We start from the raw sequence: 72,089 nt of genomic DNA, 5'->3' as shown, positions 1-72,089 counted from the left end.
GGTATGTTCTTCTAATGATCCAAGACGTTGTGCTGAAAAACTTGTTGGTACAACTCTCTCATGTGAGCCATCACCCTCCTCCCCTCATCATTCATGATGATGGCTTCTGACCTACTATAGACTAGATATCCATAACCCCCTGGAGTCTGTCTAAGATGGGTCCTCTCTCATCTGTGTCCACACTCCTGGGCATATCTAGGAGACCCCTGTGCATCCGGTGTACCGACCGGGATAATATCTCTCAGAGTGGCACCCACAGGGGTGCCACCTATTGACGGCTAAGTAAAAGCCAGAGTAACTGGAGTAGACGTCCCCACAGGTGTGACAAATCCCTGAGGTGACGCAGCTCCAGCTGAACGATGAGACGGAGATACCGCGTCTGTGCCTCCACAACATCCACTTGAGCCTGAGCCACACTCCCTGGAAGGGCCACGAGAGCGAGGAGTCGAACCTGTATCCCGTGTCGACCACGGGTTCACTACCTCTATATCTGTGCAGTATCCCCCTGACCCCGAAGCACTCCCTCCCTCTGGCCCAAGTCGTGAGCGTCGAGCTTGTCTACTCAAAGTCGAAGCATCCGATCACGCCGAAGTAGATCTAGCAGAGCGCCCTGAGACGAAGACCGAGACAGCTCCTGGTCTGTCATATCTCTGAATCTCACAATCTGGTCTGGAGACATGTGTGTGAAGATATCCTATAACTCCTCATCGCTCATTCCTCGACTCATCTTGAAAATGTCTCCTGCACAGACAAAAGATGATATTAGAATAATCAATTTAAATCATACAAAGCACAGTAATATAAATCATTTAAAAAAAATCTCACTTAAAATGCATATCTTATGTACCCTTATAAGCGATTGGTCAACGAATTGAGTAAGTGGATGCTCCAAGTATGAAGTATCCTATGGTCCCATGTTAATCTCCTGACATAACTCCGCATACACTGGAAGGTCGATAGACATGTCACCACAAAAGAATGAGTCCACCTCGTTCTCAAAGAATACTTGGAGTCCTATATTTCCATCATTGTTAGCCGATGCTTTCGATGGCCTCCATCCCTTGCAATATCGACCCCTTTATTTGCATATTATCTTCATCTATGCTCGGAACATTGCTTTGATCGTATACTCTCGCACTTCGGGGAGTTGAAGGTATAACATACCACCATCGAAATTGTCGGGGGTTTGGATAGAAGATTACCTGTTCACAAACACGTACAAGAGAGTTCAAACCATTGTGACATAAACCATGTTGTAATACAATTAGCAAGCAAATGAGTCCATACATCTGTTCAAAATGGGCCGGCAACACAAAGGTGTCGCACAAATCCGTCCATTTTTTTTCGGAATCTATTTTGAGAAATCCAAATGGACCTTGTCGAACTGTTGCTCCAGCTCCTCCAAGTACCACTTTGAACCACTGCACATCGAATAGTATCATGGAGAAGCTACGGTAATCCACCGTAACAATACTTTGCAAGTTTCCAAAATACTCCATCTCATCCACAACCATGTTTGGATCCATTACTCGTCGTCGGCTCTTTTGCTCGAACCTTGCCATGATACCACACTCCATTGTGGAGCACATTTTGTCAATACGCTCCATGCAAAAATGTCGTCCGCGCGACCACGTTGCACTAAATATTTTGTATTGTACATTGAAATACTCAAATTAGATGTCGCATATAAAATTTAGATACGACAGATTCTAAACCCCTCATCACCTTTGGACTACATCCCCTCGAGAATTCCCACTCCTCCATTGAGACCTCTATCCCTTCACGAGACGTTGCGGTCAAAGCTCCATGAAACCATCATGTTGACATGAACTGCGGCATCTCCTCCATGCCTTTAGGATATCGAATCAGTCGATGACGCGTACTACATCGGAATTCAGCTCGCACTTCCTCTCGATCTTGCCTAGTGATTTGGTACTTGGCAAGCCACGTCTCCATAGAGGCATGGTGCAACATAGAAAAGTGATTCACCTTCTCCTCCATTGAGGCATCCATTATTTTTTCTACCCCATTTCCAACCACCACATCTCCAATCAGTCTATCATCGTCCTTCAGCCGACTATAGCATTTCATTGTCTAGTTCCACCATTGGTAGCCATTGTGAAATATGCACTAGCGCCTCAAACACCAACCAACCTTCAGCCATGCTACCTTCTGGCCAAGCTCGTTGTCACACAAAGCCTTTCAGGGTTTTTATGAAGCGCTCCAAGAGGAACATCCATCACATATGGACAGGTCGTCCAGCAATCTCCACTTTATCTACAAGATGCACAAGAAGTTCGATTTGTATCGTGAGCATGCTGGTGGGTAGGTATTTCTCAAAGAGACAGACCGTCTCCACTACTCCCCGCCTCGCGGATTCAATAGAGGACGTCTTAATCTCCTTCTCTAAGATCCATTGCACCAAAGTCGACAACCTGTAAATGGCCCCGTGTATTTCTGGAGTAAGACATCCTGCGATCGCGATTGGTAGTACAAACTGCCACAAATGAGAAAGCATTATGAATAATGGCTACATTCCAAATAGCAAAATGCGCACGCCAATTACAATCCATTCGTAGTACAAACCTAACATATCTTATGCTAGTCATGGGATTTTAGCCCTGATAATTGGTCATCTTTAGAAAATGCGAACCTGAGAGAACGCATCATACCCGTCAGAGTGCGGATAGACTTGATTACTTGCTTCACAATGTGCTCTTCTTTAGTGGACAAAACCCAAGGAGCGTGAGAAAGCTACACGCGACCATCAGCACTCGACTACGGCCAAAGCGCCTCCATCTTACCTACCTCCGTCAAATCTATTCGTGCCCCTATAGTGTCTCTCTTTCCTGTAATGTGGTCCCATAACAAGCTATCCATATTCTTGAAAATATGCATGGGATCCAACAAGTGGTTGACCTGTAAGTGGGTCCAATATGGCAACTCGTAGAAAACTGAGAACCGTCGCATTCCATTTGGATGTGATTCCACATGGACCATTTTCAGCTCGTACCAGCTTGCGGCGTTCATACGTGTTGGAGGTCATCCAAGGAAACCTTCCCTGAGTTCATGATTCTCTGGCAAGAAAGTAGCGTGTCCTTGATATACCATCTTCTTCATGGTTCATGACATTCAGGAGTCTAACTGTGGCCCGCACAATGGACATGCATGATAACCTGAGGTAACCAGACCTGTTCCAATACCACGACCTAGTGAATACTTGCTTGAATGAGATAAATTATAGATATTACCAGTGAGAACGGAGGCCTGCTCACCTGAGCACTCTCCAAATCCCGGAAAGTCATGCATCGTCCACATGAGAATGGCTCGAATATTGGCTGACCACCAACCATTGCGCCTACTCATATCTTGCATGGTGATCCCCTCCTCCCACAAAATCTTAAGCTCATTAACTAATGGACGAAGATACACATCCATATTTTTGACTTTGTAGTGGCCGGGGACGAGTAAGCTAAGGATGAGATCTCCTTTCTTCGTAGAAAGCCATGGAGGGATATTGTAGTTGACAAGGACTATAGGCCAACACTGTAAAAAGTTGAGCGCAGACCGAATGGGTTCACGCCATTCATTGCAAGACTGAGCCAAAGATTCCTTGGCTCTCGGGCAAAGCCTGGGAGGGTAGAGTCAATGTGGCTCCATGCGCGTGAATCCGCTGATATTCGTTGAACTCCATCCGTGGACCTATTCTGCGCATGCCACGTTGTCAAGCTCGCCATGCCGGATGTACGAAACATGTGGTTTATGCGAGGGATAAGCGGAAAGTATCTGAGAACTTTTTGAGGGATGGTTTGCCCTTACAAGTTCTGTTGATACCTATGAGCACCACACTTTGGACTCCATAGTCTCGTATTCTCCTCGAAACAGTATGCAATCGTTGATATATGCATGGATGTTATTGTAGTCCATGCCAAGCTTCCGTAAAACATGTCGTGCATCATCACGAGACTTAGGTATGGTATTTGCAGGTGGTAATATATGGTATTTCAATAACCTGAAAAAAAATCATAAAACACCTTGAAAAAGCACAAATGTTTGTAATAATAGTACCGAAAAAAAAAAATCAATGAAGCGTATGTACAAGGTACCTGAACAACTCGGTCACACTCGTATTGCTCCACTCGTATTTTGCTTGCACACTTAAGAGTGCAAGCAGTGTCTTCAGCTACGCTGAGATACTTGACACCCATCATATAATGGTATGGATGCTTCCTCTCTAGGCGGATCAGAAGTCTCGACATCCATGGGAATCAATGCATCGATCATTGCCTCCATCTCAGGCTCCAAGATTGTAGGTAGGTTTGGAAGGTTGCCTGTCTCCTCTGGCATTGACGGTATAGATTGGCCTTGCGAGTGGTGGATTGGCTCCTGCACTATCCATCGCATGCCCACGTACTCTTTTAATTGGCCGCAAAGGGTGCACTCCTCCTTGGGACGAGACATCATCTCCCTGGATAGAAAATTTGCCAGCGAGACCCAATCTTATTGTATATGGTTTCCCTTAGCTTGCGAGTACAATGCATGATTGATATTAACTTCAAATTACCATTTGCTGAAAATCCGCAATCGCCTGATCAATGATCTCAGATTGAAACTCGCCAAATCGTCGTACATGTTCTATAGACAATCGGCGTTTTTGTCTAATTGCCAGCTTGCATTGAAAGCAAGGACATGGGACACGCTGATTAAGATACGCCTCGCGATCTTGAACAACAGGACCTTCTTCGTTTTCCATTTTGTCTACGTTACAACAAACAATTTGTTTTTGTTATCATTCTTTTATTTTCTTAGATTGTTATCCTCTCCTTCCATCTCTCTCTTTTTCTATGACCTAGCATATAGTATCATAGAACACTAGTATTTAGTACCTAGTACTCAATACCTAGCACATAATATCATAGCATCTTAGTATCTAGCACCTAGTACTCTAGTATCATAGTGCCAAGTACCCAGTACTATGATACTATGTAGCAGGTGCCAGTCTACCCTCTCTTCCTCTATTTCCCTATTAGGTTTAATGATTTTTTCTCTTTTTCTCTCTTCTCTCCCTATCTCATTTTTTTCTCTCTCCTCTCCCTTTCTCATTTCCCTTTCTCTCTTTCTCCCCCTCTCTCATTTCCTCTCCCTCCCTCATCCTAACCCTCTCTTTCTCTCTTTCCCTATTAGGTTTAATGATTTTTCTCTTTTCTTCTCTCCTCTCTCTCTCATTTCCTTTTCTCTCTCCTCTCCCTCTCTCATTTCCCTTTCTCTCTTTCTCTCCCTCTCTCATTTCCTGTCCCTCCCTCACCATGACCCTCTCTTTCTCTCTTTCTCTATTAGATTTAATGATTTTTTCTCTTTTTCTCTCTCCTCTCCCTCTCTCATTTTTTTTGTCTCCTCTCCCTCCCTCACCCTAACCCTCTCTTTCTCTCTTTTCCTATTAGGTCTAATGATTTTTTTTCTTTTTCTCTCTCCTCCCTCTCTCATTTCCCTTTTTCTCTTTCTCTCCCTCTCTCATTTCCTCTCCCTCCCTCACCTTGACCCTCTGTTTCTCTCTTTTCCCATTAGGTTTAATGATCTTTCTCTCTTTTTCTCTCTCCTCTCCCTCTCTCATTTCCTTTTCTCTCTTCCTCTCCCTCTCTCATTTCCTCTCCCTCCCTCGCCCTCACCCTCACTTTCTCTCTTTCCCTATTAGGTTTAATGATTTTTCTCTCTTTTTCTCTCTCTTCTCTCTCTCTCTCATTTCTTTTTCTCTCTCCTCTCCCTCTCTCATTTCCTTCTCTCTCTTCCTCTCCCTCTCTCATTTCCTCTCTCTCCCTCGCCCTCACCCTCTCTTTCTCTCTTTCCCTATTAGGTCTAATGATTTTTCTCTCTTTCTCTCTCCTCTCTCTCTCTCTCTCATTTTTCTCTCTCCTCTCACCCTCTCTTTCTCTCTTTCCCTATTAGGTTTAATGATTTTTCTCTCTTTTGCTCTCTCCTCTCTCTCTCTCTCATTTTTTTCTCTCTCCTCTCCCTCTCTCATTTACCTTTCTCTCTTTCTCTCCCTCTCTCATTTCCTGTCCCTCCCTCACCCTGACCCTCTCTTTTTCTCTTTCTCTATTAGATTTAATAAATTTTTTCTCTTTTTCTCTCTCCTCTCCCTCTCTCATTTTTTCTCTATCCTCTCCCTCTCTCATTTCCCTTTCTTTCTTTCTCTCCCTCTCTCATTTCCTCTCCCTCCCTCACCCCGACTCTCTCTTTCTCTATTTTTTCATTAGGTTCAATGATATTTCTCTCTCCTCTCTCTCTCATTTATTTTTCTCTCTCCTCTCCCTCTCTCATTTCCTTTTCTCTCTTCCTCTCTCTCTCTCTCTCTCTCTCATTTCCTCTCCCTCCCTCGCCCTCACCCTCACCCACACCCTCTCTTTCTCTCTTTGCCTATTATATTTAACATCTTATCTCTTTTTCTCTCTCCTCTCATTCTCTCTTTTTTTAATCTCTCCTCTCCCTCTCTCATTTCCTTTTGCTCTCCTTCTCTCATTTCTTCTCCCTCCCTCTCCCTCTCTCATTTCCCTATTATGTTTTCGTCTCCCTCTCCCTCTCTCATTCTCTCTCCCTCTCCCTCTCTCATTTTCTCTCTCTCTTCCTCCCCCTCCCTCTCTCATTTCCTCCCCCTCCCTCTCTTTAATTTCCCTCTCTTTCTCCCTCTCCCTCTCCCTCATTTCTTCTCCCTCTCTCATTATATACAAATTATACAAAAGATAAATAAAAAAGAGAGAGAATACACTCTCTCTTCCTCTCGTTCTCTCATTTCATCCCCCTCCCTCTTCCATTTCCTCCCTCTCCCTCTCCCTCCCTCTCCATTTCCCTCTCTTTCTCTCTCTCTCCCTCCCTCCCCTTTCCTCTCCCATTTCCTCCCTCTCCCTCTCCCTCTCTTTCCCTTTCTCTTTCTCTTTCTCTTTCTCTCCCTCTCTCATTTCCTCCCCCCTCCCTCTCCCTCTCCCTCTCTTTCTCTTTCTCTTTCTCTCCCCCTCTCTTTCTCTTTCTCTCCCTCCCTCCCCCTCTCCCTCTCCCTCTCTTTCTCTCTCATTTCCTGTCCTAAACAAGCAAAAGAAGGAGAGAATTAAACCCTAAACAAGAAAAAGAAGGAGAGAATGGACTCACTGATGAGATATGGTGAGGGTTTGGCGGCTCCTCTTCACGATTAAGGCTCCTCCACTACTTCGCGAATGGCGACGGCAGCGGCGGCAAGCCTTCTTGCTCTCCCTCTCTCACCCTATGCAAGATGGTCGCTCTCTCTCTCTCTCTCTCTCTCTCTCTCTCTCTCTCTCTCTCTCTCTCTCTCTCTCTCTCTCTCGCTCTCACTCTCGAAATGTCTCATGAAAATGAGTGAAATGAAATGCACTCGGGTTTTGGCCCTCTTTTTTTTCCTTGTGGGGCATCGCTATTTGCGTCACAAATAGCGACACAAATAGCGACGCCGCTATTCCTGCGTTGCTACCCGCCGTCGCTATACCTCTCTTTCCTTGTAGTGGTAATCACATCCAGAAGCTCTTTCTTGATACTTGCAACTGAGTTGGATAAGTAGTCCTTCAAATTTTCACCTCCTAAAGTGCTTGCAGTAGGGTTTTGGGAAGCTTCTGTAATTACTGCATACACTGGTTGGGTCGATCCAGAAGGTCCTCTGTTCTGGATCTGATTCAGAGCTCTTGCTGAGACTTGGGGTTGTTGATTCCAGTTGGTAGGATTCCACTATTGTTGAGTCGGCATTGGAGGAACTAGTTGAGGCCACTGTTGCTGTGGTTGAACCATCATTTGAGGCACTGTCGTCTATGGTGACCACAGTGGATTAGGTGCATTATATTGCGGCACTGTTTGCATCTGGAGATAGGGGTAGGGAACTGTCCTCGGGACTGCATTTGGTGGGCATACCATTCCAGGCATGGGAGGAGATAAGACTCCTCTTCATGGAGTCATTGACAGCCTTGCTTCAACTTCGTCATACAATCTTGCACCTTCCACCACAGCTTGCAGATTGATTGGTCTTCTCAATTCCACGAACTTGCAAACTTCTGGTTGTAGGCCTCTGAGATACACTCCTTTCTGGATTCCTTTGTCCAAATGATGGTTAGTTCATCTCTTTAGGATGGATTCCATTCGCGAGACATTAGCTTCTACTCTTTCTCTAGAGGAATGACTTAGGTTCATGAACTCCTCTCGCATCCGCTCTTCGAAACCTTCACGCCTGAATTTAGTGAGGAAGGCCAACTTCAGGTCGGTCCCATGTGCTGCTTGTCTCTCATACCATTGAAACGCCGTGCCTTTGAAAGTGGCGAGGAATATCGCTAACCAATGCTCAGGGGTTCTGGCATTGTTAGCCACACATGCTACCATGAACTCTGCTACATGAAGATCAGGGTCTTCATTGTACTCTCCCTTAAAAATTGGCAATGGGACTACATTTGCTGGCGTGTTATCAATATTTCCAGGACGAATCTAACTAGGAAGGGGACCTTGAGTTGCCATGGGGACTTCTGTAAAGAGTGCTTTTAGGGCGTCAAGGGAGGCTTTTGCTTGAGCTCGTTCTCAACCTTGATTTTTTCCTTCTCTCTTCTCATGTACCTTTGGACTCGTTCTAATGCTTGCCTCTTGATTGCGTCATTCATCACGGGGTTGACCAACTGGTCTATACTCAACAGGATAGAATCAGAGGGGGCTTCAATCTCGGAGGGATTCTCTGGCCAACATCTCTTCTACTTACCTCTTTTCAACATCTCTGAATTTGGCTTTCAAACCACTACAGAGGGGAAGATATTCCATTCTAAAAATATCAAAACTCATTCTTCTTAGGATCGTTATTGTGTCATTATAATAATGCCAGCTTCTGAGGGTTTCAACAGTGTATGTTGTGAAAAATACTTTGTCTACCAACTTCCAGTGGGTTGCTAATTGGACAAACAGAAGGTTGTCGGTGCACCAAGCATCCCACATATCTTACTATTGAGCATCCAAAACAAATTCCAACTCTTTTCCTTCTTGTTTTCGTGAACCTCCACTACATACCACGACTCCTAAAGCTTCTTCACAATCTCCCACTTGATGATGTCTGGAAACTTCTCAATGAATGCCAAATCTTCCATGGATGGTCATTCTCTCTGTTTCTGCTCTTCAGTTTGTTCCCAAACAATTTGCTACCAAGATGCAAGTTTCTGCTGCTTCAACAGGAAGAGGAGACATTTCACCACATAGAGCATGCATCATGACGGTGATATATTTCTGCCATTTTGGGATGAACTTCTTGTGGAAAGTGGCTTTGATATTGAGAATCTCCAACTCTTCAGTGGAATAAGGAACTTTGCAAACTTCCATTGAATTCTCCTCTTCTTGACAATGCTATTTCCTTCATTTTCAGCCTCTTATGATGCTTGTTGATGGCAAGGTTCCCCGCCTGCGCACCAAAAACATGGAGCCCCAAGAGGAATACCAAGAAAAAGGGGATTCTACTGCAAGAAAATCTATCTTGTAACATCAACAAGCTTTTATTTCATTCTTTTGATCACCAAAACAAAGAAAACAACAATTTTTCACGCAGCATCATAGTAGATATCTCCCACGGATTTGATAGAATCAACCATAATATTCAACATCTTCATAGAATCCATCAATAAAACAAGGAACATAAAATAATACACTATCTTTGAATGGAAATCAATCACATAATATTCATCTTCAATGTCTTCATAGTTCTCTCTCTCAATCTCTCATAGACAGTTACACTGTTTTGATAAAATTGACTATCTCTGGCTCTCTCTCTCTCTCTATCAATAGTACATCATCTCCTCACTATAATACTCTCATAATAACTCTCAATAATCCTTATTTGGGCGTGGATGCACCTCCCAAGAGATATGTCTGATATGAAGAGTCACCAGAGCCACTACAGTGTCTCTTCACAGCTCACTACTATCACTGTCACTTAGTCTTCTCTTCAGTCTTCAGCAGCTTCCACTTGTTTTAGCTCTTTTGAACTTAGATTCATCCTTTCCAAAACTTTTCAAAAGTCACACATACATTCTACATAACACTTATAGAAGGTCTACAGAACAATACAGTACAGTACCAGAGCAGCTACAGTACAGTTACGGTACAGAGACAGATCAGAGACAGAGGCTCTACAGAAGGTCTACAGAGGGTTATAGACGGTCATCAGAACCTCATAACTCATACTTAAACCATTACAAACAATCAAAAACTATTCAATAAACTTCCAAAAGATCTCAATCTTCATCAATCATCAATCCATGCTTCATACAGAAGAAAATCAGAATAAAACAGAAGCTATACAAAAGGTATACAGAACCAATCAGAACCTCAACAGAACATCATAGAGCTTCATATCTCCACTGAGAATCATCATGAACTTCCAAAACATAATCAATATCATCCAAAAAACTCTCAAACACTTCCATTAACAACCATACATCACTCTAAATCCATAAAAAATCAATCATTCAGACCTCAAAAACAACAAAAATCAGTCAAAAATTCAGTCTTTTTCCACTCTCAATAGGAATATCAGCCAAATTGATTCCATCCACCATGTGCACGTCCTGTTTTTTGACTACCATCATGGCATACACATCTCTTTTTGGGCACCTCTCCTTCTTGGATACAAGCCCTAGGGCTTTCTCGACAATAGCTGCATTAAGGGGCACTTGCACCCTTCTTTCCTGGTCACCAATCCTTACTGTGACCATGCCACAACTCTTACCTTCATCAAAGCTCCTTAAGAAGTCAGCGTACATGTTGTAATCTATAGCCTGTCCGACCTTTTCAACGTACTTTCGGAGGTTGCATTTGTCCACCAACTCTTTCACTGCCGGCTCTTCTAGGATGGCTTCGTCTAAATTCATGGTATGTTTGAACGTGAACTAGCTAAATCCACGTGTCTTAACACTGATTCCATACTTTGTCAGCTCCTCTTTAGTGAATGGAAGTTTACCCTTTTTTCTCCCATTGGAGTCGCAAGGCATACCACAGTTGTAAGAACAAAGAAGCAGAGCTGGCAAGCTGCGTGAGCTCCTCCATTTCTTGTTCAGGTGTAGAGCGAGTAGGCTTGCAGTACGAGGTAATAAGTCTTTTGAGAACGGCTTGCTCCTTTGAGATTTCTCCATTAGCGATTAATTCGACGGCAATTTTGGGGAATTTGACGGTCATAAACTCGTAGTCTTCCCAAGTGCATGGCAACGCATGAATATCAGAAGTAAGGGGTTTATCAAGAAGTGCTAGGTCAAGCCTCTCATAGCTCCTAGAGAATGTGGTGAAGGTGTTATCTAACTCCTTGATGCATGTCACTACCTCATCTCCCGAGGTCTCAGCAAGATCCTTGGCCATTGAAAGGAAAGATCGTCTTTCATACGAAGGCCTAAGACCTGCTAGTGGTGATGGCGCAATCGGGCTGGACAGTGGTGACTCCATTGCTGGCGTCACAAATGGGACTTTGCACTCAGAAGCACTTTGAGATGCTGCAGGGGGTTCCAGTGGCATAGGAGGTGTGCTGCATTCTATCTGAGTTGGCGTGGGGGTGCACAACTCCTCTGACTTGGATAATGCTGGGGCATCTAGCTTTGGACGATAAATGTGTTGGGATTCATTAATCACAACCGGTGCTGGTCCAGCTTGCTTTGCAGCCTGGGCTCCATATGTGCAAGCCTCTCTAGCTGGAGTGAGGTTGCTTAGAGTTGAGCTTCTTGAATGTCCACTCTTAGGCACCCATATCCAGGGGTTGCCCTCATAGTATCCTTGTGCTTGCAAGAGATCTTTGGGGATCCAGTGTGGCGTGGTAGTGCGCCTATGTCAATAGCATCTGAGCTACCTCTTAGGCTGTGACTGATAGTTTTTGCATTTAGAAGCATGTTTCTGCGGTTTACAAGGAGGTGGCCCTTGTCGTTTTGGCACCCATATGAGTGTGGACTCTGTGGCCTTGTGAATGGCCTTGGTGGGCTTGGTTCTAGCAGTTTGAGCATGGGGTGAGATATCACAATCCTTCTCCCTAGGCTTGATCATGGGCGTGGTCGTAGGTGTCTCTATCAGTGGCTTTGCAATTGTAGAAGGATCAAGATAACCTTTGCTGAAAGTAGTCATTATGCGCACATTGCCTATAGTAAGATGGATGTGATCTAGGTTATAGTCCACGTTGCAGTTCGTCTGCCTTTTAAAAGTGCGACCTAGTAGTGACTTATTACTGGTCCCTTTAGTGTTTGGCAACACATAAAAGAAGATTGGTATACTTTTAGGCTCAATAGAGATGGCCACTTTGCATTTTCCTAAGAGTGAGTAAGTGTTGCCCCCAAATGGGCCGAGTTTAGTGTTTGTAGGCTGTAATTTAGGTTGACCAATGCGTGTCCAATGGTCATGCGTCAAGATATTATAGTCGGCACCTTCGTCGATCAAGGCATCAAAAGAATACGTCCGTTCTATAGTGACCATGATTCGTAGGTAGGTGGGTGCCACTGCTTCCTCGTCTTGATCTGTCAGTTCGGTAATAGTGGCCATGCAGACGCTGACAGGGGCTTCAAGCATAGGTGGCTCGTGCAACGGATGGGGGGGAGGATAGTACTTTTTCATGCGACTGCCATTGAAGAAGCCTATTCCTTCACCTTTGAGAGTCTCCAATTCAACATTGCCTGTTCTACTAATTGTACATACTCAGAAAGGTCCTAGTCCTCAAAATTTCATTTTCTGTTTGTGACCCTTCACAGAGTATACTAGAACGAGGTCCCCCTGATCAAAGTTGCGTTGTTTGACATGCTTGTCAAACCACATCTTTCTTCGTGCCTTCTTGTAAATCAGAGCGTGGGTGGCTAAGAGTCGAGTCTCCGTGAGACGCTCTAACTCCACCAAGTGGTTGGTCCAAGCCTCTCTTCCCTCCCAACACTCCTGAGCTACTATCCTTAAGCTAGGGACAAAGAACTCTAAGGGTAGAATGGCCTCCATTCCATAAGTCAGCTTAAAGGGCATCTGTCTGATAACCGTCTTATAAGCCGTACGATAGGCCCACAAGGCCGCCATTAATTTGTTATCCCAGTCACTTCGTGATGTGGATACTATTTTAGTGAGCACATTGACTAGGATTTTATTTGTGGATTCTGCTTGGCCATTTGCTTGAGGGTAGGGCGAGGATCTTCTATGAATGATTAGGAAGGTCGAGAGCAGGTGGGATATCACTTCATTAATGAAGTGCATGCCCTAATCACTTACTAGTTCAATTGGACAACCAAAACGTGAAAGGACTTGCTCCCACAAGAACTTCGCAGTGGTTCTAGCATCGTTCTTCCTAGTGGCTCTTACCTCTATCCACTTTGTCAGGTAATCAGTTGCCACAATGGTGTAGCGTGCCTACGAGTACTGTGCCATAGGATTGATAGGTCCAATGAAGTGAATGCCCCATTTTTCGAAGGGCTGTCGTGCTATTATGGGGGTCAAATCCATCTTATCCTTGCACATGGGCACCTTAGTCCTCTGGCACTCATCGTAGTGTTTTACAAATTTAGCAGCATCATAAAATAGGGTGGGCCACCATAGTTGGGATTGTAGCAACTTAGGGGCTGTTGTATCCCCAGTAAAGTGTCCTCCAGCTATTCCACCATGCGCTTCTCTCAATACATCGTGCATCTCATGCTCACACACACATCTATGCAATAAACTATCTTGTCCTAGCCTATAGAGTTGGCCGACGATCAGCAGTTGGTATGGCTGGATCTTTAAGATAAGCCTCCTAAGCCTGGCTTTCTCAATAGGTCTCTCAGGTAGACCGTTCTCTAGCACTTGAACTACATCATCGGCCTGATATGGCGTCAGATCGGCCCTAAAAAAGTCTCTTTCGCTAGGCATGCCAAAGAGATGAGCGTCTGGTAGGTCGTCAGGTATGCCTTGTCCAGCAGCTTCTCCTGTGGGTATGCGGGACATGTGATCAGCCATGTAGTGCTGCTTTCCCTTACGTACAACCACATAAAAATAAAATTCTAACAAGAGAAGTAACCATCTAGCTATACGACTTGTAGCGCATGGCTTGTTCACAAGATAAAGCAAGGCTTGATGGTCAACGAAAAAGACGAAGGGGGTGGCCAACAGATAATGCCAAAATTTCTTTATAGCAAACACCATGGCTAACCCTTCCCTTTCTGTAGTTGAATAGTTCATCTCCGTTTTAGTGAGCTACCTGTTGGCAAAACTCATGGGGTAATCTATGTTATGCTCACCAGGCTGGCATAGAACAGCTCCAATAGCAAACTTAGAGGCATCTATATGTACATGAAACGTTATGCTCTAGTCTGAGGCTCATAAGATTGGTGTAGTGGTGAGAGCCTTCTTCAATCCTTCATATGCATGCTGGCATTCCTCAGTCTACTCGAATACGATCAACAGCTTATACAATGGTCTAGCAATCAGTGCGTAATTCAGTACAAAGCGTCGATAGTATCCCGTATGGCCTAAGAAACACTAAATGCCCTTGTAGTTAATGGGTGGTGGTAGGTCAACAATGACCCTGACTTTTGAGAAGTTAGTGGCAATGCCATTCCTTGACACTACGTGCCCTAGGATACATCCGTGCTTCACCCAAAACTGGCACTTTAAGGGGTTTGACGAGAGGTTGTATAACTGACACCGTTCAAAGACATCTCTCAACTTTCCTAAGTGTTTGGCCCAACTAGAGTGTCGCATAAGTCATCTACGAACACCTCTAGCTCGCGTCTAAGAATATCCTTGAAGATGGTGCACATTAATTGTTGGAAGGTCACAGGTGCATTCATTAGCCCAAAGGACATAACAATGTAGGAAAATACACCCCACTCCGTGGCGAAGGCAGTCTTTGTTTGCCGTCAGGGTGCACTTACACTTGATTATAGCCAGAGAAGCCATCCAGGAAGCTGTAGGCTTCTTTGCCTGCTACCCTCTCCAGCATGTGCTCGGTATACAGTAAGGGGTAGTTGTCCCTCTTCGTAGCGGCATTAACTTTCTTGTAATTCACACACACTCGAATTTTACCATTATTTTTCATAACGATCACTATAGATGATACCCAATCCGTGTGCTCAATCTCATATATAAATCCCGCCTTCATGAGCTTATCGATTTCCTCCTTCACTGCATGGACATGTTTGGGATTCATAGGGTAAGGTCGTTGCTTTGTTGGCACCACATCTGGAACCATTGGGATATTATGGGTCACAACCCTAGGATCGACTCCTTTAAGCTTCTCCAAGGACCAGGCAAACATGTCGACATACTCTAGTTGGAGAGCAACAAGTTTAGCCTCCTCATCCTTGGTCAAGTCGTCAGCAATGAACACAAGTCGAGGCTTCTTGCCTTCCCCTACCAAGTTGACTTTCTTGACCTTGGCGGGTCCCTCAATTGGCTCACTCGTTTGCCCTTGTCTCTTCGCTCCTAGCAGAATCACCACTCTATCACCCTTCTTAAACTTCGTGAAGCGTTTGGGGAGATTCTGCGGCTTCTTTTGCCTCTATGCTCTGAGTCCTTAGTTCACTTCCTAGCCTCCTCCTTTAGTCGTCTGCACCTTAGGTGGACTGGCAAGTCCCCTTTGGTGCGTCTGACCTTAGAGGGTTAGGGTATTTCGGGATCACTCTCCGTACTGACTTTAGACTCCGAGTTAAACTCACATCTCTCGCTCGAGGAAGGAGTTTCGCCAAGGGGTCGTAATTCAGTAGGTGTATCTGTCTTAAGCACTGGAACTACCAATGGTTGCGCCACTCCTGCCTGCTCGTAATCCATGGCTCCTATGTGCTCCAACCAAGATCTATCACACTCCATCCGCATGACTCCTCTTTCCTTCCAGCCCGCCTTTTCCCTTCTAGGCCTAGATTTTGCCTTGATCTATTTGATCGCTCTCCCTTTAGTGTCATATTCTATCATGTCTAACTCTTCTTCACTCTCGTCTTCAATAGAGTGGCAATCCTCGTACTCCTCACCATAAGAGTCTTGCCCCTCTGATTGCTTGTCATCCCCCAGGTTTTCCTCTCCAATCTCCTTTTCGTCAGTGACTAAATCCCAATTGTATAATATGTTAAGATCATGAATTTTGGTCCATTTCCAGTCAGGTTTATCCAAAAGATCACTTAGGGGTTTTAGATTGGCACCATGTTGCCCTTCAGTTTATCGGTTAGGTACTCTATGATTCCTTGAAGCTCGAGCTTGTTGGTGGGGATATGGAATGAGACCAGTTTCCCTGGGTTACGTGAGCTTCGTGCCATCATGCAGAGTGGCACGATAGGCTCCCTTGCTTGCATGCTTGGGGATTTAGTGGATTTCCTATATAGCTCTTCCTCATCTGAGAACGGTAGGTCAACGGTTGACAAGATGTGCATCCAATCTCGCTCGTCCTCAGGGCAAGGGATGTATTGGTCAATGAACCATAGGGTTTGCTTGCTTGTGCATCACCTTTTAGCATGGTTGAGATAGCATCAAGGTTGGCTGGGGTAGTCTTCCAGGTATCCATCTCAACCCTTACAGCTTCTATTCTATTCCCCAAGAAGATGAGATTGTTACCCCAATCTTCAATAACTCGCGCATTCCTCATCTAGGGTCGGCCTAGCAGTATGTCATAGTCCACTTCATGACAATGAAGTTCACAAAAAACTGCACCCATGTGACCTTCACTGGCCAATTCTTTAGGACTTTGAATGGTCTGACCTTCATTCCGTTGGCCAATGTGACATTGAACCTAGCCGTTTCCACTGGTGGGTTTCCCCAGGCCTTTAGAACCGCATGGCTCAAGACACTGACACTGGCGCCTGTGTCTACGATTCCTTTTCGTGTTACATCCCCCAAGGCTAAGATAGGTAAGACTGCATGCATCTCAGTGCCTTCCCAAAAAGCATTGATATGCAGTGAACTTGGAACTGAGTGTAGCGTTAGTCTTGGAATCTGCGTGATTGCGTCCTACTCTTGCAAGTCACCAACAGTGTGCTCCTCCTTTCTCTCCATCCAGTGCATTAATTCTTGCCATAAGGAAGGGTGCTGCCGAAGCAGATCTCCTAGGCTCAAGGTTACTGGCGTGGTTACTAAAGTGGTGAGGAGGTTGCGGGGTGGTTGCCTTTCTCCTTGGTCAGCATTCTTTGGCCATATGTCTTGGTTAGCTTGCTGACATGCTTCTTCTTGGTCTTGCCTCTGTGGCATCTCACGTGGTGTGGGTACATTTCCTGATTGAGGTCGCGATGGTGAAACTGGTGTACCCACACTAGAGAGGTATTCAATTTGGTCCTCCAGTATGGACTCTACATTCTTAAAGTGTTCATGGGCATCCTTGACGCACTCCTTGACTTTGTCTATAGCCTCGAGTTGCCGTCTAGGGTGGGGGTATTCCCCTACCTTGGCACTTCCTAGTTCTGCTGTCTTAGGAGATGAGGTCTCTGCCTCTGCATCAGTGACCCTCTTTCCCATCACTAGCGTTGTAGCTTCCTCAGTCTTAAGGGTAATGTTTGCATCCATTCTCTTTCTCCTTCTCCTTTGGCTTTTCTTTCCCAACAAGGCTACATCCAGGTTACTTGGCCCAGGCAATGAGATGCCTGTTTGTTTTGTCTGTGCTCGCATCATGACATATAATGGGATGGGCGTATCCTCACTGCCAAAGGTCTCCACACCAAACAACCCCAAGGGTACTGAGGGCACATTGGCAGAACTAGTTGATGGCTTCCATCTACGATAGTCAAGAAATAGGTGTGTGATTCCACACTCAGTGCATCGAAGGTCAGCTTTGTCCTTCTTTCCTTGTTCCCTTTCCGGGCAGCGTGATGAAATATGACGTGGATGACCGCAAGTCTAGCATGAGATTGGATCCTGGCTTGGTCCTCCAAAGCCTCTGCCTCTTTCTCTACCTAGTGCCATTACCGGTAGTCCATCAAGACTGGATTGCCTTCCTCATCATAGGATATGTATGGGTTCACGTAGGTCTCCTCTTCACTAGGTTCTTCCACATAGTGAACAGGAGCGTCACTCGGTGGATGGGTTACATAGGGCCCTGGTGGTCTGGGTATGCCTATTGGTTTCATCTCTAGCCTACTTGCGTCATTTGGTGCTGGAAGCGCCAATTGGGCTCCCCTGCCAAAGAGGTTAGGTGGCCTGTTGCCTAAGTAGGGAGGGTTGTATTGCTGCGCATATGGGAATCTCCTTGGCAATCTGCAATGTAATGCGTCATGACCGAACCTACCGCAGTTCAAGCATGGCCTAGATCTAGGATCTTGGCACTCGGCTAGAAGGTGGTTACTGCCGTAGTGTATACACTGCACATGCGATTGCATAGGCTTCCTCATGTGTTCTTGCAATCATGCAAGCTCCATTCTCACCTCAGCCAGCTCCCGGCCTTGGTCAACACTCTTTCCCTTATCCCATATGCTAGAGTTCTCTCTCTCTCCTGAAATTGTTGACCGCTTTGGAGCTCTCTGACTTGTACTGTCCCGACTGGTGTTCCTTATGCTTCTCTCCCTAAGCTGATCATCCACCCTTATTGCTCTTCAAAGACTCTAGCTAACACGTCTCGGTGTAGAGTGGAGTTACTAGCCAAGGCCTTGTAGAGCTCCTCGCTTCAAATTCCATTTATAAATATGGTAGACACAGCTTTCTCATTAGGTCGCTCATTTGCAGGAATCCTCTTAAAGAGGCTACACACATGAGTGACATAGTCCCTTACGTCTTCCTTTTCGCTCTGATTGACATTCATCAATTGGACGATGAGATTGTCAGAGTACCCTGCCTCAAAGAATCTCTTGATAAAGAGGTCCTTAAGATGGGCAAAGTTCGTGTGCTCAACTGTATCTAGACTAGTGTACCAAATTCTCCCCTTATCACCTAAGCACAAACCGAAAGCTTGAGAGCGTTGTGCAAGGTCTGTGAGACCGTTTGCTTCGCAAACTTGTTCAAATTGCTCCACAAAGCTATATGGGTCATTGCTAGGTTCATACTTGTCTAGTTTCTTTGCTACAATAGGGATCCTAGATTTCCTCTTTGCCCCTTGCATGACCCCCAGTCCTGAGAGTAATGCGGTGGCTAAGGCTGTTGCACTCTGCTCAGCGGACGTATTGTCCATGAGCCGCTTGGCTACGAGTTCACTCAACGATAAGTCAGCCTCTGCTGCTCATTCTCTCTTTGCATTTGGCCCTGCTTTGGTTGCACTAGCCAAGGCTAGCACACGCCAGGCCTCGTACATGTCTACATCTTGTTGGAGTTTTCTAGCCTTTTGCTCGTGGTTATAGGCAATTATGCTCTCTAGCGCCTTTCTAATCGCCTTTCTTTCCTCTTCTAGGTTTGCTACCACTTCCTCTACTGGTCTGCCTTGAACTACCATCCTAGTCAACAAGTCGTACTCATTGACTAATTCCTGCACTAAGATTGGGAATTCTCCCAAGTCTAGTCGGTCCTCTCCTTGTCCACCTCGTGATCCTGACATTGCTCCCACTTCCAGCTCCACAAGGTCATTGAACAATTTGAGTAGCTCCGACAGTGTCCGTTCCTCTATGTTGTCGCCTTTTGGATCTTCGTGTTCACTTAGGGTCCTACTAATGGGGCTCTTAGGCACCCAACTATGTTTTGGGATCTTCTCCTAATAGTGGGTTCCTTGATGTTATTATGTCTCCTAATGAGTTCCTTGTTATTGAAAGCAGTTGTCAATCTTATTCACCAGTTGTGCTTCGTGCTCTCTAGTGCTCAGTGCAAAAATAGGCTTTTTCTTTTCTTGTAGTACACCTTTGGTGATAAAATCAAAAGTGAGGTGCAGATGCAAGAAATGCTCAATGCAAACTCCACTCTTCCCCTCACGTTCGTAGCTAAATATGACTCTAAGCGTAGGTTCTGGCTAATCTAAGGTCTTATTGAAAGTCCATGCTGCGTTCTCTATTCTGCTTCAGGGTTGGTTGGTTGGTCACCAAAAGTCAAGTCAAATTCTAAATTTGGTATGCTCAGTGTCTAGCTGTTCGGGGTGAATCCTCAGTTATCCTATCTGGTCTCTGGCTTCTAAGGGCTAAATTGGGTTTCCAAGGGGGTTAAGAATGTGAACAGGGTGGCCAGGATTATCAGGCAGGTTCAAAAACCCTCTTTTTTAAATTCTAGTGAAGTGGTCCGATTCTGAGAATCGGACGGGCTGGTCCGATTTTGGGAATCAGATGGGTTGGTCCGATTTTCACACTAGGAAAAGTGGTTCGATTATCACACTTAATCCAATTTTGAGACTCCGACAGGGTGGTCAAATTTTACTTTGGTCCAATTTCCCTAGTCAGACAGGGGGGTCCGACTACTGCGATGGGTCAAGTGGTCCGATTGTGACGCTATGACCAATGGCCCGATTTTGGCACTGGGTCCGATTCTGGGACTAGAACACGTGGTCCGATTTTGAGACTGGGTCTGATTCTCGCAGTGGTCTGATTCAGGGAATCGGATCGGACACGGTGGTCTAATTCTCGCAGTTGGACGGTCCGACTCCAAAAATCGGGTGGTCCTATTCTGGGAATCGAACGGACTAGTCCGACGGTGCGGACGACAGCCCGCGGGTTGTGCCTGATGCCTCAAATCCAACGCCTACTCCATGGAATCATCCCGTGCCTTCCAAATAGGTGCAAAACAATACAAGGAAATGCCAGGCAATACCTGGAATCACTGTGGCGCTCGAATCGATTAGTACTCCAAAGATCTCCCTACAGCTCTCTCTCTCTCTCTCTCTCTCTCTTTGGCTCTCAAGCTCACTCTCTTCTCACAAGGCAGAATGTCAAATGTGGTCTTTTCTAGTTCCCTGGGCCTCTTATTGCCCCATCCCAGCTTGCTGTAACCTCAGAAACTAATCCCTCACACTCTTCCAGCCAGAAATCTGAATATGTGCCCCTATTTCCCTGTTTCCAGCAACAGCAGAACCCTTTCTGTTTTCCTTCTTTTTCCTATCCTAATCTTAACCTAATGCAACAAAAATCAAAACCAGAGATGGAGATGGATGGTCCTACTCTAATATTCAACAATGAATCAAAATACTTACTTGCTCCAAGGATTAAAACCTCCTAACTCTCCTAACTATCTCAAGCACTGGTTCGGGCTGCAAACCCTACTTCTATGCTCGATTCGATGCGTGCGGCGCTCAAGGCTCGATTCTGTCGATCCCAGCAACGGAACCAAAATGGAGGGGAGCTACAGAGCTCTACCCCAAGACCTACGGACCGCTTATTGATCAAGCGTTTCAAGCCGAGCGGCCATGGCTATCTCTCACATCGTTGATGCGCAATGCCTACCTTACGGGTGTAGTGAGCTTACCTTGATGCTCGATCGAGTTCGCTCATCTCTCTTGCACTCCGGTAGCTCCACAATCCTTGTGACAAGCTTAAGTAACCTCAAGCCCTCTCTGTCAAGCTCCATCCTCCATAGCTGTGCGAGAGAAGAGAAGAGAAGGGAAGAAAAGAAGATGAAGAGAGAAGATGGGGAGCTTCTTCTCCACAATCCCTCACTCTCATACACTCACTTCCTCACTCCCTCACACTCCCTCAATCCCTCACTCAAGCACAAGCAAGAAGACAAGATATAAGAGAAGAAGAAGAAGAAGGTTTAGCCACACACAAGAATGAGCTTCTCATTCACTTTTGAACTTTATATACATGCCCTACTTTTTGGGCCGTCATCCCCACTTTTTACATGGCTAGCCATTAGCCTAGGCCCTCTTTTCCTATTTCCCACCATTCTAACTTATCCCATTCCCAACTAATGCATATAATTTTCACAAGAGTGAGCCTGTCACTCTTTTACAAGGATTCGAGAGTGCTTTCACAATTAATGGTGCACTTTTACTCTTTTCTTTTCTTGAGGCGACATTGAGGCCTTTTGGAGAGGTTGTCATTCAAAATTTTCAATGTCTAACTTCCATCCAGGGTGCCTTTTCCTTCCTTTGTCTTGTGCCCTTTCGGTTATCTCCTTCTTCCATTTTCCCGCTCCCCTGTGTTGCGGTAAACATCAATCGGGAAGAAGAAGAAGATATTGAATTTCCAAGAGTAAGTGCCTAATCTCATTGCTACAAAAGTAAAGATTGCATTTAATTTTCATACGTGATTCTTATTTAGATAATGCTTATGATGTTTGATCTTAATATAATTCTATGCTTATCATATGAAGATTAGAAGTGTGATTTGTGGTAATTGCATGGATTGAATTGATCAAGAGAGAAAGTATGCATTAGTAGAGATTAAAAAAGAAGTGGAGAATCACTTGTACCGAATTAGTGTAGTTTAACTGGAAATCAGAAATAAGGTAAAGAAGAGTTTAAAACCTATTGTAGTTAGTAGAAGTAAGTAATATGTGCTATTTGGAATGCAATAGAAATCACCGATAAAGTAGAGTAGACATACTGGGGAGTGGTGATCATTTACTACCATGTAGAATTGCTCGACATTTGGAGCAAGGTTTTTGATTTGAAGACACGGGGAGTTTTGGTCATAATATCTAGATTTGAATCAAAATTTGCACTGCACAATCTGTTTTAGTTGAAAAAATGAAATAGTAGAGAGTACTTAGAGAAGAGCAGGGGGACAGAACCGCCAAAGATTAGGGGTGCAAAACCTGCAGTAAGAGAGGGGCGACAGGAGCAGAGATAGAAACACAAAGGATTAGGGATGCAAAACTTGTAACTGTAAAGATACAATAGAGAAAACACTCAAGTCAGAGAGTTGTGTGAAAGAGAAAGGGAGAGGAAGAGAAACGTGTTTTGAAAAGCGTCATATTAGTTGTAAAGATCGACCTTGTGGTGAAACTCTTCCCCTCCCACTACTCGAGGCATTGCCCCCAAATTCCCATGGGGGTGTGTCAGCCCTCATACCCTTGCTACTACTCTTGCCCCTAGATTCCACCTAGAGGGGATACCCCTAAGAACCCACGATTGGGATACTGCCTCTATTTCCACAATTAGAGATATTGCTTACACACTCCCTATCCTACCCTACTAGAGATTCTACTCTCAAACTATCACTAAGGTGGCTTCGAAATCCCCAATGACATTACATATTATACATTAGACACATTAAATATACATTATCTTACAGAATATGATCTAATATATTTTAATTATATTTATTAATTATTAATAAAATTAAATTGAAATATATATTTAACTTTTTTGATACTATATTTCATGATATACGTATAGTACAATATATTAATATAACATGATTTAGAATAAAATAGTATAACATAAAAACAAAAAGCAATATGATACATTTTACTATTATGAAAATGTAGGTACTATAAGATTTATAAATATTTAACCATGATACAAATTATCTTTTCTTCTCAAATAGCTTCAAATTGATGGTAAAATTTTCTCAATCTTCATAGCTTTATGTCATAGGGATGAGATCTTATATTCTTTGGAGGTCCTTGTAGTTTCAACATTTAAACACTAGGTCAATGTTTCTCATAAAATATATTTATCCTTGTTGTCATATGGAATACATAAAATAAAAGTTTTGATCATTTGATCAAATATTTTCTTATGGAAATCACAAAGATTGTTTATCCTTGTTGTAAAAAATGGAATACATACAATAGAGACCTTGACCATTTGGCTAAATCTTGTTCTATGGACATCATAAACAATTATTGCCCTTGCTATCATCTAAGTTACATACAATACATGTTTTTACCATATGGCTAAATATTTTCTTGTGAACATCACAAAGACTTTTAATCCTAACTCTTGTGTAAAATACTTCCAATAAAGGTTTTGACCATTCGGTTAAATCTTTTCCTATAAAGATCACAATGAATTTTTATCATTGTTGTATGTATTTTGCTTGAGATTTTGATGATTTGGCTAAATATTTTTATATGGAGACCACAATGAAATTTTATCCTTTTGTTATGTGGAATGCAGATAAAAAAGGTTTCAATCATTTGACTATGTCCTTTCCTATGGGGATCACAAAGAATTTTTATATTTGCTATGGTGTGGAATACATACAATACATTTTTGACCAGGTGGCTAAATCTTTTCCTATGTACATTATAAAGGATTTTAATCATTGTTCTTGTGTCGAATAGATATAGTACAAGTTTTGACCATCAGCTATATCTTTCCCCAATGAGAACACACAAAGAAGTTTTTGTTTACACAAATAGTAGCTAATAAAATAATGTAAAATCAAGGAAAACTAAAAATAATAGAAGAATATTTTTTTCTTTAGTTTAGGGCATAGTTCATGATAAAGTTTATTTTTGGCCATATGGTCAAATCTATCCTCTTTTTGTAAGATGTTTCCATTAATACTTTGTATTATGGATGTTGGACTCCTATCTAATAATTCAGTGCTTTTTTCTTTCCAATGAACCTTGCTACTTCATTATATTTAGAAATTTCATTACTATTTTCTTTTTTATGAGAGGTGACAATATACAAATGATAAAATCTCCATTTTTTTACTTGTACTTTATTTTGGAGAAAGTATGAATTTGTTAGTTGATCATGAGATTGTTGCACTTGGAAGAGTGCATGCAATACATCCAAATGAGATATGCCATGGAGAAACACTTCAAGATGGATATATTTAACTAGCTATTGATAAATTTCTAAATGTAGCAACATATTTGCCATTCCCAACAATTGATGTAATGAAGGTTCATGAAGTTGCAGGTGGTTTTGCAAAATGGGGAAAGAAAGATGTAGTGATTGTGTCGAACTCAATAACAATTCATGACAAAGGAGATGATAATGAATTAGACCATGTCCTACCTTCTGAGGATATTAATCTTCTTAGGATTCGTGAAAGTTGGAGAGAATGTAGAGTGATGCTATGGACAAAACGCAACATGATGTGTGTTGGGACAAGGGTTATATTATTGGCTTTTCCATATGATGTGATAAACTTTGAATTGATGGGAGAAGAGGATGTTGGTGTGCTGGTAGATAAAGCCCTTGATCAAACCAGATGAATATATATAGGTGACAACCTCCACTGTGTCACTTTGAAAATATGGCCTATTAAATAGGTCACCTTTGATGATGGAACAATGTTGTTACACCATCAATTATACATGCAATTTATCTCTACAAATCCTTGTGTCAAAACCATGAATCAATGAAGATTCAATTTCTACAAAAAAAGCAAATTTTGTTCAAAAAATACCATATTGTATGGTCAATAGAAAGCCTCAAATATTTGCCCCTAAAGAGCAAACTTGAGCACTTCTATGGACTCTATTTCACACGTCTCCACGATTGATTGTTTCCAAGAAAAGTGTTTTCAATTTTTTGATAGAGAAGTAATGCAACAATTATGTAAATACTTTTGGGGATTGCAATTCGAAGACCACACGAACTATGTTTATGACAAGTTTGAGTCATCATACAAGATTGATCATGTGGGAACAAGGAAATATAGCTTCATATTCAATGGAAAAGTGGTATGTGGAAGGGCGTGGTATGAGATTCATGAAATCCCAAAGATATATTTTTACAGATACAAAACACAGTTTGAGCATGGCGTGAGGAGGGCATCACATGGAAATAGGGGGGTAATAAGAGCAGCTTGGGATCACACATAGATGGGAAGAACCATCCTTAGAGACTTTGTCTAGAAGAATGCATAGCAAATGCCACATAAGAGTAGAACAATGCAAGAAGGATCAAGGGAGACACAATTGGTCATCCTAGATGTTTACAAGTAGATAGATATATGGGCAGAAGTAAATGCAACATTGGATGTAAGAAAATATCCTTGTCCACTTTCAATCTTATATGGAACACAAAGTTCAAGCATGTAGCCTTAGCAAAGACAAGTGAGCTCTCCAAATGTAGTGTTTGCCCAGAGATCAAAGAGCAACTTGCAGCAATAAAGTGTCTTCAAGAGTGAAATGTGCTTCTAAAAAAGCGTTAATGTCACATACTACAACAAAATTGTCAGAACATATACCACATTTGATGCTTGGCCTCAGCATTAAATCCAAAGAAAAACTTGTGCATCATACATGATAATACGGACCAACAAAAGATAGCTATCCCTAGGTTAAGTCTTAGATCAAAAGAGACTACAAGATTTGCTAAGCTACTACCAGTCTCTTTAACATGCATGATTACATGTGGGCATGGAGAAGGCATATATGGATATTTCTCACTTGATCTATGGCCTCATGATCCTAACTTCACAATTTCCTCATGTCCTTATGATTTAAGAACTTGGAGCGACTACACAATATACAAATGGTGATCTACAAGTAGATGGAATGCCAGGATCAACCTCTGTGCTACTAAAAGCCCTCAACTCGAGAAATGCACTAGACCACCATCAAGGTGTTGCATAAAATAAAGCATGCATGGAAGATAATGCACCACAGGATGGCCATCATCATTTCAAACGATTGCCAGAGAACTTGCTACTTCAACTTGATAATTGTGGATCAAAAAATAAAGATCCATTGCTTGTTGCACGAGGAACATTCAAGATGATCCAACTTGGGTTTCTCATGGTGGATCATACACATGAAGACATTGATGTAATGTTCACCAAATTTTCAGAGAAGCTAAGGACAAGCATGACCTTCACTTTTCCTCATTTTATGCAACATTTTCAATCATGCTAGATAACAATTCCTACACCTTCTTATTGACACATGTGCTTGACTTTAAGAGATACATTGAGGGATACTTGTGTGATTCCAAAGATACACTTGTTGGTCACTCAAAAACTCTTCAATTTCAATTTTATATGCAAGGAGATACACCTATTATAGTATTGGGAATGATTGTCAAATGTACAAGGAGATGAAAAGTAGAGTTCACAAAGTTTATAACACCAATGGTTGATTATTGGAAACATATGATCTATGCTCTTCAAACTCCAAATGTCCAAGAAGATATATTTTCCATAGATTTTCGGCTAAGAACACAAAGTGATGTAACCAGTATAGATATAGATAATGTGCTGACTTTATTGGATTAGAATAGTTGAACAATCACTATTGTGGTCCTCTCAGCAAACAACCCAAACGTGCATTTGAACCAATGCTCGATGTTAAGAAAGAAGACTTTGTGCTTGTTAGACCTTTAGATCTGATATATCCAATATAGCTTGGTGCTGCACAAAGTGAGTGGATAAAAATAGAAACTCCAAAAACTTCAACAAGATACATATACAATATTGGGCACCAATTTGTAGTCGTCAAAATGCTATAGATGCAGAGGTGTATCTTAATTGTTGGGATAAATATTGGATGTGCAACAAAAAAGATTCTAAACGATCATGGGAAACAATAGATAGCATTGTCTTCTCTTGGATGAAGAAAGGTCAAAAATCTCCCCAAAAATTTAAAATTTTCCCAAAGGTTGTATTGAAGGCCAAACAAAGTCTACAAGAATCCATTGATTGAAGATTTTCTCAAGGATATTAAAGCTAAGGTGTTTATTAACACCACATTTTTGAGTTTTTTCCAATCTCTTGGAAACAACCATAAGCAATAATATGTTCCATTGCACCAAGTTTTAAATTAATGAAATTCCCAAAATTTATGAAATCTATTTTGATTTGGAATCCATATTGATGGAAAATTCCCAAATTCATGAATATGGAGTTATTCCAATTAATTTTCTAGTTTCAAAAATTACATGTGCTAAGCAATTGCTCCATTTCTTATTTTCTTGCATTTCTATAATTCTTCTTTTTTCTTCTTCTACATGATCCTTGGTTGTGCCTTCATAGAAGGGGCTACCATTACCTCCTCCTAGAGTTGTGGTAGTCCCATGGCTCTCTGTGATTAGATGATATCTATGTGCAGCTGATGTCAATTGGAAGTGTAAAGGGTAACCATTAGTATCATTGTGCTTCGGCCCATTGTTGGTGGGAATGGGATTAACTTTGGGATAGTCTTCAGGAGTAGGCTCATGATCAAGATGATGTGGGCCATTGATGTCACTAGTTTCATTGAGTTGCTTTTTAGGCTAGGTTGTCACCATAGAAGAATGTGTGCACCTTCTGGAGCCCCAAAAGGAACACCAAGGAAAAGGGGGATTCTATTGCAAGAAAATCTATCTTGTAACATCAACAAGCTTTGATTTCATTCTTTTGATGACCAAAACAAGGAAAATAGCAAATCTTCACACAACACCATAGTAGATATCTCCCACGGATTTGATAGAATCAACCATAATCTTCAACATCTTCATAGAATCCATAAAAAAAAATAAGGAACATAAAATAATACACAAATTTTTAATGGAAATCAATTCATCTTCAATGTCTTTATAGTTTTCTCTCTCAATCTCTCACATACAGATACATTGTTTTGATAGAATTGGCTATATCTAGCTCTCTCTCTCTCTATCTCTCTATCAATAGTACATCATCTCCTCACTACAATACTCAATAATGACTCTCAATAATCCTTCTTAGGTCATGGATGCACCTCCCAAGAGGTATGGGAGGTATGAAAGGGCACCAAAGCCACTACAGTGTCTCTTCATAACTCAGTACTGTCACTGTCACTTCACTCTTCTCTTTAGTCTTTCAGTAGGCTGATTCTTCCATTTGTTTTAGATCTTTTGAATTTAGATTCATCCTTTCCAAAAGTTAGAAAACTTTTTCAAAGTCACATATACATTCTTCATAACACTTACGGAATATCTACAAAACATAACAGAACAGGAACAAAGCAGAGACAGAAGGTCTACAGAAGGTTTATAGAGGGTTATAGAAGGTCATCAGAGAATAGCAGAACCTCATAACTCATACTAAAACCATTCCAAACTATCAAAAACTATTGAATAAGCTTTCAAAATATTTCAACCTTCATCAATCATCAATCCATGCTTCATACAAAAGAAAATTAAAAAAAAACAGAAGCTATACAGAAGGTATCAAAACCAATTAGAACCTCAACAGAACCTATCAAAACATCAAGAGCCTCATATTTCTATTAAGAATCATCATAAACTTCCAAAACATAATCAATATCATCCAAAACACTCTCAAACACTCCCATTAACAACTATATATCACTCAAAATCCATCAAAAATCAACCATTCAGACCTCAAAAACAACAAAAATCAACCAAAAATTCAGTCTTTTTCCACTCTCAACATATCTCCACACTTAAAAAGGAAGTGTCCTCACGATCGAAGAAAAAGAATAATATAAGTTCAGTAAAGAGCTAAATTTGAGCTTTTTTAGCATCTTCAATAATCACCCCAACGACGACCCCAACTTATCACCTGTATATTTGATAATACGATAATGAAAGGAAAACACCCTTTTGGATATTATCTCCATTTAAAAAAAAAAATGTTAGCAGCCCAAAGTCATAAAGAATATAAGAGTTTTCTTTGAATCAATAACATCTTCTGCTAGCTTGTAGTCCAACGTCTTCTTCATCAATCCATCTTCAACTTTAGCTCCATTCAACAAAGATAAACAAAATATACATACATATATACAACTCACATAGGCACAATATTAGGTAATCTGAATGGCACATGCCCCCAAAAAATGGAGAGCACAGATAAAGATTTCCATTAAAGAAAAAGAACTGATACATCCAAAAAGAACTCCACTGCTAAGCAGGATGCAAACACTTCTTCTTAAACTTCATGCTAGACTTGAGACGCTCCAGAGTTTTACTCGCATCTACAAAATGCAAAGGCACATTCTGGAGGAACTGTATACAACACATCCTTTTCAGCAAAATAAGAAACCTGGCAGGGAAAGCTTGTGCGAAGTAATACAGAATATCCATCTGAGCAGCAGTCACATCCACATTTGGATCGATGATCAAACTGGGAATACACTTGCGAGTGTTTAGATTAGATTGCGATGCATAAAAGCAAGGTACCAGCAAAAATGAGCTAGAAGACGCATAGAGATATCCTCAGAATGAGCATGCACTCGAGAAAAATGAAGGTAAGAGTTCGAACATGTTGCAGAGGTATCCTAGGACCTTGGAATGAAAGGCCAAGTAAACACCGGTCCTGTCATAGAATCATGCAGTGTCCATTGTCATCGATGAAGTATGTCACTATCATACCCTGGTGTATCCAGCACTGATTGAGGAGGAAGGTTAATGTAATCGAAAGGAGAGGGGAATGGAATAAGAGGAGAGCATTATAAAGGAGAATAGGATAGATCATAAAAAGAAGGGAAATGAAGAGATAAGAAAGATGGAAGAGATGGAAAATTCAGCAAAAACTTATGAAGGGAATCTGCTAAGAAAACAGAAGGAACAGGAGGAACTACAGGAGGAGGTTCAGAAGGGGTAGGCGATGATGTCGGATCGGTAATGAAAGGACAAAAAGTAAAAACATGAATGTGAGGGGAATTATAAGGAGTAAAAGACAACAGAGGAATAGTGTCAGGGTTGGAAGTGAGGAGGGAAATATACAACGGAAAATGATAGGACATAAGAGAATAAGACAAAAGATCGGTGGGATCTAATGGATAAAAGGAACAACGATAAGCAAGAGCTTGGTAAAAAGAATAAGTGAATAACAGATGATCAGCAATATGACGCAACAGTTGAGTTTGCAAAGGCTGGATTTAAGATTTGTGGAATATACCCCTGAGATGATGAGGTTGCAAAGAAACATCCTCCAAAGGTAGATGCCAAGCATGTCCTCTACACCAAGACGTCTGCTCATGATAATGCTTCAAACTAGCTACTAGAGCAGGAGCTCAACTAAGTGCACATATATCACTACTTGTAAAATCACTTCTCCCACATAAACATTCAAATCCTCCTCATCAGGAATCTGCAAATGCCCCGTAAGATACATGAAAGTCAACAACTGTACTTCATGTGAAATCAGCTCATCAACAAATCTGTCAAACATAGACTTCAGCAAATTTGCAGACCACAAATTCTGCCACCCATCCTCTGGAGGTTCTAAATCCACATTTCTCAAAGAGATATACAAGGCAAAACGCTACTGATTATACTTGATCTAGAAAGATGGTGGGGGTGACACCAGCTTTGCATAAATAGTAAAATCATCCTGCACATAGTTCATACGTTGTTGAAGGTGTTCTACCTTAACAGAAAAACCATTACACAACTTCGCCTTCTACTATAACTGGTCAAGATCATCGTTGGAAGATACTACAGAAGAAACCACAGGAAGTGGAGGAACAGAAAGAGTAACAATCTTCTGATTAAGCTTTGCAATCATATTCTTCTATGACTCAACAGTTTTCTGAGAAGACTATAGCTGACTCTCACAAGTACCCATCCTACTGGCTAAGTGGATCATCTCCTCAAGGGAAGAATTCTTCTCCTTAGTCAAAGACACATTCTCTGCTTCCAAGGTAACTACTTGAGCTTCTAACTTCTGAATGGTGGCCTTCTGGGAATCCATCAGGATAGTAGCTTCAGTCATTTGTTTATGAATATCCATGAGGGCGGCTTTCTCAGATGCTGGATCCTCCAAAACCTTACTCAATTGACTAGTTAGGGAATCCACTTTGTCCTGCAAGGAAGTATACACCCCTGTGTAAATGGACTAAAGACAAGTCATCAGTGAAGGCTCCAATGTAGCATGGACACCAGAAACTAACTGAGGAAGTAAAGGTCTAGATAACATTGTTTGTAAGGAAGTATGGATTTGTTTATCCAACTGCCCATCCCTTTGTGCTGCAAATAGATTAGGACATGATAAGAATGAAGGAAGGGAACTGGTAGAAACAAGAGGGATGGAGTCCTGTGCAGGAGAATCAGAAACTGAAATAGAAATACGACTAAGGGGCCCTTTAATACATAATCTTTTACTACGAGAGAATCTGGTAGGGGGCTCATCCTCCGAATCAGAATTGGGCTGTAATGGAGGAGGATTTGGAACAGAAGGTGGCAGCTGCTTCGGAAGAGGAGTAGGATCAGGAACTGGCACACCACCAGGAGGAGGTGCAAGGGAGATAATCTTCTAAAGAAAAACACCATAGGAGACATTACTGCCCTGACCTTTCCGAACTCTCTGAAAATGATGATCCATCTTTGCGAGCATGAATGCTGCCCAATTAAACTTGGCTCCCTCTAGGATCCTAATAAAAGTAGTGAATAGCTCCATGGATAGACATTTGGAAGCAGGATTTCCTGACATGAACTTGTCTTGCAGAAACTGGCAAAGTTGTTTCCATACTGGGGAGGAGATGTGAGCTACAGAAACCCCAGAACTGGTAATAACTTTGTTGGAGACCAAAGGAGTAGAGGTTTCTTTCTGCAGGAGAGAAAGGACCTCCTCAGGTGTCAATAATTGATTTCCACTAGGGACGAAAGACGTTGAAAGAGACAAATACAATGCATCACTGATATTGGCTATGGATAAGCAAAATCATCAGTTATAAACCAAGCAAGACTAGTTCTTGTAGGATACCAGGAAGGAGTAGCAAATCTTGTTGTCCACACTGGCGGAAACTTCAAAGCCATAAAAGGATGAAGACCAGCACGGCAAATGCAATCCACCTCTAGGAGAAGAGCATAGTCATGCACTGGCAACGGTACATGTTGGATGACAATAGGAGAAATAGAGGTAGATGCCATTCAGACTACACAAGAGACCCACACACACAACCAAGGAAAAAGATGAAAAATTTCTTACAAAACCCAAACAAATCAACACTGAGAAGAATATCAAAACAAAGGACAGACGACCAAACCAGATTGGACCAGACTTCCCCAAACAATTTACATCCTACGAAATTGTTTTTGACGTGACCTATGCACTCGTGCGACCGAAAGCTTCATGCTATGCAACAAGCAGGCACCTTGATCCCGCATAATCAAGCAATCAATAAAAAAAATCAAACACACCATTCCCCCGGCAATGACCAGACTCAAACAGAATCCAGGACTTGGACCAACAGAATAAAGAGAGATGAACAAGACTAACATCTCTGAATTAACAAATCCCAATCCCCGTAAACGCATTGCGTAAACCTATGGTGCAGTGAATGTGGATGGGTGAACACTATCGAATTCATTTTAGCCATGTACAAATTAGATTGCAGCTTGTGATTAATTAACCATTAATACATAATGAGTCAATTCTGTAATCCCAATCCCTACTTAGATTAACTTGACTGACTGGGGATCTCTAAAAATGCAATCATTGTTACAACTTACGTGATCTGTGGCACAAAGCGCATGCATGCATCATGGCAGGGGTTCATTTTAATTACAAATAAATTGTGTTTGTAGCATGTGTGCGCATGCACTGTGGATTTATTTTAGAAAATTACATGGGTTATTGTGCCATGTGCTCGTGCAACGGTGGGTTTCCTTTTACGATAATGGTCGGATTCCTTTTAAATTAAAAATTAATGAAGTATATTCTGTTTATTTGGTGGGTGCAACGGTCGGTTGATTTTATTACAATTACATGTGTGTTACGGTGCAACGTGAGAGAGGGAAAAAGAGAAAAAACATGGCAATGGGTGGGGCTATCTGCAAAGTCCGATACCACGTCCTTTAAAAAAAAGGAAAGGTGTAATCCACAAATATTCCACACAACGGACAAAAGGTTGAGCGCTCTGTTGAAAGATACAAGAGGGCAACCCATTCCTGAATCCCATTGATATAATCCTCATTGTCACTTGTGTAGAGGTTGTATGCCTTATGCGCATTTGATGGTGCAATAGTGCATCCTACCCTGTGTTGGCATACAGTGCAAGAAGGAAGGCTAGGGAGCCTTATGGTGTAGTGCACATGAACAGATCATATGTTGTGCATTGAGAGGCCCAACCCATGCGTGCAACACTCTGTTCACACATCTCGCCTCTCATTTGATTTGAAGGGAAAGACTGGCCACTCACCCCACCCTCTGTCTCACACTCTGTTAATGGATACATAGGGCAACCCATACTCACATCCCCATCCTATTAGGATGAAGGCTCATATCACTCAAGGGGTTAGTGATGAAGATCGTGTCAGCTGTTGTTGTCATCAGGATCTTGAAGATGAGGCGTACCCAGGGAGGCAACCAACAAGTCTAGTACTTCAATGATTTGTATGGAAGGTCATCTGTTAAAAAGAGCAAATGGACGGATATTGTAGAGACAGCGCACCAAGGGAGGTGGCTTCAAATTACCCACTGGAAAGGTTCTGTTGGTGAATCAGCTATCCCGAACTCCAGGGTGTTACCACCTTTTCCATAGTCAGCTTCTCGCCCAAGGGTGTTTCCATCTTTTCTTAGAACGAGGCCTGTTATGGCAGGGAATTTCTTCCTTTTCTCCCATAACAGTTTTGTTTTTTTTTCTTTCTTTCTTTCGTTTTCCTTTTTTTGTTAATAATAAAGAGAATGGTAGAAATACCATGTGACAGGACCAACCTCGCCACCGTTGGTGGATCAAACGAGAACAGAACAAGGTACAGTTGAGAGGTATCTGTGAGGGGCTAGTAGAACAAGACTGCCTCATGAGGAAGATAATAAGAGCTATAGAAGTACGAAGAGAATGACAGTGAGATGCCCAAAAGAGAGAGGGTAGGTCGACTGTGATTGTCAAGATCCCCAAGGAGGGAAGTACTTCTTTAGACAATAGCCATTGATCACAAAGGGGTCCTCACAGCTTGTACTTGGACATAGCCATTAGGATTGATAGCAAGTACCTTGTACGGGCCCATCCACCGTTGTTGAAGCAGGAAACTTTCCAAATCTCGAATCATAGGCCAAGACAAGATCACCTTCTTTGAACTCCTTGTGCTTGATGAAACTATCATGATAGGCCTTGCGTCGCACTTGAGTGGTTTCCATACACTGTAAGGCCATCTGCCGAATCTCATCCAAACATTCCAAGTGTAGAAGTCGGCGTTGCAGTGACTCATCATCTTCCAAGCATTCTTTAACTACCACTCGCAAAGAGGGCAATTCCAGTTCAATAGAGAAGACGGTTTCTGTACCATACACTAGCTGTAAAGGGGTCTATCTTATAGCTGCCTTATGGGAGGTTTTGTATGCCCAGAGGGCCTCTGTAAGTCGATCCTCCTAGTTGCGGTGATGTGCGGCAATCGTTCTTGTCAGGATCAAGCAAAGGATGCGATTGGTGACTTCAGCTTGGCCGTTTGGCTCTGGGGTAGTAAGGAGTGGACTTGAGATGGCAGATCTTATACAGCTCCATCAGCTCCTCCATGATTTTGTTCAAGAAATGAGTATTTCTGTCACCTACCAGCTTGAGGAAACTGCCAAAATGGGTGATAATATTTTCATACATGAACAGAGCTACATTGTTACCATCGTCCCGCTTTAGAGCTTTAGCTTCACACCGCTTTGTGACATAATCCGTACATACTAAGATGTATCTGTTCTACTTTCGTATGGTGGGTGGATCAATGGGACCCACAAAATCAATGCACCACTTCTCGAACGGCTTTAGGAGAAGAATAAGTTGCAGTGGCATGGTAATTGTTTTGATGGGTTTCCCCATTCGCTTGGAATGTTTGGATGAGATGTGATGCTTGGGAAATGGAACTACACAGTGATAGGGAATGGGCCTCCTACACTTAATGGGTTTCCCCATTCCCCAAGCATCACATCTCTTACAGTAGTCATGTGCATCCTTGTGGAGGGTCGGCCACTAGTATCCTGTGAACAAAGCCTTCCTAGCTTTGCTTCTCTTGCGAAGTGTCCACCACATGGTTCGTCATGGCATGCTTTCAATACTATGCCAATTTCATCTCTTGCAACACATCTTTGCAATACTTCATCTTTGCCTCTCTTGTATAGTGCACCACTTAGCAAAGGGTAGGGGAGTCTGATTCTAACAGAAGCTTCTTCTTCTCATGGCTTGAGATGCCAGGAGGATACTATTGAGTTGCCAGGAGGTTGGCTATGTCTGCATACTAGGAAGTAATAGTTTCAACTAGAAATAAAGAAGCATCAGGAAGGTCTGGATCATCCTGTTCCTCTTTTGCCGTTTGAGGGATCCGTGTTGAGGGATCCGTGATAGATGATCGGCTAGGACATGGGAACGGCTAGGCTTAGTGACCACTTCAAAATCAAACTCCTGGAATAGGAGCAACCATCTCATTAGTCGTCCTTTAATATTTGCTTTGTTAATCAAGAAGGATAGGGCTTCATGATCCACGTAGAACTTGAAATGCATTGATAATAGATAGTGTTGAAACTTCTCTAGTGCAAACACCATTGCCAAGCACTCAAGCTCTATCACTGTGTAGTTTCATTCCCTATCAGTGACCTTTTGGCTTGCATAATATATCGGTTGATCTAATTTAGAGGGGCCCTTTTGACATAGGACAATACTTAGCCCTTCAATTGATGCATCTGTGTGCACATGAAACTCCTTCGTCCAATCAAGAGGCTATAAGATAGGTGCTTGGATAAGGCACTGTTTTAGGGTATTAAATGAAAGGGAGCGATGGATCAAAGGTTGGACTCGAGAGCTACGGCTGGAGAGCAAGAGCATGAAAGGGAGAGACTAGATATGGGAACTCCAACGGTCACAATGTGTGACCGGGCCTTCCTTTATTGAAATTGTCACTAAAGGAATAAAGAATAAAGTGACGGTGACGGGCGCCCGCCACCTGCAATGTGCAGTGGCAGTGACTGTCAGTGTAATAATACATGGGCGACTAGGTGGAGGTGCCTTTACCCCCGACAACCTTCCAGTTAAAGGCGAATCTGCTCTATTGAGGAGTGAAAAGAAAAAGAAAAAGATAGTACAACATGTACACATGTACAACAGGATGAGGAAAGACCTCATCTCATCCCACGCCCATCAACCTGCTGAGGAAGGCAAAGCGCTCTGTAAAGAGGCCTTTCATGAGTAGGTCTGTAGGATTCTGGTCAGTTGAGATCTTGACAAGATCAACAGACTTGTCCTCAACGACCCCACGTATGAAGTGATACCTCACCTCAATGTGTTTCGTCTTCACATGGAAGACTGGGATTCTTGGCTGGATTCTTGGCGGATTCTTGGCTAACTAAATAGCACTCATAGAATCTGAATGTAGTGTAGGGATAGCATCAATACCAAGGTCAGCAACTAAACGACCCAACCAAATGGCCTCCTTGCAAGCCTCAGTGGCTGCAATATACTCGGCCTCTGTAGTAGAAAGGGCTATGCATTTCTGCACCCTGGATATCCAAGAAACAGCACCTCCAGGATAGGTGAATACATAGCCGGAAGTGGACTTCCTACTATCTAAATGTCCTGCATAATCAGAGTCAGTGTACCCCACGACTCTTGCATCCTGGCTGCCATAGCATATGCACATATCTGCAGTGCCCTTCAGGTACCTCATGATACCCTTCATGGCATCCCAATGCTTCTTGCCAGGTGTAGCCATATAGCGTGCCATAACACCAATTGCAAAGGCAATATCTAGACGAGTGGATATCATGGCATACATAAGACTGCCCACTACGGATGCATAGGGAATCTTGGCCATCTCGGCCCTCTGCTCATCCGTCTGTGGACAATCAACCTGTGATACCTTCACATAAGAAGGCAATGGACATCCAATAGTCTTTATGTCCTGCATGCAGAAGCACTCAAGGACTTTATGAATGCACTCCCTCTGTGACAAGTAGAGGAGTCCCTGATGCCTGTCGCGTCTAATGCGCATACCAAGTATGTGAGCGGCATGTCCTAGATCTTTCATCTCAAAGCTCTTCTTGAGCTGAGCCTTAAGAGCATCTAGCTCATCATGAGCTTTCCCTGCTATTAGCATATCATCCACATAGAGTACCAAAATCAATAAAGAACCATCACGGGCTTTCTTCGTGTAAAGACACGGATCCATAGCACTCCGGCTATAGCCCTGTGAGGACTGCATAAAGGCATCAAACTTATGATACCACTCCCTAGGTGCCTATTTCAAGCCATAAAGACTTTTCTTCAATTTGCACACTAGGTGCTCCCTGTCAGGTTCTGCAAAGCCCTTAGGCTGCTCCATATAAATCTCATCATGCAAGTCCCCATGTAAGAAAGCCGCCTTGACATCCATCTGGTATAAATCCAAGTCAAGCTGAGCAACCAAAGCCAAGACTAAGCGCAGGGTGGTCATCTTAACCACAGGAGAAAAGACCTCATCAAAGTCCATACCATGCTCCTGCTTAAAACCCTTTACTACCAATCTAGCCTTGTATGCCGGCTTGGGTATCCAGGGGTACTTTTTAGCTTGTATACCCACTTGCGTGGCAAAGCCTTCTTGCCTGTAGTAGGCAAGGAAACCAAATCCCAAGTGTCATTCTTATGTAGGGAGTCTATCTCAGACTGCATAGCCCTCTCCCGGGAGTGACTATCACCCCTGCGCATAGCCTCATCATAAGTGAAAGGCTCTCCTACATCTGTAACCAAGACATAATGCATCAAGGGATGAAATCTATCTGGTGGATGTCTATCTCTAGTAGACCATCTCACGGCAGGCTCTATTGCTTGCTCAGCTACCTGTCCAATTCCCTGACCATGAGCATCTGCTACAGCTGTAGGCTGTCCAACTGGTTGTATGAGAGCTCTCGGCTCCTCTTGAAATATGACCCTGCGGATCTCAACAACTCTCTTAGGTTGCCTATGCATCTTGTCTTCATGGAAGACTATATCATGACTCTCCAGATGACTTTCCGCGCCTGCGGATCCCAGAGACGGTAACCCATCTCGTCTGCATTCCCATAACCAAGGAAAATGCATTTGACACTCTTGGGATCCAGCTTACTTCTCTTGTCCCTGGGCACATGGAAAAATGCCTCACATCCAAAGACATGGAGATGCGTATAAGAGGGAGGTTTTCCAGTCCATACCTCCTCTACAACCTGGAAATCCAAACCACTAGAGGGTGATCTATTTATGACATGCACAGCTGTACTAACTGCCTCAGTCCAAAAGCTCTGTGGTAGGCCTGCATGGATAAGCATACTGCGTACACGCTCCTGGATGGTTCTATTCATCTGCTTAGCCAAACCATTCTGGGGGGGGTGTAGGGGGCAGTCAACTGATGCTTAATACCCCTCTCATCACATAATTGCTCAAAAGCACGTGAGACATACTCACCCCCATTATCTATCCGTAGGCATTTTAGCCTATACCCAGACTGGTTCTCAACCAATGCAAGCCATCTCTGAAACACAGCCAAGACATCGGATTTTAGCTTAATGGGATAAGCCCAAACTTTCTGTGAAAAATCATCTATGAAGGTAACAAAATACTTTGCACCACCCATAGATTGACAAGGCATGGGCCCATAGACATCCGAGTGTACCAATGCCAAGGGCTCACTCATGCGTGGCCTACCAGACTTCTTATGCGTAGACCTAGTCTGCCTGCCATAAAGACAATGCTCACATGAATCAAAACATGCATAATCAAGGGGCGGTAAGTACTGCAAACCAGAAAGTATTTTTATTCCCTTCAAAGACATATGGCCCAAATGGGCATGCCAAAGAGATACATGTGGGATAGAACCCACAAACAAAACATGATCAAGGGAAGAAGCTGATATAATCAAGGGGTAGAGACTGCCAGGCTTGGCACCTCTCGCAATCACAAGTCTGCCACGAGTGATCTTCCATGCAGAGTCTCCAAAACATACATGATATCCTGCATCATCAAGCTATCCAGCTGACATGAGACTACGTGTCAAAGCAAGTACATGACGTACATCCTGCATAACAAAACTGCTACCAGAAGGAAACTGCAGCCTAACATCACCAATGCCCACAATATCAAGATATCTGTCATCACCCAAGCGCACAGAACCCGAAACAGTACGGTATGAATGAAACCACTCTCGGCAAGGTGTCACATGAAAGGACGCATCTGAGTCCAAGAGCCAACACTGTGCATACATAGAGTGTATCTCTGTCATCTGTGAAGCACTAGAAGAAGCTGCTAGGATATAATCATCATCATCAACATCCTCAGGCTGCATAACATTAATCTCTTCAATTTTAACACTAGACTTTGCAGGTACTATGCTGCAATTAGAAGACTTATCCTGCACTTTGTCTTTTCCCTTATCTTTGCACCTTTCATTGTGCAATTCATGGCATTGTGGCCTAATATGGCCCTTTTTCCCACAATGGTGACAAGTAACATCTGCATTCTTGCCACGGGATTTGCTACGTGACTTCCCACGAGACTTGGGCCAAGATTTTTGAGAATCCCGTCCACGGCCACTACCACTGCCATGCTTTCCATATCCATCATTCCTGCCTCTAACTATCATAGCATGAGACACACGAGAGGCATCCAAATTCTTACGGTTAACCTCTTCCTGCAGAAGAGCACTCTCAACATCAGATAATTTCAAGGTAGCAGTAGAGGCACATAATGCAGTGCGGAATACATCCCACGACTCATTAAGAGTACCAAACAAGAAAAGAGGAGTGACATCTTCAGTAAAAGTGACGTCCTGCGAAGTCAAGTTCTTGAGTATAGCATGGAATTGGCTCAAGTGAGCAGACATAGTCACATTCTCCTTCATGCGTAGATCCATAAGCTGCTTCAGCCAATACATTTGACTCGCTAGACTTTTCTTGTCATAGAGATTTTTTATCTTTTTCCACAACTGTCATGCACTCTGTTCTTCCTCAAAGACATTATAGTGAACATGTTCTGTGAGAGACAATACAATAGTGGACTTGCATAACTCATCAAGCTCAAGCCATTCCTCATCTGGCATAGTTGCAGGCGGATGCCCGCTTAACCTCAAAGGTTTGATCTGCGATTTCTGCACCAACAACTGCCAAATCTGGCTCTTTCAATAAGAGTAATTCGTACCATCAAGCTTAGTGATGTTGAAAATAGCATGATCAGTGGACGAACTTGCCATAATGCAGGCTGGAAGACTGTAGACAATTCAAAACTACTTGCTGTTTACTGTAGAAAATGATTAAAAAAATCACCAAAATTGAGAAAAAATGGCAAAGAAAGTGAAATCAAAGCTCCTGTCCACCAAGTACTAGTGAAAGTACATAATTTTAGAGTGTTTCAGTATGAAAAATCCATGTCAATCCATACATATATGCTTGCTGTAATAAATTTCAGATTTCAATAAAAGAGAGCTAACAGTGCCAAAATCGGATCCCAAGGCAATCAAATACTGCCAAGACCAAAGCCGGCATCATGCTGGCATAGCATAAGCATATGACGATCAATAAGCATGAAACCAACACCCAAGTATGTCATACAAACATCTGCTAGTGAGTAGGCACACCCCCCTAGGCAACGGGGCAAGGTGTTCCTGCCACTACCAAAACTTGACACAAGTAGGTGTCAGTTCACAAAGATACGGATCCAAAACTGAGACTTAGCTCATAAGCATATAGTGAACCAAGACATATGATGTATCATCCCAAAAGGTAAGAAGTCCCAAAGTCTCAAGTGTCTGTAAACTGCTCAATAGCATGTAACGGCTCAATGCATAAAAGTACCACCTGCTCAATGTCTGATAAGCATTCAAGAATGCTCCTACTGCCACAAGAGCTCAAGTTATGGCAAGACATAGTTCCAATGACATAAGTGCAAGACAATACATCAATAATACATCCGGAACATGTAGGCGGTAGAGCATCTGTATGTAGCCATAAGCATGTAAGACATCAAGTACATCCCAAGATACAACTCTGGCAAGCCAATAAATAGCTCAAGGAAGCTCTGAGAATCCAAGGTCAAGCCAAGACCGAGCTCCAGTAGCAATAGGCTCCAAACAAAGTAAGTAGCATGTAGTAATGGCATAGGCTAAGCATATCAAGACCGGTCATACATAAGCAACATACATGCCATAAGTACATCCAAGACGGAGCATCCAAATGCTTTGCAAAGCGAGCTCAAGCTCAACCAATGATCCTGAATCAAAACCAAGCTCTATGTCGAGCCCCAAGTGTCACTACATCACCATATATGTCCGAAACATAGCCCAAAAAGCATAGGCATAAGTATACATGAGTAAAATGACTTCAACCCAACTATGTACAGTAGTGATTTATTTTCAAAACTGAGAATTTTATCACCAAAATCAGCTCCAAATGGTTGCCAAACAATAGGCATACATTCCCCTAACATCCGGGCATCAAACGGGACCAACCAGGCATCAAATGACAATGCCAAACAAGCTGTAGCATTAAATGTTAGTGTAACACTGTCATAAACTTCCTGTGGACTGTTATGACAGTCCCAAAATAGTGTTAAATCAGTCCAAATGCTATGCCAACACATCAACCATCAAAACCAAGCATCAAAGCATGTTCATATGCTCGAAATGGAGCCTTTCCAAGTGCCAATGGAGGGGGAGAGCTGTTGTTGTGACTGTCAATGCTGAAGACACATATGGGAGGTCTGCGTGATTCCGCCAACTGTAAATACTGGTCTTGGGGCTGCAAAAAATGGTGGCCAAGATTTGGAGGGGTCCGGTTAAAGCCAAGGAAGGCCTCAAACAAGCTCCAGCAAGTCTTGTTCAAAGGCAAGTGAGATATGAAGCAAGGAAGCTTCAATGGTGGCTGCCTCAATCTTGTTTACAACCTGTGAGACCTGAGAACTAAAGTAAACCCTGAAGAAAATGATCAAATACATCTTATGTAATGCCCTGAAGGTGCCCAACAATGCCGAGAAAGTGCTCGGGAAGCCGGGGAGTGACGGGAGCTCGAAGGAGTCGCGGATATGGCTGCCGGGAAGGAGACCCAATACAAGTAGGGAGTCGATGGGATGCTGAGAATGCCACGAACCAAGCTCAAGAGTTGGAAAGCAAAGCTCTGATACCAGTTGAAAGGGAGTGACGGATCGAAGGTTGGACTCAAGAGCTATGGCCGGAGAGCAAGAGCAAGAAAGGGAGAGACTAGAAATGGAAACTCCAACAGTCACAATGTGTGACCGGGCCTTCCTTTATTGAAACTGTCACTAAAAGAATAAAGAATAAAGTGACGGTGACGGGCGCCCGCCACCTGCAGTGTGCAGTAGCGGTGACTGTCAGTGTAGTAATGCCCATGTGGTTAGGTGGAGGCGCCTTTACCCCCAACATTAAAGGCTTCTTCACGGTCATCAGTCTAAAGGAAATCCACATCTTTCTTTAGGAGCTTGTGCAGAGGGGCTGCCTTGGTTGCAAAATGTGCAATAAATCTTCTGTAGTAGCCCACATGGCCAAGAAATCCTCTCAATGGCTTGAGGTTTGTTGGTGCTGCCAAGGCCGGCAATCTTCTCAATCTTCGTCGGGTCTGTTGCAATCCCTTGTACAGAGACAATATGGCCCAAAAGAACTTTTGATGAGACGCCAAAGACACATTTTTCGGGGTTGAGAGAAATCCCATACTCTCGGCATCTATCAAAACATTGCTCTAGGTGTCCCCAATGCTCACAGATTAATCTATAGACATAGAAGTCATCAAGATACACCTTAATGAAATCATGCAAATGATTTTGGAAGGCAGCCATCATTACTCATTGGAAGGTGGCAGGAGCATTAGAGAGCCAAATGGCATCACTCTATAGGCATAGGTCCCCCATTCTGTGGTGAAGGTTATTTTGGATTGGTCCTCTTTTGTGGTTTGGACTTGGTTATATCCGATGAATCCATCCAAGAGGGAATACAGCTCATGGCCTACCACTGTGTCCAACACTTGGTATGTAAAAGGGATAGGGAAATGATCCTTCTTCATCTTGGAGTTTAGCTTTTGAAAGTCTACACATATTCAAAGTTTCCCGTTCTTCTTAGGTACTACCACAATGGGAGAAACCCATTCACTGTTAGCCACGGGATAAATGAACTCAGCTTCAAGAAGTTTCAATAATTCAGCCTTCACTAGAGTAGAATAATTAGGATTCATATGCCTTTGTCTTTGCCTTACAAGTTTGGCATTAGGCTCTAGGTCAACATGATGTTGGCATACTATGGGATCAATCCCCTTTAGGTCTTTGTACGACCAATCAAATACTTCTAAGTTCTCCTTTAGTAGATCTCGTAGGACCACTAGTTCTTCTTCTAGAAGATTGAGACCCACTTTCAGGTGACATTCAGTACTATCAGTATCCAAGAACGTCACTTGCCTTTCACCTTCCACTTTGCGAATAAATGTCCCATGGATTGCTTCTGGATAGAGGTCTGACTCTTTCAAGGGAGTAGTGTCCTCATCTGATGTTCCACTAGAACCAGTGTCCTCCTTTTGAACAGATGGCTCATTTGTTTGTTGAGATTGCTGGAAGGGTATCAGAGATTTGTTTGCTTTTGTGTGAGTGGTGATTTCTTCTAGAATTAGGAATTCATCTTCAGAGGATGCGTTCAAGAATGTCACATAGCACGGACCTTCTAGAAGCCGTGGCTCTAATAGCTCTGGATTCTGTTGACAAGAGGCATCATCATCATCTTTTCTCCAAAATGAATGGTCAGGGTGACATTAACCAGTGGTGAGCTTAATTTTTATGCCTTTGATCCATTGCTTATGCAGATTCTGCATAGTTTGTGGTCCATTGGTCAACCCAAATGTGTAACATCCCCCCCGGTGTGCCTTATATTTCTGAAATTTTTTTCCCTCCCTCTCTCTCCCCCTGCTGTGAGCATGGGAGGGAGGGAGAGAGAGAGGGAGTTTGCTGGAGAGGGGGAGGGCATGCAAACCCAGGTGGCGGGTGGCACCGCTTTGCCACCTCCCCCCTCCACCTATAAAAACCACCCCTCTCCCTCCGTTGCAGAAAAAGGCAGCCCCCCTGGCCCCTCCGATTGACGCTGCGGCCCCCTACTGACGTACAGGCCCCCTGCTGATGTACAGGCAGCCCCCCTCGAAACTGGCCCCGTCAGGCCTGCACCATCTCGCCGGTCGCTAGTAAACCCCCCCTTCCATGATCAGCGTTGAGAGAGGAGAGAGGGAGAGATGAAGTGAAGGAAGGAGAGGGAAAGAAGAAGGAGTGGGAGAAGAGGAAGAGAAGGAGTAGGAGAAGAAGAGAAGAAGTGAAGAAGAGGGAGAGAAGAAGAAGGAGAGAAGAGGAAGGAGGGAGAGAGAGGGAAGAAGAGAAGGAGAGAAAGAAAGAAGGGAAGAAAAGAGAGAGAGAGAGGGAAGGAGAGAGAGAAGTAGAAGTAGTGGAAGAAGAAGAGGAAGAAGAGGTAGTAAGAGGAGGAGAAGAGGGTGAGAGAGAGAGAGTAGGAGAAAAAAAAAAGAAAATAAGAAGAAGAGGAATAGGAGAGGGAGAGAAGAGGAGGAGAGAGAGAGAGTAGGTGAAGAGGAAGAGAGGAAGAAGAAGAGGAGGAGAGAGAGTGAGGAGAAGAAGGAAAAAGGAGAGAGAGGAGAGGAAGAAGGAGAAGAAGAGAGAGAAAGAGAAGAAGAAGAAGAGGGAGAGAGAGAGAAGGAGAAGAGAAGAAGAAGAAGAGAGAGAGAGAGAGGGGTGGAAGTTAGGGATTATCTCCAACCAAGGCGATTTTCAAAGTCACGAACACTATCAGACTTTCATCTCCCTCATCGGTTTGGTGACCACTTGTGAGCCGCCCTTGAACGAAGCCACCACATCAAGGACCCAGGGTGAAGGATCATGTGTGCAAGATGGCTCCAAAGGGAAAGCTTACTAAGAGTACTAGCGCGGAAGCCACGGTAGAAGATAGAAATGCCAGTGGAGTCGCAACCAACCGTAACATCTTGTCACCCTCTCTCCACATCATCATCAACCCAACAATGCCCTAACCCAAGGGGGAGAGCGAACTTTAGGGTAGTTGATTCATGCTAAGCATGTTGCTCGGAACTGTTGAAATGGTTTTAATGAAAGTTGTTCTTATTAAAGATGGATTGCTGACCCAAGTTATGCTTGGTTGTTTGAAAAGGTTGTAAATCCCTCGAGTAAGTGTTTTGATACATCTAAGTTAAATTCTGATTTTGCATACAATGGGATTGCGATGCCTTGAAGCAAGAGGTCGTGCATTCAACTGTTTGTTAATGTGGTTTTGAGATGTTAACCCAAGTGGGGTGTGTTTGATGATTGCATGGCCGGGTCTGAGATGACTGATTGCCATGGAAATAAAAGGGATGTTTTCCCTAGTAATTATTATTAAGCTGGTTGCTTCAACTGTAGTTGATTTCCTAAAGGGATAATTAAGGAAGGATGGCGCTAGCTACCCCCCACGAATCACCAAACCCTAACCAAGGGGATTGTGAATCTACACTGGGAATGTGGACCAAACCCGCCGCGAGAGGTCTCTCCGTGGAAATTACTTGGCATAGGAGGACGCTTGGGTGCCAGTGGGGGCTCTGGCCGTAAATTCCAATGCCTCCGGGCCCTACACAAGTGTTCTACGTGACTCGGGATGGGATCTCGAGGCCTTGATACTAGTTACAAGGCGAAATCTTGGGAGGATAAACCTTCGGGTTTTGTTGCCGGGAGACGGAAGGATTTTTCTGCGGAGGCAGGAAGGAACACTTAATTCTCCTGTATGGACAGGAGACATACATTAATCCGAAGATAAATTAAGGAAGTGTTTGATCTTATTTTATCTTATCTTCATGATTGTGGCCCAAATTACGTAAACGAACTTGTGATTAATGGGTTAATTAAGGAAGCTGCCTTTATATGTCAAACATAATGTGGTAGGTAATTAGATAACTAAAACAACCCTCAAGGGAAGCGTAGTGGATGTGATCGATGGGTCTATCCTACGGAAGGGTGGTCTCGGTTAGTCGAGAGCTTTCCTCAAAGGAAATGTTAACGAGAAATGTTAGGAAAAAGTCGGTCTATGACCTTAGACAATGTTGACTAGGAACCCCGACTTCAGGTCGATCCTAGGGGGAACGGCCGGATACGTTGCAGGGCAGACTCGAGAGACCCTAGTTGGCAAACAACCTGTCATTCCTTGGGAGTGCTGTGCGGCGTCTTCTAGATATATCTCTCGATGGACTGCTAAGACATGTCTCGTGATTTGAGGACTGGCCACGTTACAAAATGGAACCATGGTCATTCCATCCAACACCCCGAGATCTTCGGCCTCTGAGGTCTCTGTAGGGACATCAACAAGATCGTCCACTATCAGATAAAATTCTTCATCTGCACTTTCATATCCTACTTCGTTTTCTTTCTCATCATTTTCATCCTCTTCCTCTGGAGGCTCTATGTCTATAGAGGCTCTGTAGGAGAAGAACAGATCCTCCACCTCTGTGTCTATTTTTACTTCTACTTCTGTCTCTAGCTCTGTCTCTGTTACTGTTTCTGCGACAGCCATGTAACAGGGAGAACAATACATCCATGCTTCTATCTCGCTGTCAGAGGTGATTTCAAAAGTCAATTCTAGTTGAGGTAGGAGGTATTCTCCCATATATACAGCGACTTTGCTTCCTTTGGTAGTTGGCTTACAGTACCCATTGTTAGGGAATGTGTCTCTGTTTTCTTGGGAAAGATCTATTTAACAACCTCTTCGTCTCCTAATGTACCATCTGTTACCTCATTGGAGGAATTAGTTATGACTTTGATGGATGTGGATCCATTACCTTTTTGCGATCCATACAATTTCAACACCACTTTGTTGGGTCCTCTGCCTAGGGTTAGGGTTCCTTTGAACTAGTCCGTCCTGGCTCTCGCTTCAAAAATCCAAGGTCTTTCCAACAACAGAGGGTATGAGGTCCCATAAGAATTTGGTTTAACCATCAAATAGGTCAGTCTCTTCCTACAAGGGTTGTTTTTACGTATGGGAGGATGCCCAACGGTTTGATTTTGCTTTGGTCTGCCAATCTGATAAGCCACTGTATAGGTTGAATTTCTTGCAACCCTAAGTCCTTCATTGTCCCATCCGTCATTATGTTTACTGATGAGCCCCCATCAATCAATGCATCTGAAATGAAGAATCCTTCTATCCATACACTAATCTCTCAGATTCCAGGATCTAGGAAGGCGTTAGCCACATCTACTTCCTTTACACGCTCTAGGGCATTATTGGTCTTAGCCGCTATTGAAGGAGCAATCCTTAATCCACGTCTTTGAGTCAAGATACTTTTGAATTTCTTTCGACAGTTGGGAGACAACATTAGTAATTGCTGGAATGTTAGGTTTGGTTTAAAGGTGTCTAGGTCTTTGACCAAGTCATAATCTTTGATAGGATCCACGGGCTTCTCCAGCTTGCTGGGGAATGGGGCCACACCCATTTTCATATTTCCTTTTTCTTCTAGCAATGGCAGTATTGGCACTTCTTCTATTTTTGGAGATTCTTCTGTATCGTCTATCTCCTGGACCTTTGGTCCTGTTTTTGGAACTATCTTTGTGACTCTCTGTGGTACTGCAGTGCTCTATACTACACAGTTCTGTCCTGTACTGCTTTGTCCCTCTGTTGGCAGGTTGAACTTCACAATCTTTGCAGGGGAGTTATTCTCTTTCTGGACAACTGGTTCCTTATTCTTAGCACACGTGATAGCGACAACTTCCAACTCTACCAAATTGGAGGCAGGCTCTTGTGCCTTCTGTTGGCTATCAGTGGCATTGGCCTTGACAGGGGCTGGACTTGGACAGTCCTTTGCAGTGTGGCCTTCTCCTTTGCATCTGCTGCATAAGGGCTTGTAATCCATAGATCTTCTAGGGTTTGGATAATTTGGTGAGATATGACCCTTTTCTCCACATCTATAACATTCAACCTCTGATCTTTGACCACCGCCAGACTGTCGTCCTCTGTAACTTTGAGAGGGAAACCTCCTTGGACCAAAATTAGGACCAAACTCCCTAGGCTTTGGTCCAATATCCTGTGTCGTCATTTTGGATTCTAGCAAGTTGAATATTTCATTTTCATCTACTTGTCTTCGTTCGTGCATCTCTTTCAGAGAGCAAATAACATCTGTATGGTTTTTTCGCAAACAGTAGGAATAAAAGGCTCCGGGAATGGTTGATTATCAGGTACATTCAGTGGCTAAATGTCCCGCTTGATGAGACTTTCCACACCATGTATTAGAATGCATCACATCTCTCCCAATTCCCGCAGGAGTAGATATATTAGTAGTATTCACCTTCAATGTATGTAGCTGCTTTGTAATCACATCCATAAGCTCTTTCTTGATACTTGCAACTGAGTTGGATAAGTAGTCCTTCAAATTTTCACCCCTGAAGTACTTGTAGTAGGGATTTGTGAAGCTTCTGTAATTACTGCATACACAGGTTGGGTTGATCCAGAGGGTCCTTTGTTCTGGTTCTAATCGAGAGCTCTTGTTGAGACTTGGGGTTGTTGATTCCAATTGGTAGGATTCCACTGTTGTTGAGTCGCCATTGAAGAAACTGTTTGAGGCCACTGTTGTTGTGGTTGAACCATCATTTGAGGCACTGTCGTCTGTGGCGACCACATTGGATTAGGTGCATTATACTGCGGCACTGTTTGCATCTAGGGATAGGGGTAGGGAACTGTCCCTGGGACTGCATTTGGTGGATATACCATTCCTGGCAAGGGAGGAGGTAAGACTCCTCTTCGTGGAGTCATTGACAACCTTGCTTCAACTTCATCATACAATCCTGTACCTTCCACTGTAGCTTGTAGATTGACTGGTCTTCTCAATTCCACGAACTTGCGAACTTCTGGTTGTAGGCCTCTGAGAAAGGCTCCTTTCTGGATACCTTTGTCCAAATGATGGTTAGTCCATCTCTTCAGGATGGATTCCATTCGTGAGACATAAGATTATACTTTTTCTCCAGAAGACTGACTTAGGTTCATGAACTCCTCTTACATCTACTCTTCAAAACCTTCACGCCTGAATTTAGTGAAGAAGGCCAACTTCAGATCATCCCATGTACCAAAAGTTTTGTAGCTTCTCTCTCATACCACTGAAACGCCACACCCTTAAAAGTGGCGGGGAATATCACTAACCAATGCTCACGGGTTTTGGCATTGTTAGCCACAAGTGCTACTATAAACTCTGCTACATGAAGATCAGGGTCTTCATTATACTCTCCCTTAAAAATTGGCAATGGGACTACATTTACTAGCCTATCATCAATATTTCCAGGACGAATCTGACTAGGAAGGGGACCTTGAGTCACCATGGGGACTTCTGTAAAGAGTGCTTTTAGGGCGTCAAAGGAGGCTTCTACTGCGAGTTCATTCTCAACCTTGATTCTTGCCTTCTCTCTTCTCACATACCTCTAGACTCGTTCTAACACTTGCCTCTTGATTGCATCATTCATCAGGTGCTCGGCTCCAACCAATTGTTCAATACTCAATAGAATAGAATCGGAGAGGGGCTTCAGTATCTAGGGGATTCTGTTGCCAACATCTCTTCTACTTGCTTTATTTCAACATCTCTGAATTCGGCTTTCAAACCACTATAGAGAGGGAGATATTCTATTTTGAAAGTATCAAAACTCATTCTTCTTAGGATTGTTGTTATGCCATTATAATAATAATGCCAGCTTTTGAGGGTTTCAACAATGTATGTTCTGAAAAACACTCTTTCTACCAACTTCCAGTGGGTTGCTAATTGGACAAACATAAGATTATCAGTGCACCAAGCATCCCATGTATCTTGTTGTTGAGTATCCACGAACAAATTCCAACTCTTTTCCTTCTTGTTTTTGTGAATCTCCACATACTACGACTCTTGAAGCTTCTTCACGATCTCCCACTTGATGATGTCTGGAAACTTCTCAATGAATACCAAATCTTCCATGGATAGTTATTCTCTCTGCTTCTGCTCTTCAGTTTGTTTCCAAACAATTTGCCACCAAGATTCAAGTTTCTGTTTCTTCAACAGGAAGAGGAAACAGTCCACCGCATAGAGCTTGCATCATGATGGTAATATGTTTCCGCCATTGTGGGATGAACTTCTTGTGGAAAGTGGCTTTGATAATGAGAATCTCCAACTCTTCAATGGAAGAAGGAACTTTGCAAATATCCATTGAATTCTTTTCTTCTTGGCAATTCCATTTCTTTCATTTTTAGCCTCTTCTGATATTTGTTGATGGCAAGTTTCCCCGGCTCTGCACCAAAAACATGGAGCCCCAAGAGGAACACCAAGGAAAAGGGGGATTCCACTGTAAAAAAATCTATCTTGTAACATCAACAAGCTTTTATTTCATTCTTTTGATGACCAAAACAAGGAAAACAACAAATTTTCACACAGCATCATAGTAGATATCTCCTACGGATTTGATAGAATCAACCATAATCTTCAACATCTTCATAGAATCCATCAATAAAACAAGAAACATAAAAGAATACACCATTTTTTAATGGAAATCAATCACATAGTATTCATCTTCAATGTCTTCATAATTTTCTCTCTCAATCTCTCATATACAGATACATTGTTTTAATAGAATTGGCTATATCTGGCTCTCTCTCTCTATCTCTCTATCAATAGTATATCATCTCCTCACTACAATACTCAATAATGACTCTCAATAATCCTTCTTAGGTCGTGGATGCACCTCCCAAGAGGTATGGGAAGTATGAAAGGGCACCAGAGCCACTACAGTGTCTCTTCATAACTCACAACTCACTGTCACTTTAGTCTTCAGCAGCAGCTTCTTCCATTTGTTTTAGCTATTTTGAACTTAGATTCATCCTTTCCAAAAGTTAGAAAACTTTTTCAAATTCAAACATACATTCTACAGAACACTTACATAAGATCTATAGAACAGAACAAAACAAGAACAGAATAGAGACAGAAGGTCTACAGAAGGTTTACAGAAGGTTTACAGAGGGTTATAGAAGGTCATCAGAGAACAATACAACCTCATAACTCATACTAAAACCATTCAAAACTATCAAAAAATGTTAAATAAGCTTTCAAAAGATTTCAACCTTCATCAATCATCAATCAATCCTTTATACAGAAGAAAATCAGAACAAAACAGAAGCTATACAGAAGGTATCAGAACCAAACAGAACTTCAACAGAACCTATCAGAACATCACATAGCCTCATATTTCTACTAAGAATCATCATGAACTTCCAAAACATAATCAATATCATCCAAAACACTCTCAAACACTCCCATTAACAACCATACATCACTCAAAATCCATCAAAAATCAACCATTCAGACCTCAAAAACAACAAAAATCAACAAAAAATTCAGTCTTTTTCCACTCTCAACACCTTCCAAGGGGGTATCTAGGCTCATTGTGCTATGACTTTTGTACATGTGTTAGTGCAATTCAGGAACCCCAAGCAAGCTTTGAGCATTATCCCACATTTGAGGACCCAGCTATTGCTAGGGAAGGTGCGGTGCAAAGCTTAGTGTGACCCAGTTGGTTCTTGGGATGTCTTGCCCTTGAGATGCCTTGAGTTTGTGAAGTGGAGAAAGGACTAGGGGTTAAGGCCCCCTAGTAGGTGTTGTGATTATGTATAGGCTCTCGAACTTTTTCTTTTCTCTCTCTCTTTTTTCTTTTGGATAAAGCAAAATAGTATACAAATAAATGAAAATGACTTCATTATGGTGCTATTTGATTCCTTGATCGTGGTTGGGGTAGTGACTGCAATGATCTTTCTAAGCATGCCCTACTCATCATATAGGTTTTCAATGTAGACCTTGTTGCCAAGGTGTTAATGGAAGGAAAGGGTTGTTGTAACTGGTGAACTGACTGGCATTCATGCCTTCTAGTAGTTCAAAGTAGCATGCTGGTAGTAGTGTAGTATGAAGGAGTAATCTTACCTTGGAATACTAATATATTCCTACATTCACATCAAAGAATAATGGATAGATACCCTCCTCTTTTGTTGCCTTGTTTTGGTTGAGTAGCTGGATAAGTAATCTTTAATAATTGCATGTTATAATGAAATCAGTGTTTGGATAGGAAGAGAGATCCTCCACGAATCATTTGAAAGAAGGAATAAAGCCCTTCTCTCAAAGCTTTATATTATCTTCTAGCTTTTCTACATTGACATTGAATATCATAGGAAAATCATGCCTACCATGTTTTGCAGAGTCATAGTCAACTTTGTACCTCTTAGGATAAGGCATGTAAGTGGGATTCCCTTGTTTGAAAGGTAATGAAATACAGAAAGTACCCATGCTTCCATGTTGTCATCCAAGATATTCCTTCTCCAAGCCATTTGATATTTGTAACCCTTCATAGTCTTCGGCACCTCAAATACCTTATCATGCCAATAATCTGTTGATTCTTGCTACCACAATCTAGGGTTTTGAATTTTTGCACCAACCATTTCTTCCCTAGTCTTAATGACACTTGAATTATTTTTGCATAATTGTTAAAGGAAGCATCTTTTTTAGTCCATGAGGGAAGTTGAATGCTAATTGCATAGGCAATTCTTGAGCCTCCCATTGTTCCCAAATGGTGAGTTCTCTATCCCAACTAATCCATAAATACTCCCCTCTCTATGGAAATGATATATTTGTACTTGTTGAGAAGTGGTAGTGAGTTTTCTTCTACTCGTTTCCACTTGTTCTCTTCTTCTTCATATGGTTGAGAAGTGGCAGTGAGATTTCTTCTACTAGTTTCCACTTGTTCTCTTCTTCTTTACATGGCTTTCATAATATTTTCTGGAGGGGTGGATGTCCTTCCATTTTGTGGAAGTTTTTGGTTATGGAGTAGTGGTTTCTCATGTTCTTCCTATTTCTAATCTATTTCAAGTGCAAGGGGTGATGATGGTTGTTCTTTTATGGTTTGAGTGATTTATTCAATGATGATCTTCTCCCCCTAAGCCTTTGCACCTATTCTTTCTTTGTTATACTATACTCCCACTAGGGAAGTGTCATCTCTAGATTGTGCTTGAATTCTTGTTTGGTGAGCTGCAACTTGTTCTTGAGATTATCCATCGTTCATCCTCATATGGCTTCCACACCTCAAGTAGTGTGTTAATGAAGCATTGCTATTGAACTTGCACCACTGCCTCTATTGCTTTAGATCTTTCCAAAGCTAGGTTTTTTTTACACTCCTCTTGTGTTAAGCAGGTAGCTATATTTTGCGGTGCATCCACATTCTTTTCTTTCCACTAACTTACCTTCTACTTTGCCATATCTAGCTCTTGGTTTTGCCCCTTAGCAAGGATTTTCATTTCGGTTTGTTGTTCAGGTTTGGGCTAGGATGTCCTTTTGTTGCACTTTATAAACTACTACTAGAGTTGGGTGTAATTATGTGTTGATTTTTCTATCTTATTCTCTAACTCCACTAGCTATTTAGTCTTTTGCTGGGCCTTCTCTTTGGATCTCTTTGCTTTCTCCATCTCCCTTACTCATTATCCTTGGAATTGCTTCATCTCCTCTAGTTCTCATTCTAACTTGGATTTGCTTTCATGGCTTGGGCATGCTGGCATTTGAGTTGCACATGATGTTCTCTTTCGACTTCACACTATTCCTACAACTCTTCATATTCTTTTTCCTTGTCATTACTTTCCTTTACTGCAAAGTCAATTCTCTCTTATGACTGAAAATTTCTCTCATCTTTTGTTGTTGGTATGATGCATGGACCTTCTTTTCCTTCTCTAAGGCTGTAAGGCTAACTTTCTCTCCTCATCCAATTGGTCCTTTACTCTTCTAGCTCTTTTAATAGCTCCTCAAAGCCTTGTGTTGGGTGGTCATAGTAGAGAAGTCTATGTCTTTTCCACATTTGATTCTTTAGGTGCTTTTTGACTAGATTTCACATCTACCCCCACTGCTAACCATTTAGCATAAGTGGCTATGGATTTTTTTGATATCACATATGAGGGCATGGCGACTTATGAATCAAGCTGATAAACCATACTTTCTAGCATGCTTCTAACCAAGTCTTCTAATGTGAGAGATAGGATAGGTGATATGGTGGCTACTAGTAAAGGGGGGGACATTTCTAGTGGTGTCTACTAGTGAAGCGGGAGATTTTTCTAATGGAGCCTTACCCTTGCCCATGATGACTGGTGGCTTGCCATAGTTCCTACTGCCGTGGTTCCTACTTCTATGAACCTTCTAGATTCAGGCTCATCAATACCAGTTTTTTTGCTCTTGAGGGTTTCTTTACTAAAATCTTCTAATTGCTAGGGCTATGTCTTCATGCTCTTATTTCCCAAGGCACTCCTCCTCCTCCTGTTGCTTTTTCCTTCATTCATCTTAGACAAAGAGTGCTTGTCAGCTACGTAGTGGCCTATCAAGACTTGCAAAGGTGATGGAACCACTTTCAACCTTTTTTTAAAAGTAACTTTGCCCATGGGATATCTATAAGCCCTTATGCATCAATTGCTTCCTTCCATGATGCTAATTCATCACCTTCAGCTCTAAACGTTGTATTAGATGAATCATCTTCCAGCAAGACCGTTTAAAGTCTCATTCTAGCAAGAATTTACATGAATTGATCTCCCCTAGTGTGAGCTGCTACTCTCTTCTTTGTTTGGACTTATCATATCCATATATGTTAATCAGATTGAGTTTTGAGCTATCACATTCAAAAGAAACATGCAACACTCTCATGTCTTGGGAGCTAAAATTAAGCTTAGACTTTCTCCAAGTTTTCATTGCTATGACACAACTTGAATCTACCCTAGGTAGCCTTGTAGCAAAGCATGTCTTGTCTCTAAAGGTAAAAGTGGGGCCACCATTCTTATGCATTTTATGTTTTGTTACCATATTATGGCAGTGATGTGTGTGAATACGCTTAAGATTGTTGGGGCCCATTTTTTCCTCTTTAGAAGGTACATTTCTGTATTCACTTTTAGGGCATACTTAGTCTTGTAAATCTTCTATATTAATAATTATCAATAAACTTTGAGTTGTGCTCTCTCAAGCTTCTTCTTCTCCAAGCTATGTGATTGCTTTCTACAACCCTATATCCAACAATTGGTATTTGAGTGGGCTTCGACCCTTGGACAAAGGCATCAACATCATCTTCTTGATTCCTCAGATAGGCATAAGATTTGATGAGTGTTGAGAGGAGGTTGACAAATATTGCGAGAAGACCTATAAGGATTTTGTGTTATCATATTTGATTCAAGGTCATTGTAGCCTCCATTTGCACTAATATCAGTACTATGCAGGCTATTTTGTATTTTGTGTAGAGTTTTTGATGGTAAGTTTTGTAGGCAAGAGCCCTTACAGCTTGGTTTATATTGTGCTACATAGCATATTATTGGTTTTGCATATATTTTGCTCTATATAGGAAACTCTTGCATAAGTATAGTCAAAGGCCATGACTAGAAACAATAAGGTATTCCATGTATTGGTTGGATGGAACTGTTGAGAGTGGAAAAAGACTAAATTTTTTACTGATTTTTGTTGTTTTTGAGGATTGAATGATTGATTTTTGATGGATTTAGAGTGATGTATGGTTGTTAATGGAACTGTTTGAAAGTGTTTTGGATGATATTGATTATGTTTTGGAAGTTCATGATGATTTTTAGTGGAGATATGAAGCTCTGTAATGATCTGATAGGTTCTATTGAGGTTCTGATTGGTTCTGCATACCTTTTGTATAGCTTTTGTTTTGTTCTGATTTTCTTTTTTATGAAGCATGGATTGATGATTGATGAAGATTGAAATCTTTTGGAAGCTATTGAATAGTTTTTGATAGTTTGGAATGGTTTTAGTATGAGTTGTGAGGTTTTGATGACCTTCTGTAACCCTATGTAAACCTTCTGTAGAGCCTCTGTCTCTGTTCTGTCTCTGCTCTGTAATTGTTCTGTATCTGCTCTAGTACTGTACTGTACTGTTCTGTAGACCTTCTGTAAGTGTTCTGTAGAAAGTATATGTGACTTTGGGAAAGTTTTCTAACTTTTGGAAAGGATGAATCTAAGTTCAAAAGAGCTAAAACAAATGGAAGAAGCAGCTGTTGAAGACTGAAGAAAACACTGAGTGACAGTGACAATAGTGAGCTATGAAGAGACACTGTAGTGGCTCTGGTGCCTCTTCACATTAGACATACCTCTTGGGAGGTGCATCCATGACCTAAGAAGGATTATTGAGAGTCATTATGAGAGTATTGTAGTGAGGATATGATGTACTATTGATAGAGAGAAAGAGAGAGAGCCAGAGATAGTCAATTATATCAAAACAGTGTAACTGTATATGAGAGACTGAGAGAGAAGACTATGAAGACATTTAAGATGAATACTATATGATTGATTTCCATTCAAAGATGGTGTATTTCTTTGTGTTCATTGTTCTATTGATGGATTCTATGAAGATGTTGAAGATTATGGTTGATTCTATTAAATCCATGGGAGATATCTACTATGATGCTGCGTGAAGAATTGTTGTTTTCTTTGTTTTGGTCATCAAAAGAATGAAATAAAAGCTTGTTGATATTACAAGATAGATTTTCTTGCAATAGAATCCCTTTTTCCTTGGTGTTCCTCTTGGGGCTCCAGGAACCAACCATTTATTGTGGGATTATTTCAAAAGTTGCAAGTGTTGTCTGAAGGAGGTCAGTCTCATTAATATATGTATGTATCACGTGGGTTCAACATAAGGGATTTTTAAAAGACCATTTTTACACATTTTTTAACATACAAAAGGATCCCATATAAAGGGGTTACCTATATATTAAATAGAAAATGGTTATATTTTATTAAGAAAAAAATCATAGATAAGGATATTTATAAATAGGCCTTGAATGCACATGATATAGAGGGTATAGATATAGTGAATTCTTAGGAGTGTAGTAGAAGAAAACAAACACATGCTATTGAGAATGTTGTATATTTTTGTTCTACTCCAATTAGTGCTAGAGCACCACCACCACCTATCCCTAAGAAGTTTTGTGGTATGGTAGAGATGCAAAGGCCAATATTTTGATTGTATTGTCTATTAAATGTACCACAATCCCACATATGTGCTCATGTGAGACAATTAAGGATATTTTGGATACTCCCACACATTTGTATCAAGGAATAAACGAGGCTCGTGTTGCTTACATGTGTATGTAGTTAGAGAGTGAATATTTGGATGAAGGTGACTTTGTGGTTAGTTTTTTTATGAAGATCAATATCTTAAGAAGTGTTGTGGATGAGATTTGCTAGATAGTTCACTCATGTAGATTGTTCTCAATGGTCTTATTGATTCTTATTAGAGTTTTGCATCTACTTTTTGTTTGATAATGAAAGGAAATTAGAACACTTTGTAATTTGATGAGTCAGTTTCTATTTTCCTACAAGAAGAAGAATCTAGGTAAAACATGTCTAGCATGTGTACTAGAACCAAGGTTTTGTGGCTAGCTAGAAATGTAAAGAAAAAGCTTCCTTTTCTATGGTAAGTAGAACTCAACAAATGTTTCTCAAAGAAAGAAGGATAATAAGGCTAAGAAGAAAAAAGAGAGTCAGATGTTTTATAGGTATTGTAAGGAAAAAGACTATGTCATTAAGGACTATCCTAAGTTGGCTAAAAAAGAGACTAGCATGATTATTACAGATGCCTCTCCTTTTAAGTTAGGATTTGTACATGTTGTATAGGATTCAAAATGAGCATTTAGTGTATAACATAGTTGTGACTCTTCTTTACATGATTCTTGCATGTCTACTACTGATTAAGAAGTATGGTACTTTGATAATGGTGTCACATTATATATTGATAGTGGTGCCACAAAGCATATCACTTCTCTACACAATCTATTCACTTTTCTTAAGCTTTTCCCTAATGGCATGTGCCAATAACTCCTCTTATCATGGCAAAGGAGATCAATATGAATTTGCTATTAGTGTCTGTACTTGCTAAGATTGGCTTGATTGTGGAGTTTATTGATGATAGATATATTGTTCATGGTCTCTCTTGTGGTGATATATGCATTTAATTTACTATGTCATGGACTATATAAGCTCAATAACAAGTTAATAACTATGGAAAATGTGTGGCAGGCATAGCATGTGTAGATGCAAATTCACAAGCAGTTTCAAATGCAAAACTTTGGTATGTGCATTTTGGTCATCTAAATTTTGTTAGTTTACTATGCTTGCAGAAATTTGATATGGTGTCTTTTCATTGCCTACTCTTGAGGCACTTAGAAAATACATTTGTGAAGGCTACATATTGGGAAAAATGTAGCGTCCTTCATTTCCAAAAGATGTTTTAGTGAGAGCCATTCGTAAACTATAGCTTGCACATAGTGATGTTTGTGGTTCCATGCAAATAACATCTTTTGACAACTACCTCTACTTTGTAACTTTCATTGATAACTATTCTAGGAATGCTAGGATATATGGTTTGAAACTTAAGTTGGAAATGTTTTTGTGCTTCAAGAAGTTTGTTAATATGGCTGAAAATTTGTCACGATGTAAAATGAATACTCTTTGTTCAGATCAAGGAGGGGAATATATGTCTAAGAAATTTAATGTATATTTAGCAGAATGTGGGATAATATGCCAATGTATAGAGCCATATACACCACAATATAGAATGATGTAGATAAGAGGAAAAAGTATGCTAAAACGACCGATGCAAACATTGCATGACAATAAGTTAGATACGTGGTTGGCTAGTCATACTTTTGGGCTCTCCTAATGCCTCTTCTCCATTCGACTATTAAGCATTGGCTTTTTTAAGTTTGTGTGATGAGGATGAACCCCTATCTTTTGAAGAGGCACAAAATTTAGAAAATTCACAAAAATTTATTGATGGAATTTATTGAATGAATTATTTTTTATTTTGTATGGAAAAAATAAATTTGTATGAAAAAATAGACAAAAAATATAAATTGAAAGTCATGTATTGTTGCATGTGTAAACATAGTATTTACATTATTATCCTTGTTTATTTGCCCAAACTTGTGACTATGGCTTAGATTTCTATTTATAACCATTTATAGTAGTTAATGCCTACTTTTCACTATTGCTTTTTGCCTTCCAAACTCTTGTTGTTTACTTTTCCTATGTCCATTTTCATTGTGCATGATCACAACTTGTTTTGATCATAACTTTTGCATAGGAACTTAGAATAGGATCATATATGTATGCAAATCAAAGTGAACAAACCTATTTGATAAGCTTACATGTGTAGAATTGTGACACGCCCTTTAGTATAGTTGAAAAAGCCACATTTTATAGATGTTTCACTTTTTGATATTTTTCAACTTAGAATAAAATTAAATCTTAGAACATTGGTAATGGTCTCTGATAATTTAATTTTGGTCATTTATATATTTGGCATATGAACTAGTACTTTACACTATGTCTTTCACTTGAAATAGGTCACATAAATCATTGATTAACTCTTCCCATAGGCACACACTAAAATCATGTAATATTGAAGAACCTATTTATTTTCATACTTTAGACATGCAACGTCTTGACATGCACACCCTCTAAACTTGCACATCATTTTGCATGTGCCACTTACTCTTTTGAAGGTTTGAAAGCTCTCACTCTTCTTCACATTTTTATCCACAATTTTATACAACTCTAATTTTAGACCTATTTTTCGCATTTAACTCTTCACACTTTGAAACATATCCAAATAATTTTCTTGAATGATGGTAGATCTAACACTTTGCTATGTTTTCAACAATAGCTGAAATCTCTATAACTATGTCTACAAAAGACACCCCATTATATAATCCTGTAATTCTCTCATCATCTTGTAATTAACCCTACTCTTTCATTCTCTTTTCTACCTTGCAAACATACTATCTGGAAGCTCTATTCATTTCTTCAACCCTTTGGAATTTCATGGAATCTACTATGTTTTGAGGATTCTATGAAGCCCGAAGTAAAAGTATCTGCATGTGTGGCAATAGGCAAGAGCTCTATCCTCTCAATACCACTGTAGTCCCGCATAACAACAATACTTACTAAAAACCTATCTCTTGAAACTCTCTAGTATTGGAAGGTACTAGATAATCCCTCAATGTATCCCTGTTTCTTATATGATTGACATAGATGGTCATAAACTATATTACTCTTCTGTTATCTTTGCTCTCGATTCTTGCATAGGAAGAACCATCATTTAGAACTTTAGTCTCCATCCATGGTACAATAATAAATGGCTGTCCTAAGATCATTGGGTATGATGAGGAATCCTCCACAAAGAAATGGTGATTGCCTTGTACATCTCCCATGGTAATATTATTGTTTGAACATATAGTATACAAGTCTCTTGTAGAATTATTGGCTTTTCACATCTTCCATCCATGGTCAACATCTACAAGCCATCTTCCATTCTCATAAATACTCCATTCACATCTTCCATCCATGGTCAACATCTACAAGCCATCTTCCATTCTCATAAATACTCCTCACTATGAAATTTATCTCTCAGCCATGGTTTATTAGTGCAACACATGGAATTTCTAGCTCTACAACCTTCAATATAGTGTCTGGTGGTAGCATGGGCCATGGGGTCATTATTTCCTCATTCTCTCTAAATATTAATGCATGATGTAATAGAGATAAATACAAGAGATATACAGCCTATGCACTATATAGATGGGATATATCTCCTCATTCTCTATGATATCAATGCATGATGTACTAGAGATAAATCTCTTTGCAAGATTCACTCTCCTTTCTTAAACCCATTTACGCAAGTTGGTTATAATTTTTAGTAGTCTTTTTCTCTCTCTGGAAATGCAATCTCCAACAAGTTTGGAGTTAATTTGTAAAAAAATTACCATGCTCCCATTTTTTGAGGGTATATTTTGGTCAAACTCCCTTAGAGGGTATTTTCGAAACCTCAAAATTTCCATAGTGAGAGAAAATTGACTGAAAAGGTGACCCCTAACATAGATTAAAGAATGGAGGCATTTAATGACCGATTTCTTCAATGAACTATTAATCATATCTAATAACTAAATTTGGAGGATTTAATACTCTAAAAACTCTTCTAATTAGTAACTTAATTATTTTTTTACAATTGTCATTTTTAAATCTCTTTTAGCCCTAATGTCTAGAAAACAAGTTGATTAGCCTGTTCAAGTCTTTGTCAAAGAGTGAGAAATTTCATTGAACTTCATTTATTGGTGCCAATCTAGGTGTGATGATGCTAGTGATCATTCCATTTCATGAATCTGCCTTTGTCAAAAAGAGAGAAAGATACCCAAAAAAAGACCACCCATCCACTATTGCCAGAGGGGTAAACCAAGCAGAAAGGTTCGAGGAAACATCTCCTCTTGGTGGATCCTATTCCACATGGGGGAATACCCAATCCCAAGCATGCTAATCATGAGCTAGATCATGAGCTAGGCCACTAGGAAGTCTCTCATTTTGATCCTTTCATCCACGAATAACATTCTATGAAACCCAAACTTTTTGGGAGCCATAGTAATCCAATTGTGAAGAAGCACCACCCAAGGTTGCATTGAATAAGACAACTTTTGCAACCATCTCAAGCTAAACCTAATGAGAGAACTAGTCCCCAAGCCACCATGGCATTTTTGTGTCTGAACTTGAGCCTATTATGCATTGGCATTGGACAAAGATTTTGTTATGATCAACCTTGATCTTGACAAGGCATATCATAGAGTAAGATGGGAGTTTATACTACTAACTTTGAAGAAGATGGGTTTTTGGGAAATTTTTTGTAGATTAGTCAAGATGCTTTTTTAAAATGCTTCTTTGCAGTTATGCATTAATGGGTACTTAAGAGGCTCCTTTAATCTATGTAGAAGATCAATCCACTAGGACTATCCATTGGATCCATTATTGTTTGCAGTCATCTTAGACCCCATGTTAAGGAACTTGGATTTGCAAGTGGCAGATAGGAATATTAAAAGCCTACCTTTACCAAATAGATCAGGTTTTATTGGTCAAATTTTTGTTGATGATAATGCAATTATAATTGAAGAAGATAAGGAAATCATTCACACCCTCTTTGATGCATATGATGTATTTGAAAAAGTGTCAAGATCAAGAGTAAGTAAGGCACAAGAGGTTAAATAGAAAGCTTCTGATTTTCTTCCTATCGCGTCGTATTGCTAACTCGTCGAGCACTCATTTTCCTAATCTTGTGGAAACGGCGCGATATTAGTGTTTGGGGATAAGGCTCTCATTCGTGTCGTATTGCTAGATCCTGCAACATGGAGCGAGTGCACCACTTCAAAAAGCTTATACCTTTATATTCACGTTGTATAGGCAAGCAGTCTTGAGCTTTTGAATCTCAAAAGAGACAACACCAAGTTTAAGGTAGCCTCATGGATATTCTACATGAACACAAAACCAAATTGCATCTTATGAATTCCATCAACTATACTAAAGGATTAGGCATATAGATGGCCATATTGATACATTGTTTGAATTGGGAAAAAAATTACATGCACAATTTATCAATTAATTGAGTATCAAAAAGACCCGTGTCCAAAATCGCATTTACATCACATTATGTAAGTGTGACTTTTTATGCCAATCAAATGCACTTTACCTATACTTTTCATGGTACTATAAATGCCCATTTTAACATACCTTTGCTTGCAATTTTCATGTGCTTTCTCGCTTGACTTTAATTTCCTTGTGTGTGTAGCCAAAAAAAAAAACAACGAGTTGTTGGTGTAGATACTTGTGGCTCCAGCTATAGTTATATAGGTAGTAGCTCCCTAGTTTTCTCTTGCATACTCTTGGGTGTAATTTTTACTAATTCCATTCACATATTTAGAAAAGACTACACACATTAATATACATTGTGACAAATGAGTAAAAGTAATACATTTACTCAAAATATACAAAAGACAATGTTTACATGATTTTTAACCATCAATTATGGCTTAAAGTACCTAGCATGCAACTATCTACATTAAAGGTCATATATTCTCCGAAGATCACTACCACCCTCTCCCTCTTCATCATGGTCTTCATCACATCAATCATCCTCATCCCTATCATCATTTCTTTGCTCAACATTGTGCTCTTCACCCTCCGCATCACTCTACGTCTATGTTGCTCCCTCCCTTCCAGCTATCTTATTTTATTATTGCCCTTATAGATATGCATAATTCAAGCTTATAATAACTAAGAAATTTCAAAGTATTTCACAAAAGAAACAACTCAATAAACTCTTAGTATCATTCTTTGTATCATGATTTCATAGCACTACTACTCTGTGATGATGTTGTGCTACTACAAGTGCACCCATGTAAAGCTTGTTATGGTGACACTTATAGCTCATCTCACGGATAGTAGGTAATCAATCACCAACAAGACCCCATTGCATATAAAATCACCAGGAGTATTAGATAAATTGATGCAAAATAGTCACATATGAAAACTAAAGTTCAAAATTAAACACTTATAAAATATGCCTCCCATGTATTAAGCCTCCTAACCTAAAATGTAACGAACCAAATCACTCCATTTGGATTTGTCATGCCTCCTTCTGTTGTGGGATGAAAACCCCATCCTCCACCTTGCTTTGAGCCTCTATCCACTCTTCACCATGTGCAATGATTGACATTGGCTTGGGATCCAAGCCTTGCTCTACCCTTTTCTTATTCTCCACTGCTCTTTGTTTAACCACTCTCTTGTTAGAAATTACCTTTCTGATCTTTTCTCGAATCCACTCATGTGTGACCTTAGATGTGGAAATCGGGAACTTCTCATTTATTACAGTAAGGGTCACCTGGATTGTAGCTAGATCTTGTTGTTTGAACAATAAAAAGTGATATCTATGGTTTACATGCACTATGGAATGCAAGTAGCTCATGTCCTCCTTTCCTGCAACATTGTGGAGGACACCACTCAATACATTTAGTTGATAATACACTTTTTCTTGGGGTTCTACCTCTCTCTCTTCTTATTCTTGGGCTTTTACTAGACTCTGTTCATGTTGTTGGGCTTCTACTAGTGGCCTCTCTCTATACTATTATGGAGAGGGGCTTGGATGTGGTGGATGATGCTGTAGTGAAGGCACAATATTCAGCATGGCAATGTCGGAGAGAAAGAATGAGCAGTAGTAGAGAGAGTGTGTGTGTGTGAGATGCACGATGTGTGGGTACAAAGAGTTGTATCTCTTTTAGGCTTTTGTGATAGTTATATGTAAAGTACAAGTGCTAAGGGTATATTCACACCCGAGCACGTATAAAAGGCATGATAGCCCTTTATTGCCAACAACCTCCCACCTAAAGGAAACGTGCCTTTAGCTAAGTATAAGTATGTGAAAAGTTGAAGTATATACACTATCTAACACCCATCATCTATTGGTACATCCTTGATAAAGTGATACTTCACTTCTATGCACTTTGTCTTGGTATGAAAGATGGGATTTTGTATTAGTATGATGACACTTTGTCTATCGGGATGGAGGGTGGGGGTCTTTCTTGGTAATGTCGAGTTCTCCCACCAAACATGAAAGCCATAAAGCCTCCTTGCATGCCTTAGTGGTAGCCACATACTTTGCCTCTATAGTAGATAATGCAACACACTTCTATAGCCTGGGGATCCAAGAAACTACTCCCTGTGAAGGTGAATACATACCTTGAAGTAGATTTCTTGTAGTTCGTAAAGCCAATGGAAGATGCCTTCTGCTTTTCAAAGAAGGCACAATTCCTTTGTGCCCTTAAGATATCTCATGATACTTTTCATTGCTTCCCTATGCTTTCTACCAGGATGTCCCATGTACATGCTAACCACTCCCACCACAAATGTTGTATCAGGATGTGTAGCAACCATATCATACATCAAACTACCCACAACTGAAGCATAAAAAATCTTGGCCATTTCAACATTTTCATCATCAGATGTAGGGCTATTCTCTGCACTAAGTTTTACATATGGAGGCAATGGTACACCAATTAGTTTCCCCCCACCCCCCATATTGAAATGCTGCAAAACCTTGGATACATACTCCTGTTGTGATAGATAAAGAAGACTTTTGATCTGTCCCTAAGTATATGCATGCCAAGGATGTGATTTGCTTCATTAAGATCCTTCATGTTAAAATTGTTGTGTAGGTTCTGCTTCAATATGTCCAAAGCATGATCATGCCTACCACCAATCAGGATGTCATCCACATACAAAATCAACATAATGAGGCTACCATCTGCTACCTTCTTGGTATATAAGTAGTGATCCACTTGACTTCCTTTAAACCCTTGAGAGTGCATGAATGCATCAAACTTATGATACCATTCACCTGGTGCCTATTTTAGCATGTACAAGCTTTTGTTGAGTTCACATACCATCTTTTCCTACCCCTTGGCCACAAAACCTTCTGGATGTTGTATATATATGTCATCATGTAGATCACCATGTAAGAAAGAAGTCTTTACATCCATCTGTATGAGTTTCATATCCTCACATGCAACCAAGCCCAATATGGTTTGCAAAGTAGTCATCTTGACTACTGGAGAAAAGATATTGTCAATGTCAATCCCATATTCATGCTTGTACCCTTTTGCAACAAGTCATGCTTTGTACTTTGGTAAGGAACCAGAAGTGACCTTCATCTTCTAAAGACATTTGCATGGTAGGACTTTTTGTCCCCTAGGAAAATGCACCAAATCTCAAGTACCATTCTTCTTTAGAGATTCCATCTCTGACAGCATAGCTTTATGCCATTTCTTATTGTCCTCTTTGTTGTCCATTGCTCCCTTGAAGCATGATGATTTGCCATAATCTTTGACATGACATAATCTACAACATAATTTGCACCAGGAACAAACCTATCTGGCTGTTTGGCATTTTTGGTCAACTTGCGTACCCAAGGATTAGTGTTTGTTGGCTATTCTAGGCTGCAAATCTGCATTAACAACTTGTTATTCAAATGGTTCAGCATGCTATCCTACCTATTCTAGTTGTTCTAATGACACATTTTCTTGTTGAAATTGCGGTATATCATGGGCAACTTCTTATTGATCAATTTCAACATCATGACTTGCATTTATATGGTCATTTTTACAGTAGGTATTTTTTGTTGTGTAACTCTTTATTGTCCTACAAGTATTACTTCTCGAAACACAACCCTTTGGACTTCCTCTATCTTTTTGGCAGTTTAAGCATGTGATCTTTTCGAAAGATAATATCATTGCTACATACAATTTTCATTTTCTTGGGATCCCATAATTTATACCCCATTTCTCCCTCATCACCATATCTTAGGAAAATGCATTTACAAGACTGTGGCTCCAAATTTGCTACGTTGTTCCTTGTGTATGTGCACAAATGCCTCATAGCCAAACACTCTCAAGTGTGCATATGAAGGTGGCTTGCTTGACCACACTTCTTGAGGAACTCTCCCCCCAAAAGACCTATTTGGTGAGACTGATTTATAAAGTGTATGATTGTCATAATAGCCTTTGCCCAAAATCCATGAGTTAATGAGACAACATGCATGATATGGACCTTCTTGTACATAGTCCTATTCATATGCTCTGCAACACCATTTTGGGGTGGATTATAAGGGGCAATGAGCTCCCTTTTTATCCCTTTCCTATCACAAAAGGCTTGAAAGAATTTTGACACATTTTTGCCACCATTGTTAGAGCAAAGATATTTGTTTTCAACAAAAATAAGTCTTGTTGGTCTTGTTTTTACCAAAAGTGCTAGGAATTTTTTGGACTTATCCAAGGCCTTTTCTTTATGACAAATAAGATAAACTCACACTTTGCGTGTGGTAGCATCAACAAAAGTGATAAAATATTTATTGCCCCCTAGAGACAAACTCGGCATCTCATATATATTTGAATGTACCAGCTCTAAGGGTGAAGATTTTAATGAAATAGACTTTTTATGTGATATTTGAGCATGCTTGCCAAATATATCATGATTACAATGGTCAAAATTAGCATACTTAAAATAGGGACAAATAACTCGAATAAAAAAGCACTTTCATTCCAGTTTGACTCATGTGCCCCAACCAGCTATGCCATAAAGGCACACTTGGTTGCTCGGTTATGGTGACAACATGATCACACACACTCATACATGTAATGGATACAGAGTATCACTTTTAGAGCCTTTGGTAACAATCCTAGATCCCTTATATATCTTCCATTTGCTATCCCCAAAGATGGTGTGATAGTCTTCATCATTTAGATGCTTTATGCTTATCTAGCTCTTCTTAAGTTGAGGCACATGCCTCACATTATGCAAAGTGAATATTGCCCTATCTTGCCACAATGATGGCACTCTACATTTTTTCCATGAGACTTGCTACATGCTTTGTTATTAGAGTTGCCCTTCTATTGGGATTGGTCTCTAGTATGTAGTGCATTGGAAAACTTGTTTGTTGAAATATTTTGCCTAATGAGCTCTTCCATGAGTAAAGAGCTCTCCACATCTAAATATAATAGCATAGCTTGGAATTACTCATTGTTGTCCTAAACATGTCCCAATTTTTAGGCAAAGTGCATAGCAAAAATGTTTCCTTGAACTGCTCATCAATGTAAAATTCCAAAGTAATTAGCTGCTGAATATAGAGTTAAACTCATTCAAATGTACAAACATGGCTATACCTTCCTTCATATGAAGGTCCATCAAAAATTTCAACTAATAAACCGTGTTGGTTGCACTATTCTAAGCATATAACTCCACGATTCTTTACCATATATCACATGAATATTTCAAATGATTTATGTTGAAGAGAAAAGTGTATGACATTGAAAGTTTCATGGTAGAGTGTGAAAACACATCTAACTCATCCCACTCATTTGATCCATGGTTGTTGGTCTTACCCCTTTTGTCTTTATGGGCTTCACTTGTTTCTTCTCTGCACCAATACATTATAGCACTGCTTCTACCATATAGAAAAGTTGTGTGCACCCTCAAGCTTCTTAATATGCAAAAAAAAAATACTGCTATCATTATCACTAGCCATGGTTTATAGCTCAAAAGTGACTCAAAAGTCAACAAATGTGAGCCCAATTGTCACACAAAGGACCAAGGTATGACGCAAGTACCAACCAACAATGAAAAAACAAGTAGTTGTAGAAATGTCAAATCTTTAAATCAATATTTGGAGGTATAAAATTTGTGCTACAATACACCACGAGCAATTATAGTCATGTCACGGGCTAATACATCAATTTCATGAGAAAACACCAAATTTTAGCTATAATATCTACTCCAAATGCATCCACATACAAAAATTTGACTCACACGATCGAAAACCCAAAATTACTCTTCTCAAACTACTCAAATAACATCAAACATAACTCTCGAGTGGATTGCACAAGCCAATTTTCCAACTTTCACAAATTTTGCAAAAGCCCCAAATTTTATTCGGGATCCAATGTGCTCAATTTGCATAGAATTTGCACTATAAGTACATACAAATACCAAAGTTGACCCAAATTTTGCAGAAGGCCCAAATTGTGCGGAGTCCAATGTGTCAAAATTTTAGGAAATTGTACCTAACCCACTAAAATTTTTGCAATTACATGAGAAACCCCAATTTTTAAGACTTGAGAGTGCAAAATTCCACAAATTTTACTCAAGCAAAATTTTGAAGTATATGCCAAAAAAGCCCCAATTTTCAAGAGTAGATGCATGCCCAATCTCTCAAATTTGTCTAATTGTGCTTCTGTATGTGTGATAGCCCATAGAGCAATACCAAGGATAAGTCCCCTTTTATCAATAAATGATTTTTTTAAAAAGTCTATCAATAGGTTGGGTTGCACGCAACCTGCATTGACCTGTCAATGGGGTGCTCACATTGTTGCCTAAACTTGCACTGCTGCATGTTGACTACCACTTGCATTGTCGCTTGCTTGTCGCCTATTTATTGCTTATCTTGCTGATGTGGCATGCCTTTTTCCATCTAACTAGCTACACCGACTCTGAGACCGTATTGACTGTTAGTCCTGTGACCTGCTACATCATAGCTTGGACAAGCTCAAGAAGTCTAGTCAAGATGGCCTTTAGCTCTGATACTAGTTTGTGGTGGTCGATGCACAGTGAAGGTACGATATTCAGCAATGGCAATGGCGAAGAGAAAGAGTGAGCAATAGTAGAGAGTGAGAGAGAGTGAGATGCACGATGTGTGGATACAAAGAGTTGTACCTCTTTTAGGTTTTTGTGATAGTTATATGTAAATTGTAAGTGCGAGGGGTGTGTTCACACTTGAGCACGTATGAAAGGCACAGTAGCCCTTTATTCCCAACATCAATAAACCTCAACCAAAACAACATCTGCAATTGTGCTTAGACCCATGGCTACTACTACAAATACTCTCATGGGATACCTCATGCTCTAGGGATGTATCTTAGAAAGGCAAGGCTAATACTACTAGAGTTACAAGGGACTGTGCAATTGTTTGTGGTCGAGAAGGTCAAGGGGTGGTCATTAGTCATATATCTCATGTGGTGTGGGAGGATACCCAAAGAAGGCCTCTATCTTAGCCATTGTTGAAGACCATAGAACAATCAAATATTAACCAACATGTAAAGAAACACAAATAGAGACAAGAGAGAAAAGAATTGAGAAAAATATATATAACACAAAATTGGGTACAATTTCCCCCTATGAATGGGTGAGAACCTCCCCCATGAATATATTTATAATATTCAATTAAGCTTTTGTGCTCAAAATACATTGAAAGCATCTTTTTCTAGTTCTTTCTTTTCCTTTCCTTGCGTAACTTGCTTTTGTGCAAATAAGTCAAATACACCCTATTCTAAATAGCTCTATAATAAAAAATGTTATATTTTTCTAATAGGTACATCAAAATAAATCTAGTATGCATGTGTGTATGCAAAGTCCTTATGTTAATAGCACATATAAAATATAATATTTTTATGCTATTTTTCCACACTATGAAGCATATAAATTCAATGCTATGAAGCATATAAACTCCAGTACCCATTAAAATGTGTACTTCAAAATAATACTTTTAATTAACTTCATTTAGTTATCTACTCACCACAACACAAAACACATTAGTATCCTCTTGTCTATTTGTCAATAGGCATAATGCAACTAGTATCACACATGTGCACTCATGATAAGTTATGGATCATGTGACAAATAATCAAAATCTAAAATAATAAAAATAATCTAAATTATATAATAAAATTTAATAAAATATCATGATAAATTTGATTCTATAACGTTTCTTAGGGATTAAAAAGAAATTGTCCCTAGTTGATAACTCAAAGAAATTTACAAGGGTGGTAAACCACATACAAATGATGCCTCCTGTGATGAACATGCACTATAAAGTTCTAACTAGTACTGCCTCCTATGGTAAATCTATACTATAAAGTCCCATGGAATTTACACAAAACACTACGTTCTACGATAAATCTGTGCCCATGGGATATTTAATGTCAATGTGAGTGCTAGACATTTATTAGATTATCATATATCAAAGTTAGCACCGATTCTAGAATCCATTGTGAGTCTTCCATAGAATGATTTATATACTTGATTAATCTACCTATGATATTGATTTTCTATTCTAGTGGTGGTCTGGTCATAGTCAAAGATTACTTCAAAAACTAGAATTTTGATATCTTCCTCTAACGAAGGAGAGTCATCAATTACATGAATAATTGGAGTGTTCCCTTAAATGGTTTCAATAGACTAATGTGAAAAGGATTATAAATTGATAGTGAGGAGGAATTATATCCAAATTAAATGTAAAATTTGAAGATAAATTGAACTTTGGATGCCTTCCAATGATTTATAATCTCCTCTTTTCAATCATCAAAAGTCATAATATGGCTATCTTCATAAGAAAATCTAAAGATTGAATCTATCAAATCATAATTATATAAATTTTATAGATGGGCTATAGTCTCAACTTATCTCTATGATCTATATCATAAAATAATGAGAGATTATTTGTATTTTTCAATATCCTCTACTAGAAATTGACAGTGTCACCCAAAAAAGCATTAGCTACTAGAAACAGACACACATGTATATAGAAATAGGTAATTTCTTACCCTAAATTTTTTTAGTGGGGTGCTTTGTCAGTATTTGAATAGACAAATAGTCATAGTTTGTTAGCTAGACACTTAAGCAATGAAATTCCTAAAATTTCATCCATTAATCTTTTGAAGTATATCAATGCAGATGATGCCTTCAAAAAGTGATTCATTCAATTTGTGAAAAACCTAACTTCTACCTTTTATAGAAAGATTACTACCCAAGAGGCCAAGGCACTTGGGATTGTGCCATTTGGTCAACAATTCCTCTCCTTGATTGCCACATTTTTCCTTCTGCTAAATAAGCAAGATGATCCCCTTGCTGCTGTGCTAATCAAGGTGGGTAAAATCAATGGATTGTTGAAAGATTCCAAGGACCCTAAGCCTGAGCTAGACACCAGAGCACAGGAAGCATGGGCCACAACCAAAGAGTTTACCATTGTGGTTTCCCCCCTTGAGGACTCATTTGCAAAGGCCATTCGTAGCGGTGGTGATGGAGAGGGAGCCTTTGGGGATTCGCC

Source organism: Lygodium microphyllum, chromosome 26, assembly GCF_053477565.2.
Source record: "Lygodium microphyllum isolate KBCC chromosome 26, Lygodium_microphyllum_v1.1.10, whole genome shotgun sequence".
NCBI lineage: Eukaryota > Viridiplantae > Streptophyta > Polypodiopsida > Schizaeales > Lygodiaceae > Lygodium > Lygodium microphyllum.
Note: the sequence above shows the minus strand (reverse complement) of the source record.